Below are 72,089 nucleotides of genomic sequence, written 5' to 3'. Positions count from 1 at the left end.
CCCACTTTTCCACTCCATCTCTTGGTGCCCCTGCCGCTCTCTGCTCCCCCTTTGCACCCAGCACACCCCTTCTTGCTGGGTCAGTGCTGACACCCCCAGGTGGCAGAGGATCTGGCTCCATCCAGAGATCAATGCCCTCCCCCGCCCCTATGTAAATGCCCTCCCATTGCTCCGTATGTAAATAACCTCCCAAATTCTATGTAAATGCAATCCCCTACCACCTATGTATATGTCCCTATGTAAATGCCCTCTCCTGTATACATTAATTTCCCTACCCCTATGTAAATACCCTGCCTATATCCCTATGCAAATACACTTCACCTGCCCTTGTGTAAATTCCCTTCCTCAGTCCCCAATGTAAATATTCTCCTCCCTGCCCCTTACTTAAATGTCCTCCCTTTGCCACCTATGTAAATATCCTTCTTCCTGCCCCCTGTGTAAATATCCTCTTCTCTGCCCCTATGGAAAATGCCCTCCTCCAAATCCTGCATAAATACCATCCCCTGCCTTTATGTAAATGCTCTCCTCTGCCACCCATTTATATGGCCTGTGTCCCTATATAAATGCCCCCATGACCCCTTTGTAAATGCTTTCCTCCTAGCTTCTATGTAAATGTCCTTCCCTGCCACCTATGTATACACTCCCATGCACCTATGTAAATGGCCCCCTATGTAAATGCCCTCCCACTGCCCCTATATAAATGTCCTTCCCTTGCCCAATATATAATTGCCCTCTTTCTGTCCCTATGTAAAAACCCTCCCCTGCCATCCATATATATATATATATATATATATATATATATATATATATATATATATATATATATATATATATATATACATATGTGTGTGCATATATGACCACTGTCCATATATAACCCCCATGACCCCTATGCAAATGCTATCCTCTTGACTTTATGTAAATGCCCTCCCCTGTCACCTATGTATATGCCCTCTGCACCTATGTAAATGTCCCCCCTTTGCCAGCGATGTAAATATCTTTCTTCTTGCCCCCTATGTAAACATCCTCTTCCCTGCCCCCCTATTGAAAATGCCCCCACTCCCTATGTAAACACCATCCTCCTTGCCCCCTATGTAAATGCCTCCCTCTGTCCCCTGTGTAAATGCCCTGCCCAAGCCCCCTATGTAAATGCCCTCCCTTTAAACCCATGGAAAAGTTCTACCCATGCTCCCTATTTAAATGTCCTTCATGTGCCCTCTATGTAAATACTCCCCCCATGTCCCTATGTAAAGCACTCCCCCATCTCCCATGAAAACGCCCACTGCCCCCTATATAAATGCACTCCTCTTGCCCCTATGTACATACCCTTCCCCTGGCCCAATGTAAATGCGCTTCCCCATCCAAATGCCCACCCCTTGCCTCTATGTACATACGCTCCACTTGCCCACTATGTAAATGGGCCCCTTACCCCATGTAATTCCCTCCATTGTCCCATGTGTATGCCCACCCCCTATGTAAATGCCCCCTGCGTAAACAGCCCATAAATGTGGCATCCCTACCTAACGTCTATGGAAATTCCTTCCCCTGTCCCTATGTAAATTCCTTCCCCTTGAATCCTATGTAAATGCTCGCCCATTGCCCCTATGTAAATGTCCTTCCCTTGCCCACTATGTAATTGCCCTCTTTCTGTCCCTATGTAAATGTCCTTTCCCATCCCCTTTGTAAATGCCCTCCCCAAAACCCTGTATAAATGCCCTCCGACTGCTTCCTATGTCAATGCCCTTCCCTTGCCCCTATATAAATGCCCTCCCCTGGCCCTTATTCAAATATACTACCCTGCCTTTATGTAAATGCTCTCCCTGTCCACTGTGTAAATGTCCTCCCCTTACCCCCTATGTAAATGCCACTCCTACTCCCTATATACATATCCTCCCATTACCCCTATATAATTGACCTCTCCTTGGCCCTATGTAAATACTCTGTAGCGGGGTACACCCTGGCTACTATTCTACCCAATGGGCTGGCAGTAAACCCTGGTATTTACAAGATTGGCAGTAGCTGGTATGGGGTTTTCCCCTTCACCTTTGGTACTGCACTTGAGCAACAGCAGGAGGTGGTACATCCTGTTGTAGCTGAGACAATGGGGTGCCTGCCTTCTGGCTGTACATAAGGGCAGGACCGCCCTAAATTTGGAGGTTGTCCTTCCCTCTGAGGAAGGCAGGTCACACGACTGGGAGCCTGAGATTGGGGCCTACCCATGTGCTCTTCCCTGCGGGGAGGAGTGAGCGTGAACCAATACCTCTGCTAGGGAGGTGGGGAAGAGCTAGGAAGGCTGCGGGTGCCCTTGGCCTGTAGTGACGGTCCAGGGATCATCTCCAGTTAGAGCTGATCTAAAGAGACTATATCCGGCAGAAGACTGCTGCGTAGCTGTTGTGTTACTGCAAAGTGTGTAGTAATAAACCGTTCCTGTTTGCAATATACCTCTGGCCTGATGTGTGATCTAACTGGGGGGAGAGTACAAGTTCTACTGTGGGAGATCATCTCTATACATCCCTGGAGCCTACGGCAGATGGAGGCGCTGCACTGCTAAGTTATCTGGGGTATGGACACATTAAAAAATATATTTAAAAAACAAATGACATCATCAACTGCGCTTTATGTCTCCTTTATGTCTCTTCGCCCCTCTCACACACACAGCCTATTCTCTCCCCACCCCCTCCCTCTCCCATCCCTCCATTCACGTTCCACCCTTCCCATTCTGTCTCTCTCCCCATTCTCTGTGTCCCTCTCCCCCATTCTCTGTCTCTCTCCCCCATTCTCTATTTCTCTCTCCCTCATTCTCAGTGTCTCTCTCCCCCATTCTCTGTGTCTCACTCCCCCATTCTCCGTGTCTCTCTCCCCCATTCTCTGTCTCTCTCTCCCCCATTCTCTGAGTGTGTGTGACTCTCTCCCCCATTCTCTGTGTGCCTCTTTCCCCCATTCTGTCTCCCTCCCCATTCTCTGTGTCTCTCTCGCCCCTATTCTCTGTGTCTCTCTCCCCCATTCTGTGTGTCTCTCTCCCCCATTCTCTGTGTGTCTCTCTCCCCCATTCTATGTGTGTCTCTCTCCCCATTCTCTGTGTCTCTCTCCCCCATTCTCTGTGTCTCTCTCCCCCATTCTCTGTGTCTCTCCCCCATTCTCTGTGTCTCTCTCCCCCATTCTGTCTCTCTCCCCATTCTCTGTCTCTCTCTCTCCCCCGTTCTCTGTGGGTCTCTCTCCCCCATTCTGTTTCTCTCTCTCTCCCCTATTCTCTGTGTGTGTCTCTCTATCTGATTATCTGTCTCTTCTCCCCATGCTGTCTCTCTCCCCATATGCTGGGTGCCTCTCTCTCCCCATGCTGTGTCTCTCTCCCTCCCCACGCTGTCTCTCTCCCCACGCTGTGTGTCTCTCTCTCCCCATGCTGTCTCTCTCACCATGCTGTCTCTCTCTCCCCATGCTGTCTCTCTCTCCCCATGCTGTCTCTCTCTCTCCACATGCTGTCTTTCTACCCATGCTGTCTCTCTCTCTACCCATGCTGTGTGTGTGTCTCTCTCCCCATGCTGTCTCTCTCTCTCTCCCCATGCTGTGTCTCTCTCTCCCCATGCTGTGTGTCTCTCCCCCCATGCTGTGTCTCTCTCTCTCCCCATGCTGTGTCTCTCTCTCTCCCCATGCTGTGTCTCTCCCCATGCTATGTCTCTCTCTCTCCCCATGCTGTGTGTCTCTCTCTCCCCATGCTGTGTCTCTCCCCATGCTGTGTCTCTCTCTCTCCCCATGCTGTGTCTCTTTCTCTCCCCATGCTGTGTCTCTTTCTCTCCCCATGCTGTGTCTCTATCTCTCCCCATGCTGTGTCTCTTTCTCTCCCCATGCTGTGTGTCTTCCTCTCTCCCCATAGTGTGTCTCTCTCCCCATGCTGTGTGTCTCTCTCTCACACCATGCTGTGTGTGTCTCTCTCTCTCCCCATGCTGTGTGTCTCTCTCTCTCCCCATGCTGTGTGTCTCTCTCTCCCCATGCTGTGTGTCTATCCCTCCCCATGCTGTGACTCTCTCTCCCAATGCTATGTATGTGTCTCTCTTTCCCCATGCTGTGTGTGTCTCTCCCCATGCTGTGTCTCTCTTTCCACATGCTGTATGTGTGTCTCTCCCCATGCTGTGTGTGTCTTTCTCCCCATGCTGTGTGTGTGTCTCTCTCCCCATGCTGTGTGTGTGTCTCGCTATGCTGTGTGTCTCTCTCTCCCCATGCTGTGTGTCTCTCTCTCCCCCCATGCTGTGTCTCTCTCCCCGTGCTGTCTCTCTCTCCCCGTGCTGTCTCTCTCTCTCCCCGTGCTGTGTGTCTCTCTCTCCATGCTGTGTCTCTCTCCCCATGCCTTGTGTGTCTCTCTTTCCCCATGCTGTCTCTCTCTCCCCATGCCTTGTATGTCTCTCTTCCCCCATGCTGTGTGTGTGTCTCTCTCCCCATGCTGTGTGTGTGTATCTCTCTCTCCCCATGCTGTGTGTGTGTGTGTTTCTCTCTCTCTCTCTCTCTCTCCCTATGGTGTGTGTCTCTGCATTTTGGACCCTACCTGTCTGTAGAACATGAGTGAGGGGGAAGCCGTCTTGAGCCCTGGCAGCAGACACCGGAAGTTCTCACTGAGGGGGCTCCTCTGACACTAACCCCGCCCCCGCCCTCTGCAGCTAACCCCGCCCCCACCCTCTGCAGCTAACCCTGCCCCCACCCTCTGCAGCACAGACGGCTCTGCTCTGTTCCTGCTCTCCTCTCTGCATTCTCTGCTCTGCTGCCCCCCCTGCTCTGATGGTCAAAACTGGGACAGCCACAAAAAAACGGGACATTTTAAAGAATGCGGGGCAGCCGATACAGACATCAAAAAAACAGATCAATCTGGTCACCCTATATAAACATCCTCCCCTTCTCCCTATGCAAATGTAATTTCCTGCCTCCTGTGCAAAATCTCTTCCCTGCTCCATATGTAAATGCCCGCCCCTGGCGCCTATGTAAATGCCCTCCCAATGCCCCCTGTGTAAATGTACACAGCCCCTATGTAAATACCCTCCTATGCCCCTATGTTAATGTCCCCTTCCTCCCAATGTAATTGCCCTCTGCCTATTCCCTATGTAAAGCCATCCTTGCCCCCTATGTGAATGCCCTCCCACTGCCCCCTATGTAAATGTCCTTCCTCCATGTAAATGCTCCCACCCATCCCTATGTAAATGCCCATCCTTTGCCCCCATGTAAATGTTTTTCCCTGCCCCTATGTTAATGCCACCCTGCTGTTCCTATGTAAATGTCTTCCCTGCCCCTATGCAAATGCCCTCCCTTGTCCCCTATAAATGCCCTCACCTGCCCCCAATGCAAATTCCCTCCACTTCCCCCTATGTAAATGCCCTACCCTTGCTGTCTAGGTAATTGCCCTCCCCCTGCTCACTATGTAAATGCCCTCCCCCTGCTCACTATGTAAATGCCCTCCCACTCCCCTATGTAAATATACACCCCTTACCCCTATGTAAATGCCCTCCCCTTCTCCCTATGTAAATGTGCTGCCCCTGCCATCTATGTAAAAGCTCTCTCCTGCCCACTTTGTAAATGCACTCCCCTCGCCCCCATTGTAAATATCCCCCCAGCCAGTGTAAATGCACTCCCCTCGCCCCCCATTGTAAATATCATCCCCCAAGCCAGTGTAAATGCACTCCCCTCGCCCCCCATTGTAAATATCCCCCAAGCCAGTGTAAATGCACTCCCCTCGCCCCCCATTGTAAATATCATCCCCCAAGCCAGTGTAAATGCACTCCCCTCGCCCCCCATTGTAAATATCCCCTCAGCCAGTGTAAATGCACTCCCCTCGCCGCCCATTGTAAATATCCCCCTAGCCAGTGTAAATGCACTCCCCTCGCCCCCCATTGTAAATATCCCCCCAGCCAGTGTAAATGCACTCCCCTCGCCCCCATTGTAAATATCCCCCCAGCCAGTGTAAATGCACTCCCCTCGCCCCCCATTGTAAATATCCCCTCAGCCAGTGTAAATGCACTCCCCTCGCCCCCCATTGTAAATATCACCCCCCAGCCAGTGTAAATGCACTCCCCTCGCCCTCCATTGTAAATATCCCCCCCAGCCAGTATAAATGCACTCCCCTCGCCCCCCATTGTAAATATCCCCCCAGCCAGTGTAAATGCACTCCCCTCGCCCCCCATTGTAAATATCCCCTCAGCCAGTGTAAATGCACTCCCCTCGCCCCCCATTGTAAATATCCCCCTAGCCAGTGTAAATGCACTCCCCTCGCCCCCCATTGTAAATATCACCCCCCAGCCAGTGTAAATGCACTCCCCTCGCCCTCCATTGTAAATATCCCCTCAGCCAGTGTAAATGCACTCCCCTCGCCCCCCATTGTAAATATCCCCCTAGCCAGTGTAAATGCACTCCCCTCGCCCCCCATTGTAAATATCACCCCCCAGCCAGTGTAAATGCACTCCCCTCGCCCTCCATTGTAAATATCCCCCCAGCCAGTGTAAATGCACTCCCCTCGCCCCCCATTGTAAATATCCCCTCAGCCAGTGTAAATGCACTCCCCTCGCCCCCCATTGTAAATATCCCCCTAGCCAGTGTAAATGCACTCCCCTCGCCCCCCATTGTAAATATCACCCCCCAGCCAGTGTAAATGCACTCCCCTCGCCCTCCATTGTAAATATCCCCTCAGCCAGTGTAAATGCACTCCCCTCGCCCCCCCATTGTAAATATCCCCCCCAGCCAGTGTAAATGCACTCCCCTCGCCCCCCATTGTAAATATCATCCCCCCAGCCAGTGTAAATGCACTCCCCTCGCCCCCCATTGTAAATATCATCCCCCTAGCCAGTGTAAATGCACTCCCCTCGCCCCCATTGTAAATATCCCCCCCAGCCAGTATAAATGCACTCCCCTCACACCCATTGTAAATATCCCCTCAGCCAGTGTAAATGCACTCCCCTCGCCCCCCATTGTAAATATCATCCCCCCAGCCAGTGTAAATGCACTCCCCTCGCCCCCCATTGTAAATATCATCCCCCCAGCCAGTGTAAATGTTCTCCTCTTGCCCCCTATGTAAAAGCCCTCCCCTTCTCCCTATGTAAATTCTCTCCCCTTGCCCCCTATGTAAATACCATCCCCTTGCTGCCTATGTAAATGCCCTACCCCTGCTCCATATGTAAATGCCATCCCATACCCCTATGTAAATGCTGTCCACTATGTAAATGCCCTGCCTTGCACCCTATGTAAATTTCCCATCCCTTGCTGCCTATGTAAATGCCCTCCCATATCCCCTATGTAAATGCCCCCCTATGTAAATTCCCTCCCCTTGCTCCCTACTTAAACACCCCCTTTGCCCCCTATGTAAATGCACTCCACTGCAGCCCCTCTGTAACCCCCCCAACACACACACACGTCCACTATCTTCTTTAATCCAGTGCTTCTCTCTCTCTCTCCATTCTCTCTCTCTCTCTCCATTCTCTCTCTCCCCATTCTATCGCTCTCTCATCTCTCCCTCCCCCCCTCTCTCTCTCCCCATTCTATCGCTCTCATCTCTCCCTCTCTCTCAGTTACTGTATATACTGCTGTAGCAGGCGTTATTGGTCCCGCACCAGCGGGAGCAGACATCATTGTAAGAGCATTAGCCGCACGCAAATAAAGGGGCGACACTAACGTGAAAAGCGGGCATGGCTGGCACTCGCCCGCCGATGCGATAACGTCTCCTACATGTGCATATCTTTCTAACTCTCTCTGAGCTGCTCCCTCTATTATTCTTCCCCCTCTCTCTCATCTCTCTGACTGTGAGCTACTCTCTCTCTCTCTCTCTCTCTCTCTCTCTCTCTCTCTCTCTCTCTCTCTCTCTCTCTCTCTCTCTCTCTCTCTCTCTCTCTCTCTCTCTCTCAGCTGCTCTCTGTTTCTGGGCTATTCTCTCTGTCTCTCGCTCTCTCCCTTTCACTCTCTTTATTTCCTTGTGCTGCTCTCTCTCTTGGTGTGGGCTGCTCTTCTCTCTCTCCCTTTCACTCTAATTTTCTCTCCCTCTGCTGCTCTCTCTCTCCCCCTCTCCCTCTATGAACTGCTCTCTCTTCCCCAACCCCCCTTTCTCTTGCTATATGGGTACCTCCTGCACCTGCATGTACAGAGCAGGAGAGGAGAACCTGTAGCTCTTGAGAACAGATGAGGAGTTTGCTGGAGTTAGCGTCTCTGAGCTCAGCCTGCACTGTAATGTATTCAGGGAGCTGTGCCAACCCTACTGTCTGCTTCTCAGAATCCGGGAGACATTCTAAAGTGACTAATTTCTGTTGGAGGGTAAAGAAATCAGTTATTAATTCATAAACCTTGAGCTGCTATATATAGCTCCTCAGTGTGTGCCACTGGCATCCAGTACTGAGGGCTAAGGAATATGGCAACTGTCCAGACTAGAGAAAGGAACAGAGGCAGTGAGAGAGAGAGAGGCGAGGGAGAGAGAGAGAAGGGGAAAGAGAAAGAAAGAGAGAGAGAGAAGGAGAGAGGAAAGGAGGAGGGAGGGAGAAAGAGAAGGGGAGAGAGAGAGGAAAGGAGGAGGGAGATAGAGGAAAGGAAATAAAGGAGGAGAGAGAGGAAAGCACATAGGAGAGAGGGAAGAAGGATAGGGGAGGGAAGGGGAGACAAGAGGAGAGTGAGAGAAGGAGGGAGAGGATAGTGAGTGAGGGAAGGAGAGGATAGTGAGTGAGGGAAGGAGACAGAAGAGGAGAGAGGAGGGGAGCGAGAGAGGGTAGGATAGTGAGAAGGGGGAGGAGAGAGGAGGAGAGAGGAGGTAAGGAGAAGAGAAAAAAGGACAGGGTGAGAGGGAAGAAGAGAGATGTACAGAGTGAGAGGGAAAGAGGAGGCGAGCAAGAGAGGGTGGGAAAGGGGGAAGAAGAGAGAGGGGGAAGTAAGAAGAGAGGAAAAAATAAAGAAAGGGCAGGAGAGAGCATGAGTGAGGGAAGAAGACAGAGGAGAGTGAGAGAGCTAAGCAGAGAGAGGGAAGGAAAGAGGAGGAGAGGGCGAGATGGAAGGAGAGTAAGAGAGGATGGGAATGAGAAATTAAGGTGGAGAAAGGAGAGATAAGGATAGTGAAAGAGGGAATGTGAAAGATGAAGAGAGATAGGAAACAGACAGAGAGATGGGGGGAGAAAGTTCGTGAGGGAGAGTTTTAAAGTGACACAAAGCGGCCCATTCTAGTAGCTTCGATAAAATTGCTGTCATCTCGAATGGTTTGGCATGACCCCATCGAATGGTTTGGCATGACCCCATCGAATGGTTTGGCATGACCCCATGGAACGGTTTGGCATGACCCCATCGAACGGTTTGGCACGGCCCCATCGAACGGTTTGGCATGACCCCATTGAACGGTTTGGCACGGCCCCATCGAACGGTTTGGCACGGTCCCATCGAACGGTTTGGCACGGTCCCATCGAACGGTTTGGCACGGTCCCATCGAACGGTTTGGCATGGCCCCATCGAACGGTTTGGCACGGTCCCATCGAACGGTTTGGCACGGTCCCATCGAACGGTTTGGCACGGCCCCATCGAACGGTTTGGCATGACCCCATCGAACGGTTTGGCATGACCCCATCGAACAGTTTGGCATGGCCCCATCAAACGGTTTGGCATGACCCCATCGAACAGTTTGGCATGACCCCATCGAACAGTTTGGCATGGCCCCATCGAATGGTTTGGCATGGCCCCATCGAATGGTTTGGCATGGCCCCATCGAACGGTTTGGCATGGCCCCATCGAACGGTTTGGCATGACCCCATCGAACAGTTTGGCATGGCCCCATCAAACGGTTTGGCATGACCCCATCGAACAGTTTGGCATGACCCCATCGAACAGTTTGGCATGGCCCCATCGAACGGTTTGGCATGACCCCATCGAATGGTTTGGCATGGCCCCATCGAACGGTTTGGCATGGCCCCATCGAACGGTTTGGCATGACCCCATCGAACAGTTTGGCATGGCCCCATCAAACGGTTTGGCATGGCCCCATCAAACGGTTTGGCATGACCCCATCGAACGGTTTGGCACGGCCCCATCGAACGGTTTGGCATGATCCCATCGAACGGTTTGGCACGGCCCCATCGAACGGTTTGGCACGGTCCCATCGAACGGTTTGGCACGGTCCCATCGAACGGTTTGGCACGGTCCCATCGAACGGTTTGGCACGGTCCCATCGAACGGTTTGGCACGGCCCCATCGAACGGTTTGGCATGACCCCATCGAACGGTTTGGCACGGCCCCATCGAACGGTTTGGCATGACCCCATCGAACGGTTTGGCATGACCCCATCGAACGGTTTGGCATGGCCCCATCAAACGGTTTGGCACGGTCCCATCGAACGGTTTGGCATTTGTGTTATTACGGTATTCAGAAAGAATCTGAAACTATTTCCACAAGTCTCAAACCGTGAAGTAGGAAAATGTCAATACCGTACGTGACACCCGCGATGATATCTCAGCCTCTCTCAACGTTCTCCCCCGTGCGATCTGGCCGCAGTCTGTAAGAGCTGCACAGAGAGAGCCGCATCTCCCTGCACAGCTCTCAGGCTGCGCTTATAGTGCCTGGTGACGGCGATGCGACGTCGCGCCAAAACAAATCCATTGAATCCGTTGCATGCGTTTATAGTAAGTGACGGAGCGACGTCGCGCCCAAAAATGTGGAAGCCAGTGAAATTTGATTTTTTTAGAGATAGTCGCCGCATGTGACTGTCTCTAAATCAATCACAGAGCGCTGCCCTCCTCCTTGGTGACGTCACTGGCCTTGTCGCCAGCGACGTCGCTTCAAACTAAAGTTCAACTTTCGCCAGTGGCGACGGGTGATGTCATCGGTCGCGTCGCGGCACTATAAACGCGGCCTTAGTGGCTTCACCTGCTTCCCGGGTTACAGGCCCCGGTATGGGGTGCCGGTATCTCTGTGCGTTTAAATCTCCTGGTCACATGACATTTAAACATTGCAGAGGGATACCGGCACCCCTTATCGGGGCCTGTAACTCGGGAAGCAGGGGGTCCTTGGGGCTGAAATCAATGCGGTTCAGCTCTGGAAACCCCCTGCTCCTGTATACTAGTTTTAAAATATAAATAAAACAGCTTAATTACCTTAGCGGCTAGCCGCTAAGGCATTTAAGGGGTTAAACTTGAGTACCCGGTTTGTTGGGGGTACAGGGGGTGGATGAAGGGGGTAGTTGCCCCAGGGTTTGTGCTTAGGCCTGCCGAGAATGTTGCGGGAGGAGTTAACCTCTTTATTACCATAACAGTGTGAACTGCTATGGTAATGAAGGGGTTAACCACTCCCGCTACCTGTAAGGATCCGTGAGGTGCCGCGCGGTCGGCGCAAGTAAAACTTACCCTCCATACGTCCAGCTACCAGCACCACTCCCAAAACTCACCCTGAGACCTGTCGTCATCTTAGGAGCACGCGCGCAGTCTGCGCGGACCTAAATGCCAACTCCACTGACTCTGTCTCCCGGTTACCTCCGCCGTGGTGACATCATCAGCACACAGCACGCACCTGTATCCTCTTAGTAATTTATCAGGAAGACTCCGCACACCTGCCTCTTCCTCTGCTTCCATGCTTCCTATCAGAATCCTGCTCCATGACATGCCTCCTGCTCTGATTGGTCACAACGCCCTGTAAATACAATGCAGTGCCAGAGGCTCATCGGCTGAGCATAATCTCTGTTTGTGCATGTGCTTCTTCACAGTCTGTTCTGTTCCAGCTTTGTCTGTCTTGCCTTGTTGCCTGACCCTGCTTGTATTCGAACTCCGCTCTTCTCCTTTCCTGACCCGGCTTACGTTTTACCATCCGCATCTCTCCATCCCAGACCTCGGCTTACTCTCGACGGTCCGCATCTCTCCAATCCTGACCTCGGCTAAAGCACCCTCAACGATCCGTACCTCTCCACTACTGACCCCAGCAAGTATCAAGACTACTCTCACTTCTGTTACCCTGACTTGGCTACCTCGACTACTCTACACTCCAGACGCGCCCACGCAGCTGTGGGTTGGCGTTATATACATTACCCCACCTCAGTAGCGTGGTCACATCTTGTTTGTGGTGAGCACATCATCACACTACCCACCCGAGAGGCCTAACAAGCCACCCTTGGGGAACTACCCCCTTCACCCAATCCCTCTACCCCCAAGAAACATTAACATACAATAAATCTACTACCCACCTCCTCTACCCCCAACAACCCCCATCAACACATACAGTACAATAATGGGCAAAATTACTATTATCCAGATTTGGATAATAACTAGTTTGCCCACTCAAAATAAAACATTATCTAGCCAGCATTAAGTAAATTAAAGTTCTACTTACCCCTGCCAGGGTGAAGGCAATCCTCATCACCATCCTCCATGTCCATGTCATCCGTGGGCATCAACAGTACAATCAAAAAGCAAACTAATGGCCAATAACCCCTTAATCACCTTAGCGGTTAGTAACAGCTATAGTAATTAAGGGGTTAACCCCCTACCGCCGCTACCCACCATACCCTGGACAACTACCTCCAACCTCTAACCATTGATTGGCACAGTAGTACACCATGCCCATATAATATGGGCATGATTTGCCACTATGGCAGTCAATGGGAAACCTAAAAAAAAACACCAAAAATACACAACAATAAAAAAACAAGCACCAAAAATACACATCAATTAAAAAAAACAAACACCAAAAATACACAACTGTTCAGAAAAACTAAGCACCAAAAAAACACAATTAAAAAAAAAAACAAGCACTAAAAATACATAACAATTAAACAAAAACAAGCATTTGCCAAAAAATGCATTGCTTGTCACTGTGTTTATCTATAGCCTGAAAGGGGCATAGATAAACACATTGGCAGTCAATGAGCAACCAAAAAAAAAAAAATACACAATTAAATAAAATACAATCAAGGTTTTTCTTACCATTGATGTCTTCACCCCTGTCCTACGCGAGCACCGACTCTTGACCCTCAACGCAATGATCCTCAACAGCCGATGCGAAGAAGTCTGTGAGCAAAGCTTGATTGAAGAGACGTCTACCCGGTGAGTTCTTCATTCTTTTCTTCTTTTCATCTATCTTTTCGTCTGTCTTCTTTACTTGTAATCCAATGTTACAAGGGATGTTGTCCCAGCAGGGTTGCAGCACATAAGGTGACATCATCATGTCCGAGTTCCGATCTCCTCCTGCATACCAGTAGTAACTAACAGCTATGAACTACCAGCCAACCGCGGATACCAGACTGCTCCACAGACAGTGTTTGCTGCAGGGGTAAGGGAATCATCTATACGGCTTGTGTTCGAACATCTCATCCCCCCTGCATGTTAGCAGCTGTTATTAGATCATGGACACTAAGCTAGTCCATACACTCCAATTACAGCAATTGCTATAGGGCTGAGAGGACCCTTGATATGGTTAATATTTGATTCCTCCACTTGTATGCTAGTAGACAAAGGTGGAAAACAGGCTACACTTTACAATTAGCGACTACAACTGGAGTGAGAGGACAGCGTATATAGCTTAAATCTGATATGTCCCCCCCGTACTGTGAATGCTGATTACGAATGCTGGGCTTCTTCATATATTGGTTGTTGGAGGAGGAAAAGAGCTAGCTTTATTCTATCTAGATAACCTCTCCTATTGAAGTTAATACATATATATGACATCAATCAGTGTCTTTAGTGTCTAGCTATTGGATTCAGGACACAAATTACCGTCGGGTGACCTCACCTTCAGAAATATATTCTATTATTAACTTTTGTATCCACTTGTTGGATTTCAATGATGGTTTTTTATCAGGATCTATCATTATTTTTACAAGCTCCACCTCATTGGGACATTATCAGTTTTCAATCATTTTTTGGGGTCATTATTTGGTGTGTGTCTTGATTATCAATTATGTATTAAATGTCAATATATGTACATGTATGTGGTACACGCTTCTCTTTTCTTTTTATATTATTTGAGGGTTTGGTTTGTCCCACAGAAGCTGGGTGATTGTTTTTATATGTGTTTTATATTGACAGGACGAATAGTCCTCCCAATGTATTGAATACCACGAGGGCAGCACAGCATGTATGCTACATGTGTCGTCTGGCATTCAATGTGTCCCTTAACCTTGTGGATACTCCCATTAGAATGTGACTTAAAACTATTACTCAGATGCACTTGTTGACACATAATGCATCTGGACCTCCTGCACTTAAAGTTACCATTAACTGGTATTGTATTTGTTGTTTGTATTTTTCTAAGTTTACTCGGTGCTATAAGATTTTTGATATTTGTAGCTTTTCTATAGACCACAGATGCATAACTCGGGTGAGTCCCAACAAGGTGTGGCTCACATTGTAGGACGTTCCAGTGTGTGTTGAGTATTTTAGAAATCTTAGTAGATGCAGTGTTATATTTCGTTATGAACTTTGGCGGACCAAATCCAGAACTAGTATTGGGACCAGCCCCCAATTTCGACCTTGAACTCTTTTTCTCAGACATTCTTGTGCTAGATTGATCCATTACAGCATCTCTTTTTTTGGCCTTGATCTTTAAAAATGACTCCTGAATCATAGATTGATCGTACCCTTTTTCCAGGAAGCGATCCACCAATACTTGAGACTACTGAACAAAATCAGTCTCCACTGAGCAGTTCCTCTTAATTCGGCTAAACTGGCTCAGTGGGATGTTATTCAGCTGCTTTTTATGGTGGCAGCACCTGGCATGTAGGTAACTATTTGTCGAGACTTCTTTGAAATGTACATTGGTCTGTATGTTGAAATCACTGTCCACAAACAACGCAAGGTCCAAAACGACTATGCGCTCTTCGTGGATGTGATGAGTAAATGTGAGACCCAGCTCATTAGGTGCAAAACTAGAGATGATATCCTCAAGGACTTCTCTCTTCCCACCCCAAATAATAATGATATCGTCAATGAAACGGCCATAGTACACCAGGCCTCCCCTACCCCCCCAGGCTCTGTGTCTCTGCCCTGTGTCCCTGCAGGGTGCTGTCCTGTGTCTTTGCCTGGTGCTGCGCTTTGTCTCTGCCCTGTGTCTCTGCACGGTGCTGCCCTGTGTCTCTGCACGGTGCTGCCCTGTGTCCCTGCACGGTGCTGCCCCGTGTCCCTGCACGGTGCTGCCCCGTGTCTCTGCACGGTGCTGCCCCGTGTCTCTGCACGGTGCTGCCCCGTGTCTCTGCACGGTGCTGCCCTGTGTCTCTGCACGGTGCTGCCCTGTGTCTCTGCCCTGTGTCCCTGCAAAGTGCTGCCCTGTGTCTCTGCACGGTGCTGCCCTGTGTCTCTGCACGGTGCTGCCCTGTGTCTCTGCACGGTGCTGCGTTTTGTCTCTGCCCTGTGTCTCTGCACGGTGCTGCCCTGTGTCTCTGCACGGTGCTGCCCTGTGTCTCTGCATGGTGCTGCCCTGTGTCTCTGCATGGTGCTGCCCTGTGTCTCTGCACGGTGCTGCCCTTTGTCTCTGCATGGTGCTGCCCTGTGTCTCTGCATGGTGCTGCCCTGTGTCTCTGCACGGTGCTGCCCTGTGTCTCTGCACGGTGCTGCGTTTTGTCTCTGCCCTGTGTCTCTGCACGGTGCTGCCCTGTGTCTCTGCACGGTGCTGCCCTGTGTCCCTGCAACGTGCGGCCCCGTGTCCCTGCACGGTGCTGCCCCGTGTCCCTGCACAGTGCTGCCCTGTGTCTCTGCACGGTGCTGCCCTGTGTCTCTGCACGGTGCTGCCCTTTGTCTCTGCACGGTGCTGCCCTGTGTCTCTGCACGGTGCTGCCCTTTGTCTCTGCATGGTGCTGCCCTGTGTCTCTGCATGGTGCTGCCCTGTGTCTCTGCACGGTGCTGCCCTGTGTCTCTGCACGGTGCTGCGTTTTGTCTCTGCCCTGTGTCTCTGCACGGTGCTGCCCTGTGTCTCTGCACGGTGCTGCGTTTTGTCTCTGCCCTGTGTCTCTGCACGGTGCTGCCCTGTGTCTCTGCACGGTGCTGCCCTGTGTCTCTGCACGGTGCTGCCCTGTGTCTCTGCACGGTGCTGCCCTGTGTCTCTGCACGGTGCTGCCCTGTGTCTCTGCCCTGTGTCTCTGCACGGTGCTGCCCTGTGTCTCTGCACGGTGCTGCCCTGTGTCTCTGCACGGTGCTGCCCTGTGTCTCTGCACGGTGCTGCCCTGTGTCTCTGCACGGTGCTGCCCTGTGTCTCTGCACGGTGCTGCGTTTTGTCTCTGCCCTGTGTCTCTGCACGGTGCTGCGTTTTGTCTCTGCCCTGTGTCTCTGCACGGTGCTGCCCTGTGTCTCTGCACGGTGCTGCCCTGTGTCTCTGCACGGTGCTGCCCTGTGTCTCTGCACGGTGCTGCCCTGTGTCTCTGCACGGTGCTGCCCTGTGTCTCTGCACGGTGCTGCCCTGTGTCTCTGCACGGTGCTGCCCTGTGTCTCTGCATGGTGCTGCGTTTTGTCTCTGCCCTGTGTCTCTGCACGGTGCTGCCCTGTGTCTCTGCACGGTGCTGCCCTGTGTCTCTGCACGGTGCTGCCCTGTGTCTCTGCACGGTGCTGCCCTTTGTCTCTGCACGGTGCTGCCCTGTGTCTCTGCACGGTGCTGCCCTTTGTCTCTGCATGGTGCTGCCCTGTGTCTCTGCATGGTGCTGCCCTGTGTCTCGGCACGGTGCTGCCCTGTGTCTCTGCACGGTGCTGCGTTTTGTCTCTGCCCTGTGTCTCTGCACGGTGCTGCCCTGTGTCTCTGCACGGTGCTGCGTTTTGTCTCTGCCCTGTGTCTCTGCACGGTGCTGCCCTGTGTCTCTGCACGGTGCTGCCCTGTGTCTCTGCACGGTGCTGCCCTGTGTCTCTGCACGGTGCTGCCCTGTGTCTCTGCACGGTGCTGCCCTGTGTCTCTGCACGGTGCTGCCCTGTGTCTCTGCCCTGTGTCTCTGCACGGTGCTGCCCTGTGTCTCTGCACGGTGCTGCCCTGTGTCTCTGCACGGTGCTGCCCTGTGTCTCTGCACGGTGCTGCCCTGTGTCTCTGCACGGTGCTGCCCTGTGTCTCTGCACGGTGCTGCGTTTTGTCTCTGCCCTGTGTCTCTGCACGGTGCTGCCCTGTGTCTCTGCACGGTGCTGCCCTGTGTCTCTGCACGGTGCTGCCCTGTGTCTCTGCACGGTGCTGCCCTGTGTCTCTGCACGGTGCTGCCCTGTGTCTCTGCACGGTGCTGCCCTGTGTCTCTGCACGGTGCTGCCCTGTGTCTCTGCACGGTGCTGCCCTGTGTCTCTGCACGGTGCTGCCCTGTGTCTCTGCATGGTGCTGCGTTTTGTCTCTGCCCTGTGTCTCTGCACGGTGCTGCCCTGTGTCTCTGCCCTGCCCTCTGCACGATGCTGCTCTTGCGCTTGGGGATTTGGTGTGTAGATGTGGTGAGTTGGTCCGTGCTGCCCCCCCCCACCCCCATAACTATGCCCCCCCCCATTACTCTGCCCTCTCATTACTCTGTCCCCCCGCCCCCACCCCATTCTAGGGTTGCCAGGTGTCCAGTATTGAACCGGACACACTGGCCTATATTTGAACACTGTCCAGTAAAACATTAGAGGTAATACTGGACAGTATTACCTCTCTCAACATAGTGACCTGACCGGCTTGGGAGGCCGCGGGATTTCCCTGAGCAGGGAGAGAGGGGCTGTTGCTAGGGGACTGGGCAGCTTCCTTCATGATAATTGGCTTCTGCTGGTAATGCAGCCAATCAGAAGGAGGATGGGGGTGGGGCCAAGGAGAGGAGGAAACGGTTTGGGTGTGTGTGTCTCGAGCGTGTCGCATCATTCACCATTGTGACCAGTATTTTTGGAGAAGCCGCCTGGCACCCCCTACCCATTACTCTGCCCCTCCCTTACTCTGTCCCCTGACAGACGCAACTCTTTCCCTTCATCTTTGTCTTGTTCTATTACCTTGTGTAACATTCAGATTTCCCCCCTTTATAAATACTTTAAACTTGGGCCTTCACTAGGCCAACAACCAGGGACTATCTTAGCTTGTTGCTCTCACTGATTTTTAGACCCAGAATCCCACTATCTTCACTGGTAAAAAAACCCAGAACTTTTCATAAAAATGTTGTCTTTTTGGACCAGAGCCCCTAAATATCACTGATTTTAGAGGTTGATATCACCAGGGTAACAGACCTTATTTCATCTCCTGCCTGCACTCCTATTCAGTCACTCGCGCATTTTCTGTTCTTATGCTCTCTTTGTACATGGTCAGTGAAGAAGAGACCTGCGAGGTTTGGAAAGCTCTGTACACGTGAAGAAGAGACCTGTGAGGTTTGGAAAGCTCTGTACACGTGAAGAAGAGACCTGTGGGGTTTGGAAAGCTCTGTACACGTGAAGAAGAGACATGAGGCAAGCTTGTATTCACTTACTGTATTACCCCTACCACCTCTGTTATTCCACAAATCTACCACCCTTTCTGTAAAGTACGTCCTCACATTTCCCCTTAGCCGGCCATCCTCCCACTTCAGAGACTGGCCTCTTGTTCTAGCGCTCCTCTTACTTTGGAACATGCTTCCCTACTGTACTTTGTTGAATCCCTTTTATATATGTGACAGTTTCTATCATATCCCCCTCTCCCTTCTCCCCTCTAAGCTGTACATATAAAGGTCCTGCAGTCTTCCCTGAGAAGCCTTGAGCTTTAGATCATGCACCATTTTAGGAGTCTTCCTAAAAGGACCAGAGATCTGGTATCTGGAATCACCCCCTCTCTTTCTGCTGCAAATCCCTCTCCCTATACCAGGGGAGCGCAATCTTATGCCCTGCGCCCCCCTGCCGACAGCCCTCCTCTCCCTGCGCCTCCCTTCTTCCCCCTTACCTTGGTTCCCTGCGTCTGGGCGTCATGACGTGTCACATGACCCCGCGCATGGCGACACGTCTCCAGATGCCGGCTGAACCATGGTAAGTAAGGTTTACAGAGGCCTTTGCCGCTTCCCGGGACTTAATTTAAGTGCCTTCGGGAAGCGCACGGGGACTCTGAAACCCCGTGCCCCCCCCGCAGTTAATCTCGCGCCCCTCAGTTTGCGCTGCCCTATACAACCTCACACCCTGGCTGGCTTTCCCCATTGTTTTATTACATTGCTCGCCTACTTTTAAATCTGCTGAAATAATAACTCCCAGCTCCCTTTCCTCTGTAGCAGGGGACATTATAAGGACATTAATCCCGTATTCTGCCTTTGGATTTCTGTGACCCAAGTACATAACGTTGCACTTTGTCGCATTAAATTGTAGTTGGCGCAATCTTGACCATTCCCGCAATCTACCTAAATGATTAGTCATTTTGTTTACCCCCCCTGGAGTTTTAACCCTGTTACAGATCTACTGTATGCCATCTTCAAAAAGGCATGCTTTCACCTTCATCCATTTGTACATGTGAAGAAGAGACCTGTGACGTTTGGAAAGCTTTGTACACATGAAGAAGAGACTTGTGAGGTACGGAAAGCTCTGTTCACCATCAATAAATTCATGATCATGTTGGTCAAATAAAAAAAGTTAAAAGTCTACAATGGATTTCCACTTGTATACGATCAATCCGACTATGAGAACTTTGTACTGCAAGATTCAAGGGCACTTATTCAATGTGCCGGGAAGCAGCTTCTCCCCTTGGAAAATCCCAGGCCACCTAGAATACGCACAGGGAAGACCCACTGTAAAATGTAAATGAAGATCTGATGCATGGCGTTTCCCCTAATCACTCTCACACTGCGAAATGCGTAGGGACGAGTTTGCTGAACCCCGTGGGCCGCTGTGCTGGTGACGGAGTGCTGGCGGTGATTGGGGGTGTGGCCAGACAATAGTGCTCACATGTAGATCAACCAAAGGTGATCCTACCCCTGATGGATGGCGTCCCTGAGCGCTCCTACCATTGAAAAACGGTATTGCTGAACACACTGGGGCCCTGAGTACCCCATTTGTGCTTAGCAGGCTGGAGCCCTATGCCTGTATTGCCCTATACAGGCAGTCCTCGGTTATCCGACACAATGCGTTACTCAAAATGGAGTTGTAAAGCGAAACGTTGTAAAGCGAAACATGTTTTCCCATAGGAACACTGTTTAAATGAAAGGTTCCGTTCCTGAAAGGCATTTTTAACACTAAAATACACCAAATATTTTACGCAGGCAATAAGATATGCAGCACACAAATAAATGATATAGTGTATATACTGTATTATATATGTAATATAACATAATAAATAATATATTATATAGTATAATATAATATTATATAGTATAATATTATATATATACGCTCTTACGACGCTTTGCAACGTTGTTTATGTGAATGTGTATATATAAACACACATACACAACGTTGCAAAGCGTCGTAAGAGCGTTGGATAAGCCATTTTGGCGCTGTAAAAATGAATATGGGTATGCATTGAATAGCGTTGGATAAGCCATTCGTTGTAAAGCGAAGCGTTGTAAAACGAGGACTGCCTGTATAGGAATTTACCTCTATGTCAGTGCATTATTTTTTTATCCTGCTCCATTCTATTTTTGTTAGATGATTTTATACTGTCAGGGGCGTTTGTCCATTCGTGCTCTATTTTTAAGTTACATTTGCTCAAGGGAATCTAAGATGGACTTTTATCTTGCTTGTGTTTTTTTTTAGTGTATTCACCTTTTTTTATATATATATATATTTATTTGATAAGATTTTCATTATTAATAATATTTTCTTATTTTTATTTCACACTTTCACACCTATTTCAATCCATATTTATATTTCTTGATACTACGCCGCATGGTCCCATCACAGGTTTTGACCACACTTTGCACTAATCTTGGATGCACTCCTTTCCTCTTTCTTACCATCGCTCAGTAGGAAAGCTCTTGGCTGCATCCCCGCCATATTGCTCGTGACAGTGGCTCCCCAGCTTAACGTCGGACACATTCCAGGCCGGGTGTGATGGGTTTGTGTTGAGTTGCGAGCTTCCCATTTCTTTCATCTTCTGCTGTGTGTCTCATCCCCTGAGGGGTCAGAGCTGCAGCTGTGATCTTCTCTCCAGATGTGCACCTTTTACAGTATTAACATGTCGCCTGGAGCTTAAACCTCCTTGTGCATTGTGTGAGGATACTGTACATTCACATTCTCCATAAGGACTGCAAAGGGGTGTTCTTTTAACAGGGGTTCCTTTCATAGGAAGTGGTACATTGGGGCTATAATGAGATATTCTTATATAGAGGGTTTTTCTTATAATAGGTCTTTTCCTCCACCCCCCTCCCCCACCCCCTGTAAGGAAGGGCAGGTAGGGGCTCAGGGAAAATCTATTCTTATCTAGGGATATATTGTAGATAATAAGAAAGATGGACTAAGAATCTCAGGCTGTATTTATTAGAGTTAGATTAATTGTCGCGTCACAGTGTCACCCTCTAGGTGTGTTTGTTGGACATAAGGGGGCATTAAGATACATAAGGATACAAGGGGATATGGAAAGAAGTACAAGGGTACAGGAGGGGACATAAAGAGAGACACAAGGGGCAACTTCCCTGATGGCAGGCACCAGAGACTTTCCCCACACAGCTCGGGATAGAGGTTCTATTTTATGGACCATGTGTCTATCCCCTCACTTTGCCAGCAGGTCAAGCTATTTAATATTGAGATCCAGACTACAGTAAACTACCTGTAAACTTGTTCTGCCAGGTCTGTGTCCCACCCACAACTACGTCACACAGGGTACAGAAAGGGCACATCCTGAGCAGGGGAGGTCTCCTCAGACTCAAAGAGACAATCGACTAATCTCAGGATCAAAGGCAGATGCACTGAGTCACTCTGTCTGATCCAGACAGAAAGTAGCTAAGCCAGGAGCAGCCAACCACAGTGTGATATGAAGCGGACCGTTCAATCTGAGCAGGTGGGGGAACCGAACACACATGGCAAGGAGGACAGGATGGGGACCGTCTCCACAGGCACATCGGAGGTCTTCCCCAATGTGACAGGAAGGGTGGACAGGAGGGAGACTATCCAGGATGGGCAGTGGGGAATAGCAGCTGGACCGTGCCCATGGGCATGAGAGGGAAAGAGGGATGTATGCATGTATGTCTTTATATATTGCCATTAATGTACACAGCGCTTCACAGCAGTAATATACGTGACAATCATATAAATAACAAATAATATAAATAACACATAAAGGGAAGAAGTGCTTCAGACATAAAAGTAACATTTAGGAAAAGGAGTCCCTGCTCCGAAGAGCTTACAATCTAATTGGATTAGTCCATGTGGGTGGGATGGAGAAACCAAGCTGCGTAAATAGAGAGCCGCCCTGTTTAGTGTGGAGACAGTCCTGCTTACTGGGGGGACAGCGATATCACCTGCTTCAGGAAACACTACTTACTGGGGGAATCAATTTTCAGAAGAACAGACTGGGTCAGCGTGTTACCCTGAAATATTATCGGTGGTGTCAGGAAGCCCCGACTCGATCCACATTAGGACAGTTCTGTTTACTGTCCCCCTGCAGGGGGTGGGGGCAGGGGGTATATTTAATATGACATAGGACACACTTCTCTGCGTCACCCTGTTGACGTTAATAGCACAGAGGTCCTTTGGTCACCATGAATATGAGTGGTGTGAATGCACTGGGGTTTCCTTATGTCCCAGCGACTCTCGGGCTGTAGCTCACTGGCACATGGAGTTGTCATTTGTTAGCGTTCTGTCTGTTTCCTGGAGAGACACACTGGGCTGTAAGCTCTCTTCGGAGAAGACAATGTGACAGTTGTAAGATTAATCCATGTGGTTTTTACGGTTTTCTCACCTGAAATTAAAATCTTGAGTCTAACAAAGCGTCTTAACGAGCGTGTCACATTGCAGATGCTCTGAACACTTCACAAAGTGATTCTGTTTGCTAAAATCTTAGTGTCTGAGTCATTGCGTTGTGATGTATGCTGGCAGCTGCCCAACCCAAGAGTTTAATGCGTTCCCACCCTGGAGCGACACATGAAACCAAAGAGGTGAGGCCAATTGTGTGTGTAGCAAACACTGACATAATATTCTGTACACATCTCTAGGGATCCCCTCCCATAAAACTCTGGGGATCCCCTCTCATACGAACTGCAGGGATCCCCTCTGATAAACTGCAGGGATTCCCTCATATAAACTGCAGGAATCACCTCTCATAAACTGTAGGGATCCTCTCCTAAAAACTACAGAGAGCACCTCTTATAAATTGCAGGGATCCCCTCCCATAAACTGCAGGGATCCTCTCCTAAAAGTGGTGGGGATCGGCCTATATACTATTAGGAATCCCCTCTTATAAACTGCAGGGATCCCCTCATAAACTGCAGGTATCAAATTAAAAAGGTTTAAACTTTTTGATCAAGAAAATCAGCTTCCCATGTGTACAGTCTTCCAAATTCTGACTGGATGTTAGAAATGTTACACAGAGGAAAGGAGGGATATTTTGGGGTCATAAAATATTACAGTAAACTGGAGTGAATTAATTCCATACTAATGTATTACAACAGTGGTTGGCACCTGGCAATCACCGCCAACGTTTCAATGCAAAGGGCGTCTTCATCAGGGCTTGCATATGGTACAGATAAGAAATCTACAGCTGTTGCAGCCATTACGCATGAAAAAATCATGGAGAATTACATTTTTGGCGTGCAATATGGCTCTTTAAATGGAGTTAAATGCGTTATCCTTTTCTTGCATTAGTGGGTGTAATAACGGCTGCTACATTGTTAGCTGTTTTTTTAGATCCCGAACTGCACAAACGTCACTAAAAACAAGAATCTTTTCTAGTTCTTGTATATTTCTATCTTTCCCTTATCATGTCTGGCCCGGCTGCCTGAGTTTAGTTTCTTTTTCAAGTCCTTGCAGATCGCACAGCCGAAAACCCGTTTGTCTGACATGCAGTCGGACACTTTCACAACACAATGAAAAAAAACGACGTGTCCGAATAACGCCGGAAGGCTGGTAACCCCGAGGACTAGTGTATAAACGGTGACTAATGAACGGTGCAAAAGAAGTACAATATGGAGATCAGGTTTGGTTAGAGCAGTGTTTTTCAACTTGGGATCCCCGGGCATCCCTAAAGGGTTCCCTGAAATTTTTTGGTCATTTGAAAATTGTATCCATTACAGAATAATTTACAATGTATCTTTTCACAGAGGCGCTATTAGAAAGGGTGGGGCTTCCTTAGAATTTCACTTAGGGTTCCTTAACCACAGAAGGGTTGGAAAGCACTGGGTTAGAGGGAATGTGGACAGAGGGTCATTGGGTCCTGATCTGACGCCTCTTTGTGTGGTTTGATACCAACGCATAGTGGGGAAAATATGTCCTGCTTAAGATAAAGAACATGGGCCTGGATTCATCAAATTTCCATAAAGTGGAGATATTATCCAATCAAATTGTTTTCTTAGGGTGAGTTAATAGCGAAAGAATCAGTAGGAATTCATCAATATTTGTACGCTCCTAAGTAAGGCGCGAAGTGGAATTGTAAGCTAATTTTGTCTATAAAGATGCGAGAACGGTTAAATGGAGACGAAGTCGCGGGACCTCTCCACAAAGTTTAAATGTCCCGAGCACGTGACGCGGAAGATTTTATCAATGCAGGGAGATACCCCATACCGGGGCCTGTAACTCGGGAAGCACGGGGTCCCTCGGGGCTGAAGTTAAGGCGGTTCAGCTCCGGAGACACCCTGCTTCAATGCTGTGCTATTAAAATAAAAGCAGTGTGATCGCCTGATAGAGGCGCGCTGGCCTGGAGTAGGTGATAAAAAAGTGGAGGTACGTAATCCAAGTTTTGTTCCCCGAAATCGATGTTTACTTAAACTTGCTGTATTCTCAGTTTTTAAAAAAAAATCTATATTAATGCATCCGAAAGAAGGTGCCATGTTGTTAGCGATACAACATTGATGCATTGCACTGTAACAGGGACATATCCCTGTTTAAATAAAGCAGCCTCAGAGCTCTGGGAATCCAGCAGATAGTTAATTGCAGCCACTCAATTAACTAGTCTCCACCTGGACTAATGAGAGCTCTGTAAAAAGCCTCATGTGAGAAACAGGAGAGATTCCTTAGCTCACATTTGGGCTGACAGAAGGAGAGCAGAGAAGCCTGCACATAGACACAGGCTTGAGCATTTTTAGGTTATCGAAACTTGATGGATCTTGGCCATGGATCTTTACAAATTCAGAATTCTTCTTATTGTTTCTTGGACAACACTTTAGACATAAATCTGTTCGAATGAAAAGGTCCCAAAATTGTAATGATTGTGTTTGTGATTTAGAGTAATGTTTGGTGAGGCAGTGGGTCTCACGCCTTGCCACCCTTAGCGAGATGTAACTCTCATTCCGCTTTGAGTTGGGGGGTTCATCTCCAGGCTGAACGTGCACTCAAGCGAATTCCAGAATATTTGCCTCGGGCGCACGTCCGCCACCTGGTCGGTGCTAGTAATGATAGATATAGTTCATCCAAAGGTAGAACACTACGGCAATCCAGAGGTCTTTGTTATTATCTGGTAAGGATAGAAAAATGGTGCTCAAAGTGCTGTGTGTGTGTTTCTGAAGGGAGGGAGAGCACTGGGTATTAAGGTATCAATTAATTGTATGTATACTCAGTCCATAGTAATGGGGGGGCACCAAAGAAACCCTGAAGGTTGGGGTAGATTGTCCTGGGACACCCTCCTCCACCTCATTGGGATAGCCCCTTGTGAGTACTCACTGTCTCAATCACCTCCAGAGTCTCCCTTCCAATGCGTGCTGCTGTATAGAGTAAAGTCCAGAAATGTAGGTGTGCAGCGCACAGCATCCAAACGAGAGCAGGTCTGGCAAAAACTTTCTTTATTTAGCAAGGCATAAAATTGGGGGACGCAGCCCTTCAACGCGTTTCGTGCAAAGCACTTTGTCAAGAAGTGCCTTTACACGATATACAGCCACTTAAATACAGATGACCGGTCAAATCTCGCGATATGTGGTGACGTCATCAGACCGCCACTAGCCAATGAAAATTATATCCCTCGCGCATGCGCGCCGCGATCGAGCCCCGTGATAATGGTATGCGGTGGTTGTCATTATCACGGGGCTCGATCGCGGCGCGCATGCGCGAGGGATATAATTTTCATTGGCTAGTGGCGGTCTGATGACGTCACCACATATCGCGAGATTTGACCGGTCATCTGTATTTAAGTGGCTGTATATCGTGTAAAGGCACTTCTTGACAAAGTGCTTTGCACGAAACGCGTTGAAGGGCTGCGTCCCCCAATTTTATGCCTTGCTAAATAAAGAAAGTTTTTGCCAGACCTGCTCTCGTTTGGATGCTGTGCGCTGCACACCTACACTTCTGGACTTTGTTATTATCTGGCCTGCAACTGTTACACACGCCTAAAATATATATTATCTCTAACTGTGCATGCAATGTCTTGTATATAATGCATACCCTGTACACTTATGTAACTGTACTTGTAACCATGTATTATTTGTCATCTTAACTCTGTGCCCAGGACATACTTGAAAACGAGAGGTAACTCTCAATGTATTACTTCCTGGTAACACATTTTATAAATAAACTAGCTTTTGTGCTGGGCTTCGCCCGGGGAATGTAATATTGAATACATCTCCCCGCTCTCCCTTCCTTCCGATGCCGGCACATCTCCCCGGCCCCCTCCCCCCCCGCGCTGGATGTTGTGCGGGGTGAGATTTGCCTCTGTGTGTGTGTGTGTGTATATGTGTGTGTCTGTCTGTGTGTGTGTGTCTGTCTCCCCCCGCTCCCGGAACATGACCCCGCCCACCCCTCCCCTCCACTTGGTACATCACCCCTCGCTGGCGGCAGATGTTCCCGCCCCACCCCGCTAGTACATCTACCCTCGCTAGCTGGCACATCTCCCCCCCCCCGCTGGTACATCTCCCCCCCGTCTCACCCCGCTAGCTGGCACATCTCCCCCCTCCCCCCCACTGGAACATCTCCCCCGCACATCCCACATCACACAGACCCACAGAGACACACACAGCCCCAATCCAGGCAAGGACATGCCCCCTCCCAGAACATACTTGAAAACGAGAGGTATTACTTCCTGGTAAAATATTTTATAAATAAATAAGTAGTCACGCCCCCCACCCCCCACTCCTGTTCTAAATTTTTGCTGGACAGCCAAGGGAAACTTAGAATGTCCATAATTTGGGAGGTGAGTCACATTGGAAGCTCAAAATAGTTGTGTTGACCTACAAATCCGCAGCAGAATGTTCAGTGAAATTTGCGTTGTGCTACGTGGTGCCGTTTGTGAGATTTCGATGCTTCGGACATACAAAGAAACAAACAAACGGAATCCAACTTAAAATTATAGTATAGATAAATTATAAAGTGAAAATAGTTTGATTGATAGCTGTCGTTTCGGTTCACAACTTGAATCTTTATCAAGATGATAAAGGTTGAATTTGTGAATCGAATCGTCGATCATCTATCAATAACATTTATTTTCACTTTATTATAACAAAGGCCTCTGGAGTGCCATTGTGTTCTGCCTTTGGATGAACTATATCTATCATGTCCACAATATTGGAAATGTTTTTTATCACCTAAATATATCAATTGTTGCTTCTCTCTCGACGCTGACTCTGTTAACAGTGTGACACTGAGTTTGAATCTGGGGAACCTTGTTCAATTCCTGGTGTCGGCTCCTTGTGACTGTGGGTAAGTCACTTTATCTCCGTGCCTCAGGCACTGAAAATATAGATTGTAAACTCATCTGGGTAGGGACTGTGTCTGTGGACAGGAGGTGAGTTACAGTCACAGATTTAGAGGCTGGTGTCTCAAACATTTGTATTCACTGGAATGAATGATACTGTACTGCATAGTGACGCTGAGTATTACTTCACCCCTCCAGTAGCTATACTTATCTTTATTTCCATTGTTCTCACTTCCATGTGGGATTTATTTATACATGAAATTCCCAGACGTCACTTCTCTTTATACAGATGTGTGAAAAAGCGAAGCAGTGTTAGGACCTACAGATGGGCCATAACATGAAGTGGTTGTGGGCTTAAAATACTTTGGCCAAAGAATTGAAATAAACGACTCTTGCTTATGAGAGGATATACAGTACAGATAAGTATTTAACTATATAATATGTCACGTTAGATGTAGCACTGGGCATTTTTGTCTTTTGTTCTATACATAATCCTAGTAGCACTCTGACACAAATATATATGATGCTGGATTTGGGTTCTGACCTTACAAGGGCTGTGTGCTCAATGTGTGAGGACTCAGTAACTTGGGCATAAACTTCACATCCACAGAACTGTCTGCTGAGCCCATTAAAATATATTGTATTGTATGTGTTTATTTATATAGCGCCATTAATGTACATAGCGCTTCACAGTAGTAATACATGTGGTAATCAAATAATTAACAGATAATATAAATAACAGGTCATGGGAATAAGTGCTTCGGACTTAAAAGTAACATTAAGGAAGAGGAGTCCCTGCCCCGAGGAGCTTACAGTCTAATTGTTAGGTAGGGAGAACGTACAGAGACAGTAGGAGGGAGTTCTGGTAAGTGAGTCTGCAGGGGGCCAAGCTTTATGTATCGTGTTCAGAATATCCACAGTGCTATTCATATGCTTCTTTAAGCAAGTGTGTCTTAAGGTGGGTCTTAAAGGTGGATAGAGAGGGTGCAAGTCGGGTACTGAGGGGAAGGGCATTCCAGAGGTGTGGGGCAGTTAGTGAAAAAGGTTTAAGGCGGGAGAGGGCTTTAGATACAAAGGGGGTAGAAAGAAGACTTCCTTGAGAAGAACACAAGAGTCCTGCAAGAGTGGTGCATAACGAGAAATTAGGGCTGAGATGTAAGGAGGGGCAGAAGAGTGTAAAGCTTTAAAAGTGAGTAGAAGAATGGAGTGTGAAATGCGGGATTTGATCGGAAGCCAGGAGAGGGATTTCATGAGGGGAGATGCTGAGACAGATCTAGGAAAGAGTAGAGTGATTCTGGCAGCAGCGTTTAGGATAGATTGTAGGGGAGATAGGTGAGAGGCAGGAAGGCCGGACAGCAGGAAGTTACAGTAATCAAGACGGGAGAGAATGAGGGCCTGAGTCAGAGTTTTAGCAGTCGAGCAACAGAGGAAAGGGCGTATCTTTGTTATATTGCGGAGGAAAAAGCGACAGGTTTTAGAAATGTTTTGAATGTGAGGGGCAAATGTGAGAGAGGAGTCGAGTGTGACCCCTAGTCAGCGTGCTTGGGATACTGGGTGAATGATCGTAGTTCCAACAGTAATGTGGAAGGAGGTAGTAGGGCCAGGTTTGGGAGGAAGTATGAGGAGCTCTGTTTTAGCCATGTTGAGTTTAAGGCGACGGAGGGCCATCCAGGATGATATAGCAGAGAGACATTCAGAAACTTTGGTTTGTACAGCAGGTGTAAGGTCAGGTGTTGAAAAGTATATTTGTGTGTCGTCAGCATAGAGGTGATAATTAAACCCAAAAGATGTTATTAGGTCACCTAGAGAGAGTGTGTACAGAGAAAAGAGAAGAGGTCCCAGGACAGAGCCCTGGGGTGCCCCCACAGAGAGATCAATAGAGGAGGAGGAGGTGTTAGCAGAAGAGACACTGAAAGTACGATGGGAGAGGTAGGATGAGATCCAGGATAGAGCTTTGTTCCGAATACCAAGAGTATAGAGAATGTGAAGGAGTAGAGGGTGGTCCACGGTGTCAAATGCTGCAGAGAGGTCGAGTAATATGAGCAGAGTGTAATGACCTCTGTCTTTGGCAGCATGGAAGTCGTCAGTTATTTTAGTGAGGGCTGTTTCCGTGGAGTGAGCAGTGCGGAAGCCAGATTGTAGAGGGTCTAGGAGAGAATAGGTGTTGAGAAAATGGATAGCCTGATTATTAGCAACCTGCATCATATAATGATGCTGGGTACTGATGTGTACTGTCCTAGTACCCTGAGCTAGTACACTTAGAGGGTGAGACTGAGAGGCCTGCTTCTGTAGATCATCAGTCTAAATCCCTCTGGCTCCAGTTCTCGCACAGGAGTGGGCAACTGTACAGTAGAGTATCATCTTCTCCTCCTAGTGGCCATTGTGATGGAAGAGGCAACTGGGTTTCCCTTAAATAAAGGTTACGCCCAGACTGCTGCCTCTTTGGCCCGTCAGATACATTCATTTTGGGAAAGTACTATTTATAAAAATGTGTTAAACATAGTGTACAGCTTTTCTGGTAGAATGAATACGTGTGGTAAACAGTACAAGCCTCAGAGAGTGCACTTCGGCTGGCTGCCTACCCTTTCCAAGTCACGTTCACCAGAGGCCCGCACCAGTGCTTCCTCTGTCCTTTTTCAGACTGAAGTGTCAAGCCTTTCCCAAAAGGTACTTTTAATCTCTGCTGCTCCCAACGGGGAGCAGTATCCCCTTCCTCGCCATATACTACAATTTTCCTGCTCTGGGTTTATTGTTCTTTGTTCCATCAGCAGCCCTGTGCAGGAGCAGCAGGAGAGTGAACAGGTCTGTGGTGGCTGGGTGGACTACGGCAGGGTGAGAGGAGATCGGCCTGTGGCGCCCAGACCATGTGTGGGCATGGAGGTGAGGTGGCTGGCCAGCTGGGTGCCCATCCAGTGAGTATCTTGGCAAAAATCTTTGAAGTGATTGGAAGTAGACTGATTGGTCTGTAGTTCTGGAGGTCTTTGTCTCCTTTTTTGTGGATGAGGATAACTATGGCGTTGCGCCATTGTCCTAGAATTTTCCTGCTCTTCATGTAGCATCTAAAGAGTTTTGCAAGGATTTTCTCCACTTCTCCTCCTTTCTGATTTCCATTGGGTCAACTCCATGTCCATTTTCTGTTGGATTCTTCTTGAAGAAGTAAATAATGAATGGTGTTGAAATGTTCACATTCTTGTCTCCGCGCCCATTCCTGTTACCATAAACATATTTACCAACTGATGCGTTATCTTTCTGTACGTGTGTGTGTACAGTATAATGTATGTATACTTGTGTGACACAGACTGCATGTGACTGAAGGGCAGAGACACTTCCAGAATCCCTGCCGATATCACCACCAGTATCATGGTTTGTCTGTTTATACACAGGCCCCCCCATACACACTTTACACTCAAGCTCCCCCCAATCTTTAATTTCCACGCATTCCACCCTAAATCCTTCGGTAATGTTTCTTCTGCCTGCGGTCTCTCCTGACTGATTTTGTCGTTTCTAATCATAATATTTTGACGTGTCCTCGAAAAAAAAACCATCCAATCTAATGTCAAACTCTGTTTCCTTCATACGAGCTCTTTGTTAGTCTTAGAATTAGCCATTCTTAAAGAAGAAATATTCCAACCAAAGAGAAAACGCTGAACTCATGATGCCCTGTTCTTCTAACCACATAATCACTCGCTCTTCTTATTAAAGGAAGGTGTTCTCCACAATACATTGGAAAATGAGCTGTATTAAGTTGTTACTGTTTTTAAAAGAACGAAAAACTACTTAAAATGAAGACGCTTGGATATATAAAGAAATACTGTGTGCTCTCGTATAATACATGGAAATTCTACTCTCATTCACTTACAGTCAGCTTGTTTTAGCAGTAAATAGGGCCAAACGTAGCAAATGAAAATGATCAAAAGGTCATGGGACCCAGCTGGGAACACACTGATGCCACTGCCATCATTTTGGTATAGTTTAGATAGGTTGTTAGTTATAATGTTGTTATAGTGTTGCTATAACGGCATGGTGTTGGTATAACATTGGTATGGTGTTGGTGTAACATTGGTATCATGTTGGTATAATATAATGTGGGTATTACGTTGGTATAGTGTTGGTGTAACATTGGTATAGTGTTGGTGTAACATTGGTATAGTGTTGATACAATATAGTGTGCGTATTACATTGGTATAGTGTAGGTATAACATTGGTATCAAGTTTGTATAGTGTTGGTAAAACATTGGCATCATGTTGTACAATATAGTGTGGGTATTACATTGGTATCATGTTGTACAATATAGTGTGGGTATTACATTGGTATCATGTTGTACAATATAGTGTGGGTATTACATTGGTAACATGTTGTACAATATAGTGTGGGTATTAAATTGGTATCATGTTGTACAATATAGTGTGGGTATTACATTGGTATCATGTTGGTACAATATAGTGTGGGTATTACATTGGTATCATGTTGGTACAATATAGTGTTGGTATAACATTCGTATAGAGTTGGTGTAGTGTTGGTGTAACATTGGCATCATGTTGGTACAATATAGTGTGGGTATTACATTGGTATAGAGTTGGTATAGTGTTGGTATCATGTTGGTATAATATAGTGTGGGTATTACATTGGTATAGTGTTGGTATAGTGTTGGTGTAACATTGGTATCATGTTGGTATAGTGTTGGTGTAACATTGGTATCATGTTGGTGTAACATTGGTATCATGTTGGTATAGTGTTGGTGTAACATTGGTATCATGTTGGTATAGTGTTGGTGTAACATTGGTATCATGTTGGTATAGTGTTGGTGTAACATTGGTATCATGTTGGTGTAACATTGGTATAGTGTTGGTGTAACATTGGTATCATGTTGGTATAGTGTTGGTGTAACATTGTTATCATGTTGGTATAGTGTTGGTGTAACATTGTTATCATGTTGGTATAGTGTTGGTGTAACATTGGTATCATGTTGGTATAGTGTTGGTGTAACATTGGTATCATGTTGGTATAGTGTTGGTGTAACATTAGTATCATGTTGGTATAGTGTTGGTGTAACATTGGTATCATGTTGGTATAGTGTTGGTGTAACATTGATAACAGACGTTAAAGGGCAGAAATGATTCTCTTAGATAGTAAGTCCTTTAGGGCCACATTGTAGTTATTAATATGTGCCTATTGCACTCGTCTTTTATACTGATATACCCCCTGTTTTATTTTCTACAAAGTCAGCTCTATATAATAATAATAATAACATTGTAAGTAGAAGACAAGCTCTGGATTCAGCGCTGCTGATTTTCTTGCCACACAAGTAAAATTTGTGCTTATTAAGTTAACACAATTTCCACTTAACATTTGGAAAAATAAACAGTATAAAGATGTTACTATTTTTTAAGAATATTGGAAGCAGAAAAGTCTTTAGAGTTTGGGCTCAGTTTTCATGAGAACATTTCCAGCCTCATCTCATTGTTTTCAGTGGATTTTATTTCTCTTCCCCAGGGTAGGAGCTGCAGAGTTTAACCCATTGGATCTCAAAATCTTCTTATTACTGCAGGTTTGCAAGAGGGTCAAATCCACAAAAAAATGAGTCACATTTAATAACATTTTTACAAAGACGACTACAAGCCGATCATATCGTCTCTCCACTCCCCCCCTCACCCCCCCCCCCCTTTATCTTATAATTCTTATTATCACCGGGATTAGAAGACCCAGTTTGGCGTCCTCTCCCCTAATTCTTCATGTGCACAAAAACATAAAACTACAATGTTGGATTTGTTAGGGGGAAAAAGGGTTGAAGTGCAGAGCATTAAAACCTACTCACAGACAGCTATTTCAAACTTTTGGGTGTCATCAGATAGTTATACTGGCTTTGCAATATGAAACTGGGCTGTGCTGAAAAGCTGTGTAATGTGGCAGGCATAAGTTTATAGGGCTCCTTGTTAAAATGGATAAGAAGCAACGGGTGACACTGTGTGCTCGTTTGCATGTCATGCCGTACCCATGCCTCGAACTGGACCCCTCTCCCATTCCCGATAAACACACCATACAAATTCTTGGGAGAAAATAATGGCCACAGCTTTATTACAACAAGATAAATGTAACATTTATCCCTAACTAAGGACCCAGCCAGATTGCTCCACCCACATCTACCGGAGCTCGAAGGATACCCTCAGCTTGTGCTCATCTAGCCATTCAGTACCTTAGTCCGAATGGCACTGAGCCCCCGTACGGAAGGTCACCACCATTCCAGCCACAAAAGCATGGAATGGTACCACCTTCTCCAACTAATCATTTAGGAGGTCTGCAACCTCCCTCCAGAAGCCAATACTGACTGAGTAACCAGAGTAACATTACTCCCACCACCAGCAAGGTAATTTAACGAGCCTTAAACTGGCCCTACGAGCCACCATCAGTCTCACTGTCTTCTCCAGTGCACTTTGCCAAACGAAGATCAGGATATCGTTCCTTATATCGGTTAGGTTCTCTTAATTCTCCCTAAACAGGCCTTTCAGCCTTCCCTCCAAGTCCACATGCCTCAGTGCAATCCCCCCTAACTCCAGCACAAATGCCGTCATTGCCTTAACTTTCTTCCTCGATCTGTCTACCACTGCGTCCTTCCTAGCCCCACGCCAGCGCAACCTCTGAGATACCTCCGACCACACTAGCAACATAAGCCTGGATCTCACAACTAACTGCACGAAGTCCCGCTGCATGTTCCTCATTAAGTGTAATGATTGGACCGATGCCAAATCATTCCACCCGACATGCAGCAAAATGATATCAGGAGGGTCCCTCCCCCTCTCCCTACGCAGTAACTCGGGAAGCAGTTGATCCCAACGCATGCCCCTATTGCCAACCCACAACATCCTGGCCAAGTCTGCCCTAATCCCCAGCTGCCTTCCTCCTGGCCTACTCTCAGCTCGCTTCCCTGCCCAGTGAACATATGAATCCCCGCACAGCCAGACTTGCAGCGGTGCTTGACCTGAACAAAAACACAAATAAAATCAACGACCGAACTCTTTTTTTAACAGTTTCTACAGGGCCTAACATAACCCCTAAAATTCCCCGATGACCACCTTCCCAGCTCTTTAATAGCTGCCTTCCCTAGGCCCAACCTTGTGGCTTCGGATGCCGCCAAATTTCTGAAAGAGTGGGACTTAATTATCAAGTCCCCAAAACCCGCTAGCTTTGCACATTTCTTTAGAACCCTTACAAACTGAAAACGGAACACCGCAGTCCCGTCCTCATGTATCAAAAACGGAAGGGTCACCACCCTGGGGCCTGCACTACCAATACTCCCCTACGTGCCTTACCGGACAGATCATACTGCCCGCCAACCCCCCAGGTGAACCCATTTCTCTGTCCCTGCCTGCTCCGCTTTTGACCTCCTAATCCTAAACCGCACTGACCTGGCATCCCACTCTACGTCCTCTCTTTCCAACCCCCCACCGTTTTTCGAGGTGCTGACTATCTCGCTAATGCGCGTGGCACCAAAGAAGGCCAAGCAAAATGCTACGCTAAACAGCTGCGCTTCGTACTTAGAAAAACACGCTTCGCATGTTGCCCCTACTATTCTTTCCAACATTGCTGATGAAATTGGGGCCCTATCATTCTTGGATCTGGTCACCCTTTTCCAACATTCCACTACCCATATCACAAAATCCTTTGTATAATCCCTTTCTCCCGTCAATTTTGTTTCAATTTTTTTTATTAGGCAGTTATGTAATAAAAACACTCATGAAAGGGTAGAGCCCCTTCAAATTTCCTTGTGCTGCAGAGATTCACTCCAGGTATATGAAGTCCATTTAAATCAGCAACATGATAACAAACCATAAGGGGTTAACACATATGATGAACAGCAAATGAGTCTACTGACTAGTATGGGAGCAGCCTGGCAACATAGAGGGTTGACCCAGTAGGTTAAGTAACCTGCTAGGGACCCCTCAAATGTATAAATAGTGCACTAAAAGTGGCTGTTCCCCTGGGTAATGTAATAAACACTTTTACAAACAAACATATCTTGGCCTAATACAGGGTTTTTCTCATTTTTATTGGTAACAGAGATAGTCTCAACTTGCCTCTGACCCTTCGTCCTGGGTCGACAGGGCTAGCGTGAGGGTGGAAACAGAGAAAGAGAGGGGAAGAAAGAGGAGGGGGGGGGTGTGGGGGGAGGGTTGAAGGAAGGAGGGTCCCTTCCTCCTCAGTTTCCCATGAGGGATTCCTCCCTTGTCACACCTATTGCTTATTGGGGGTAGGCCAGTCTTAATCCGTTGTTTGGGTCAGCCATGGTTCCCATACTTTATAGAAGGATACCGTTGTCCTTTTCAGGAAGGCTGATAGCTTCTCCATCAACATTACCTCCTGGATTATTTTTTTAACTTCTCCCGTCAATTTTAAGAAGGAGACTCTAAAAATATTGCTACCATTGAGGCTGAACCTGCCAATTCCCGTTTTTTGCCAAAAACCTCAACAGTTTATCCCTGGCTGCCTCTATACCTGTGCCCTAAATCTTCTTTTCTTAACCAGGCCCATCATTCCTCCCAAGCCCTGGTGTAAGCTGACCACATGCCCTGGGCTACCGAAGCCCTCACCAGCACCATCACTCTACTGCTTCCTGTCATAACCTCCGCGGGCAGGGCTCCCCCGTCGTAGCCGCTCCCGGAACCAACTCCCAGAATGCCACAAACTGAAATTGAGAAAGGGCATCTGATATCTTGTTCTCCAATCCCTGGATGTGCCTTGCCTTGAACCATATATTATGATTCAGGCATTTTAGGATAGCCTCCCACCACTCCCATGTAGTCCGTCCGGAAGATGGCCTCCCTATTGGCCAGTTCTGCTCTCCACAGCTCTACTGCCACCACTAGCGGAAAGAGCTCTAAGAATGTTAACTTCCCCATAAATTTCTGCTGCACCCACTCCTCCAGCAATTGCTCTACGCACTATCGATCCTGAAAAAATACCCCAAAACCCACAGATCCAGCTGGATCCGTAAAGAGCTCTATATTCCCACTGTCCACTACTCCTTGCAATGCCCTAGGAAGGTGTCCCACACTTGCATGTCCCCCTTGACTTGCTTTGATACCCTGATAAAGTGGTGCTGCGATTTTACCCCTGCCATCACAAACGTCAGCTGCCTGCCAAAGACCCGTCCCATTGGTAGGATCCTAGTTGAGATGGCCCAGCAGGGACTGGAACCACCTCAGTATGGGCTTCTTAAGAGCCATACATTCCCTCACCAAAGCCCTCAGCTCCACCAGCTTCCTGGCCTGGAGACTGTTCTCCATCTTCACTGTATAGAGGGGAACCTCCACCTCACTAAAAGGGATCCAGAAACCACTTCTGAAGCAACTGTCCTGCATGTTGCGAGCTGATGGCCCCGGCCTGAAAGGGGTTTGTCTTATGTGGCATCATCTGAGACATCCACAGGTCCATATCATTCACGTCCCATCGTAACTGTTTCTTAAACACCCTTTTCTGCCTGATGTACCTATCGTACTTCCACCACCACGAACCCCCATAAGTCTATAGGCCCCCCAAATCGTGGCTCCATATAGTCTGTGAGTGTTATCTAGATTTTAACCCACCGAAGCGGCACATCAGCATCTTGTCCTATCTTATCATTTTTTAGTTATAATAAATTAACTTTTATCAATAGCTTTGCTTTAATGTTGTTTGTCTAGTTGTGTCTGTTTGTCTTGTCCCCATGTGGCAGCCAGTTTGCATTTATATGTCTGTGTAATCTGTATAGCTGTGTTGCACTAAATTTCTCTCTTCTTTCATTCCATGTTCCACTTCCCCTGCAAGAAGTCCTAACGGAGCACCTAAGGATTTAGTGACTGTAGATCATCTTGGGATTGGGACTATTTCAACTGGACTTCCATCTATTTTGGACTCAGTAGGCGCCGGTATCTCTTTTTGTTTATCCATATAATGGCAATAATGTCAGCAAATTGAGGTAATCATCCTTCCATACCCGCTCCTTCACAGTGCATCCTCAACGGGCTTGTTAAGCGTCCCTAAAACTAACATTCTGCACTCCTTCCTCCTTGTCCCCCGTTGCTGCCGCCACCCCCTTCTTGGGCTCTCCTGTTGGTGCTACCACTACAGCCACCCCTGCTAACCCCTCAATCCCTCCTACTGCTAACCCTGTTCCCCCGCTCCCCTGTTAGTCCCCCCATTTGCTGCCCCTACTACCACCAGGGGTCCCACCACCACCGGCGAGGGTCCCTCCCCCCAATTGGAGGTGCCACCCCCACATTAGAAACCCCTGCCCCAAACCGCGCCCTATACTACCTCCAGCTACCCCCCACATCTCTTCCTCTGACCCACCCCAACACTCTCCACACCCTGCCCCTACACCCTCATTGTAGGAAGAACTCTCTTAAGGTTCTAAACATCTTGCCCTCTGCCTTTCCCACTGCCCCGGGCCCCTCTACCCTCACACAATCCCCCTGCTTCTTACTGCTGATCTTACAGCACCCCCCACCCCATCCCCCCACGCCTCATGAAGTCCATCCTGAACTTGGTATGTTCTCCACACCCCCTACTGACCCCCTACACCCAGGCGGAGAGGGGACCACCTACTCCCCTGCACTATCTGCCCTTTCCGCCCCCCTGCTACTCCCTTCTTCTCCTGATCCCCTGCTACCCACCTCGCTCCCTACCTGCCCCCCCTTTGTGAGCGCTCTAAAGCTGCCCATATCTACTCCATGACCCCCCTCACATTGTCAACGGATTTGTCCAAGTCTCTATCCGCACAGATTTGAATAGAAAATCTGCCTTCGCATCCAATCCGTGCAGATGTTTAACAAAATCCACCCATATGACCAATCCGCGCAAATTTAAAACAAAATTTGTCCTCACACTCAATTTTAACCCCCCAGTGCGCCCTCACTGTACAATCCGCACTAATTTAAAACAAAATACAACCACTTGTTCAATCCGCACAGACCTTGAACCAAAATTCGCCCTCTCACTCAATCTGCACAAACTTTGCCCAAAATTCATTCCTGTTGCAAAAAATCCGCCCACATATTCAATCTGCACAAACCTTGAACAAAATTTTAACAGAATTCGCCCTCGAGTTCAATCCGCGCTCGCGTTCCTGACCCCAATCTACGGACACCGCTAAAAAAGCCAAGCCGGCAGAATCTGTCATCCGCCAGAGGATCATCAAATGACAATCCGCGGATCACGGAATCCGCATAACTCACCTCCAAGCAAAAACCAGTCGCCCCTCCCCAGCCAATCCGCCAAAATACGTGGGCCAAAAACACCGCCCAATCCCTGCCAGCTTGAAAATACACAAAAAATAAAAATGTTCTACCTCCCGTCATCCACCTCTGCTGCTATGCCCCGGGGTGACCCACTCTTGCCGAAATCCCTGCCTCACTGCCGAGCCACCACATGAGCCAGCAGCCACTCGGGATCGCCTCGCCCCCTCCTGCAGCTCCCGTATCCATGAATCTCCGTCGCCGACCTCAACCACCATCATCCTTGTTGGGCCATTCGACCGTGTCCCTCGTCCTCCGCACTGCACTGACATCTCTCAGGATACCAGGGACCAGGATACCCAGGTGACTTCGCTCCAGTAGATCCTAGAAGAGAGAAACATAGGATCCCTCGCCCTACCTTAAGTACCCCTTTCTTAACCCCTCCCCCTGGCCTGACCTCACGGCTCCTTGGGGAGGGGACACTCGGCCTTATGTCATGCTGCCCCTCCCCCTATTGCTCAAGGGCTTACTTTATCCAGAATCCCTGGCTGCAGTACTGCACGCTCACAATTTATATTTGTATTAGGGAAAATAGGTGTAACACTGGAAGCCATCTTAAAAGTAGTACACAAAAAAATGTATAATATTTGTGTTTACTCAAAGCAACATTGATTTTTTTTTTGCACAAATTGCAACAACATAATTAGTGCTTTGAGGAGAGAGAGACAGGGACTTTGGGGTTAACCCAGTGCAAATAACAAAACGTCAATTTCCCATCAATTTTAGACCAGATTTCAGCCTCCACACCAGAAGCTTATAAATCACACGCAAATAAATAAAACTGTGTGAGTATAACCCCCCTTTGGGATTACTAGGGTTTTAAGGGGTTAACAATGTTGGTCCACACAGAGTAAACTCCCTTCCCCATCAAATGGTGCGGGGTGACTAGGCATAGTCACGCCCTCTTCTGCCTATTGATGTCATTCCAGGATATATATAGGAAGGAGAAGCTTCTAGAAGGTCAGGTACCAGGAGGAGTTGAAGAAGAGGGATCCCACTGTGACTCGTGTATATAGGTTCATAATATAGATATATCTAGCATAGGGTAAGCATTCGTTTTAATGTTTTTTATTTGGGGGACAGTGCTCTGTTTAGATTGCGTCCCCAGGAATGGCTCCACACTACTCTAAAGGTCCACAGAGAGGCAGCCTATACCCAGAGGGGGCTCCCCAAGCTGCAGCCCCGAGGTATAGTTGGACCACCCCCACAGGAGGGCCCATAGCTGAATCTCCCCCAGAAGGACACGTGATGGCATTCAGTACCCGCGACAGGGCACTGACCACAGAAAGAGAGAGAGTAGGGCAAGGCCCAGGAGGGGCCCAAAGGAGATGGAGCATTATTGACACGACAAAGCAGAGGGATTATTTAGGTAACAGGAGTTAGTCAAACCTCAGCACCTTCCTAGCGGGCTGAAATAGGGGACAGCTAGGGAAGAGGTTACATACAACACATACAGAGAACAGTAATGATACAATACCCGAAGTGATCTGTACCATGTAAATGAGACTTTATCGATGGTGATTAATTAAGATGCTGTTTGTATGAGTAAAGTTCCATTATTGCATTACCAACGCCCAGCCTGCACAAATCCAGCACCCTGACAAGGTAATCAACACTGAGCAAGCCAAGTTAAGAGACATGTGATGTAAACTCCCCAGGAGCCAGGCAGGGAGGTTTACATTTGGCGCCCAACATGGGGCTGAACATGCGAAATAAAAAAGGAATATTGTTTTTGTGTTTTTTGCTCGTTTTCGAGCGGAGTCTGTTTTGCGAGTTTATTGTTTTTTGAACTCTCTGCTTGAAGAATATACATATTTTAAAAAATGTCACTGAGGCTGTGTGTTTTCCACCGCGGAAACTGTACATGCTGCTAAAGACGGTGAATTGCTAGTTTCTCAGATTGATGGGACCAAATAGTCAATCGCAAACTTTTCCTGATACCCGAAAACTAATATTGAATGGATCCCAGATGTGGAGACTCACTGTTAAAAAGGTAATCAACACTGAGCAAGCCAAGTTATGAGACATTTGATGTAAACTCCCTCGTGGCCGAGCAGGGAGGGTTACATGTGTTTTATGCAAATATGGACCTCCCTCCCTCTTCACAATTTATAGTAAATGTGGCTAAGACAGCATCCTTTTTACAGCCAGATATTATCTGATCAGCACAAGCTTCTCACAGGCTTCCTTCCCAGCCAGGAGAAGACATCAAAACTTCCGAAAACATGTGCAAACTTGGAAAGTAATTAAGAGTTTGGTGGGACTCCTTTAGTGTGTGAGAACCAGTGATTGAACCTTTAGTCAATGGGCTTTTGATGACATTTATTCACAAGGCACCTTGTGTTACATGATGGTTGTAATTCACTGGAATGTGGATATTCTTATTTTTCTACCAACAGGAGGAGTTGACAACAGACGGAGAAGATCAAAAGAAGATGCATCTATAGAAATCTTCTCCTCGTTAGCGTCGCCGTATGGATCCACATCCTCAGATCATGTACAGATTGTTCAGAGACTGGATTCACTAAACAAAGAGAAGAGATAATCCCAACGTATACAATTAAAGGCCTTTCACTAATGTGTCCCTTTTTAAGTAGCACCAAGATTCTCATGCTAAAATCCTCCTCTTAATCTGGAGCTGAAAATCATTACCAATGCATGGGAAATGATAAGCATATGCCCCAGTGCCATTTACCAATATATGTGAGGTTTGCACTTAAACACTTTCTACTAGTGTTGGACCGGGTCCTACTTTAAAAAAAAAATGGGTAACGGGTTCCTGGCCAAAATCAAATGATCTACCCGGCCGGGTGCCCGGGGGTGGAGGAAGACGGTGGCAACATCTAGGCAGGTCAGCAGAGGTCCTGCGGCGGTGGCAGCATCAGCAGTGTGTGTTCAGCCAACGAGGGAGCTGCAGGACTCCATAGCAGTGTGAGCTGGGGAACCGTGTGACCGGAGCAGGAGCATAAGCGTTCCTATTGGACAGCTGGCTGCCCGGGTAATTTCCAGGTAGCTGAAAATCCGCCGGGTACCGGATAAATCACTACTCGGTACATCTCTACTTTTTACCATTTGCTTTGTGTGTTTCATAGTTTGAGTTGTTATTTACGGTTCGTAGTATACTTTAAAGAGGCAATCCAAGCATGTGATTTTCTTCTGTGGTTTTAAAAAATATTTTTCCCATAGGATTGAAGCAGGGGGTCTCCGGAGCTGAACCCCATTTATTTCAGCTCGGGGGACCCCCTGCTTCCTGCTATACTTGCCTCCATAGGGGTTGTTGGTAGCCACTTGGCTAGCAGGGTTCACATAATGGTCGCGTTTCAAAGTTCCCGCTCCCTGTGAGCCAATAGGAAGCCGAACCTGATGATGTCACGGCTTGCTATTGGCCCATGTGACGTGAGAGCTTTAAACTTTGAAAAGATACCGGCACCCCCCTTTTGGAGGTTTGCATCTCGGGAAGCAGGGGATCTCCAGAGCTGAAATGAATGGGATTCCGCTCCGGAGACCCACTGCTTAATCCTGTGTTAAAAATATATACAAAAAGTGCATTAAAGCTGCAGTTCAAGCTGCCGTTTAAAATAAAATATATATATATATTTTTTTCCAATTCAATATGTGCATCAGTACAATCTGACAAGTGATTAGCTAAGCGGCAGATCGATCCGTTCTCCTGTAATAGAGCGCTTGCTCAGGGTTATTTAATTTAGTGCTTGCACAGCATTCTGGGCAATGTAGTTCCTAGAATATGATTGACTGGGCAGTTACTAAATACAATTGGTGCACGGCTAGAGAGAGGGCGGGGCTCAAGAGCCAGAGCCTATCAGAAGGGGAGGGGGCTGTCACTTTGGCAATGCTTCCTAACATTAGAAACATTAAATATCTGTAAAACATTCTTTTTTTTATTTATTTTTTAAATGCTTTTAAAGTATTTTCTCATAGTACAGAGCAGATTAATTAAAAAAAAAACACAAGTAGGATACTGCTTGAACTGCTGCTTTAAATGCTCCTCTAAAAGTACAATGTTTAATTCATTTATACAAACCACACTCCCATTGTGCAGTTAACCCCTATGTGGCTAGATAGCCTTGAGCAGACAGCTCTCGAGAAGAGACGAGAGATAATGAGGACAAAGACATTGTAATGTATCAAGTTCGTCATCTTTTGTAGTCATTTGCCTTCCTTTTATGTGTCAATAAAAGCTGCTAGTTCTGAACTTGTATAAACATGACATGAGTAATAAACATGCATCAGACGTGGAGAGCGAGCAAGGGAATTGTTACATGTGAGACACGCTGAAAGGCAATGTCGTTCATCACTGAAAAACCATGTCACGTTGGCAGAAATGGGTACAATTCACCAGGAATCTGCAAATTCTAGGATCCGCAGTATTATTTCACTAGGTTTCTGGAATAAGTTTAGATATGACGTGTGAGGGCTCGGCGCCTCTCTGAGGGTTTATTGACGACCCAATAGGTTGCAATTCTATGTAGTGAGCAGTGTTTACACTTTGTGCTGTGCCTCATGTCTTTGCTTCTCACTTAGAGCCTCGGCCGTGTCACTAACTCACTGCCCCCTTCTCCCCTACGTGCAGTGAAGCCTGGATTCCTGTATTATGTCACATACATCTCCCCGGCCGCAGCCACATGTTTCACCCCCAGGAAAGATTTCTGCCAGATGCCACTTTGCAGGCGTGCGAAGGTTATGGAGAATCCAAGTTGTTTTTCTCCTTCTCGTTCATTAACGTTGTGTCCCAACTTGCAGGCAGCGACACCGACTCCCTCTGCCTCAGCCCCGGTACACACTGCGAGCACAATTCCTCCAGAGAAAAATGTTCCTGACCTTTTTTTGGAATTGTGACAGCGCTGACTTATGTTCGGAAAGTCTGAGTGAGCACAAAGTCGTAAATTACAACTCAGTCACAAATCGAGAACTGGTTTGGAAAATATTTGGGCGCTTTTCTCCACGCGTTTTTACTTTTATGATGCAATTAACCAGCACTTGATGCTATTAACACTGGAATGTACTGGTTTCTGGGACTTAAAGAGACCTACGAACTGTGTCGCAAATATTTTTGGGGTGAAAAATTGGCGCAGGGAAAACGCATTTTAAATTGCGCTGACACGTCCTACGCTAACCTAACATTTCTCATTCTGCGCCATCCGCGTTTTTTCTCATGTCTTTCATTTTTTCTCCGAAACGGTTGGATCTGGGCGTACAGATAGGGTTGCCAGGTGTCCAGTATTGAACCGGACTGTCCTGCATTTGAACACTGTCCAGCAAAAAAACAATAAGAGGTAATACTGGGCACGTTACCTGCTCGGGGGTAGGGGGCCACAGGATTTCCAAGGCTGTTGCCAGGGGGGCTGGGCAGCTTCCTTCATCCTGATTGGCTGCTGCTGGGTAATGCAGCCAATCAAGAGGAGGTGTTAGGTGCCTGGGGGTGGGGCCAAGGAGAGGAGGGTGCAAACTCTAAAAAGTCTGTTTATACTGTTAGCGCAGAATTAAGTTGTTACATGTTACATATGGATGTTTAATATTAATGTTATAGCTGAACAAAGTGTTTTATTTTTACATTACGGCTATTATAAATTATATTGTACTAAAACAACATATAAATATATATTTATTTATTAATACTAGTTTTAAATAAGACCAATAATCCTGTTAATTTAAATTGTATCCATCAGGTAATCAACGTAATGTGTCAAAATGAATTTCAATGATTATGTGTCATATTTACGTATGAAGCCTACATACACACGACACACATTTTTGGGTTTTTTTTCCAGACAGTTTTTATTTGTTTTTGAATAACATAGAAATAGGGAGTGGGTACAGAAAAAAGAAGGGGGAGGGGGGGGGGGCAAGTTACAAAACCACACCCAACATAATCAAAACAACTAAAACAACAACAACGATAATATACTTAACAGATAATATTAACAACACTTACAATATATATATTTTTTAAAACAGGAATATATGGTGGGAGTGGGGAAGGGGAGGAGGATGGGCAAGGGGTACCTGTGGTATTAACCATAATACAGACAAGCCAACAAGTATTCTAAAACTTGCCTTAAACCAGCCAGTTTACATGCTGGGTACATTTCAGTGACATTTCTGCAGAGGCTAATGGCTCATCGGATTAACACAGCAGTGGTTCCTGGCAGTCCCATTCAGTTTGAATGGGACTGCCATGGACCCCCGCTGTTAATCCGATGGGCCATTAGTCTGTCTGCAGAAATGTGTGAAATGTTGCAGCATGTACACAGCATGTACCCAGCATGTACATGGGTCATTTTGGAGATTGCCCCAGGTTTGTGTTAGAATAATCATTGACACTACAGTACGTCTCCTGATTCTTTTGTTTTTGGTGTATTTTAGTTTATAACTTTCAAACACTTTAACCGTAGCTCACACAAATGTTTAATTATAATTTTTAGTATCTCTCAGATAGTTTACACATGTAAATCTCGTAACGATGCTATATCTTCTGGGAAAGCATTTAACCAGGGATTCCAGATTTTTTCCGAATCTCTCCGTAGTATTATTCATAAATGCCGCCAATTTTTCCATTTCTAAAACACGTTGCACCTTTTCTTGAAAACCCTGAAATGATGTATATTAGTTTGCTTCCATTGCAGTGCTATTGTACATCTAGCTGCAGTCAGGAGGTGGGCAATTGATTTATTTCTAGCAAACGGCACATTGGGCACCGGTTTCCCCAAAACCAATACTACCGGGGTCCATTGGTACAATTACATCGAACACCTAAGTGCAGCGGAGCGCAACGGGGGGGGGGGGCGCTGGATTTTCTGGGGGGGTGTGGGCGGTTGCAGAGGCCCCGCGCTCTCCCCCAAGGCATTTCAATTACATGCCGGGGGATCGCGTGAGGCCTCTGCGACGCACTGGGATTCAGAAGAGTTGCTGTGACGCGTCGCCATGGCAACGCGGTGTCAAATGACGCCGCGGTGTCGTGCAGAGTGACGTCGCACGTCCGTCTCCATGGCAACGAGGTCACGTCACCATTTCTCCAGCACAGAGCGCTCGCTCCTTTATAGATTTGTGCTAACCTATCTGGTGTTAAATACCATCTCATCATAAGTTTATACCAGTACCTATTTTCTTTAATAATGGTGCAGATAGATGAGCTCGCCGCCGCCGCCGCCGCCGCCACCCAAATCCACGACACACTTTTTATGAATGCATAAACTACTCAAACTAAAAAAAAAAAAAAAAAGTTCAAATATGATCTTAGTATATAGGCCTCAAAAATGAAAAGGTAATAAATAATAACTCCCGGCTGCTAAACTGGAACCAAAAAAGAAATGCACTGCATTTATCAAAGCAAAAAAACCCCCATTGTATCCAGGATTAGGTGTGCCAGGTGGCTTGTCCAAAAATAGTGGACACAATACTGGACCCCCACGCCCCCGAATACATATAAAAAATACCCCCACACCCCCGAATACATATAAAAAATACCCCCACGCCCCCGAATACATATAAAAAAATACCCTCAGGCCCCCCGAATACATATAAAAAATATCCCCACGCCCCCCCGAATACATATAAAAAAATACCCTCAGGCCCCGAATACATATAAAAATACGCCCACGCCCCCAAATACATATAAATATACCCCCACGCCCCACGAATACATATAAAAATACCCCCACGCCCCCAAATACATATAAATATACCCCCACGCCCCACGAATACATATAAAAAATATCCCCACGCCCCCCCGAATACATATAAAAAATACCCCCACGCCCCGAATACATATAAAAATACGCCCACGCCCCCAAATACATATAAATATACCCCCACGCCCCACAAATACATATAAAAAATATCCCCACGCCCCCCCGAATACATATAAAAAAATACCCTCAGGCCCCGAATACATATAAAAATACGCCCACGCCCCTAAATACATATAAATATACCCCCATGCCCCACGAATACATATAAAAAATACCCCCACGCCCCCGAATACATATAAAAAATACCCCCACGCCCCCCCGAATACATATATAAAAATACCCCCACGCCCGCAAATACATATAAATATACCCCCATGCCCCCGAATACATTTAAAAAATACCCCCACCTCCCCAATACATTTAAAAAATATCCCCATCTCCCCCATACATTTAAAAAATACCCCCACCTCCCCAATACATATAAAATATACTCCCACCTCCCCATCATCATCTCGGCCCCCATCATCATGATCTCATCTCTCCAGGCTGGCCCCCATCACCATCTTATCCCCCCTCATCATCATCTCATCCTGGCCCCTATTCATCATCTTATCCTGGCCCCCCATCATCATATCTCCCCCAGGCTGGCCCCCATCATCATCTTATCCCCCCCCATCATCATCTCCCGGCCCCCCCACCATCATCATATCTCCCCCAGGCTGGCTCCCATCACCATATTACCCCCCCCATCATCTTATCCCCCCCCCCGTCATCATCTCATCCTGGCCCCCCAACATCATCCATATATTGTGTCCTTACCTTATTTCCTAGCAGGACGCAGACATCACTGGACCTGTCTCTGGGGCACTAGGTGTGGGCTCCGCCCCCGCTGTCCTCCGATTGGCTGTTCTCTCCTCCAGTCAGGACACAGTCCTGACTGTGCCCAGCCACCATCCGCTTGAGTCTTAGCACAGGCTGCCTTCCAGCTGCACTCGTGCTTCCGCCCTCGCGCACTCCACTGCCTGCCTTCCGCTACCCTCGCAAGTTATAATGGTAATACCGGACATATTGCCTCCAATTTTATATCGGACAGACATCGGAATTACCGGCCTGTCCGGGTGAAAACCGGACACCTGGCAACCCTATCCAGGACCTTTCTTCTTTGATAAATACACATTATACACAAATACATGTAACATAGCCTCCCGGCAGTTACTTCTTTTCCTGGGCCTTTCTTCTGTCAGTCCTGTTAGTGCAAGCAGTGGAAAGGTTCATTCCTTTATTAGGCCTGTGTGTGTGTATTCCAGCCTTGAATAATGTATCAGTATTCAAGGGCAGGCCTAGAAACTCTGAGGATGTCAATCTAAGGGGTGGATATTGGTTGGAACGCCCCCTGATGTGTGTGGGCCAATCTGTATCCGGCTCTGGCTTGCTATGAGTCAGAGTTAGAGACACTCCCCAAAGATATTCAAATTGGGACATCCTCCAAAATTATCAGTTAGTTCAGTGAGTAGTTAGTCAGTTGAGAGAAGTCAGTTAGATGAAGAACTGTCTCTCCCTCCCAGTCAGGGCTGGGAGGGAAGGGAATCATGCTGCCTAAATCAGGGCTCTGATTTAGAGGAGGTAGAGAAAGAAGCAGATGATGATGATAAGAACCATGTGAACTGTCTATTCTCTGTCCTGGAGCTGACTGCTAAATAAATACAGAAAAGACATTGCTGTGTGTGTGTGTGTGTGTGTTCCTGTCTCTGGATGAATGAGTGTCAGTTGGGGTCTATCCCTGAAGATCCAAAGGGGATCCTCGCTGGCTGGAAGCGCTGCACCAAAGGAAGACATCAATGTAATCTGTCCCTCCTGTTCCTTGTCCTGGCTCTCCCCACACCACCGTGGAGCCCTCAGCCCTCCTGTTACCAGCAGGTTACAGCACAACCCTATGAGAGTAACCAGAAAGGAGAGTACCCCACATATCACTTGGGGGGGGTACCCTAAAAGGGTTACATACACATTATACATTACCTGTAGGTTCACAAGAGGCTGAGGTGTCCGCCGATGGTAGTGGGGACAGCAGGAAGGAAAAAACCTGGGCTCTGTGGATATCTGCTTAGAAAAATGTATTGTAAGCCAATAATGTATGACGTTTCGGCCTCAAGGGCCTTTCTCAAATGCAAAGGGGCATAATAGACAAACAACACTCAAAAAATTCTTAAATAGACCCCACCACATGTGTCCATGATTGTTAGTGATTGTCCTCCATCTTAGATAGTCCGTCACTTCCAGTGATGCTGGGGGCAGTTCTTTCTCCTCATTCGTTTAGAAGATCCCCTTCAGCAAATCTCGCGATATCCGTGACGTCATCATGGCGCGTCATCCGATCTCCTGGTCCTGCGGTGCGTCTGACGTCATCACGTCCCTTCTCCGACGTGACTCCGCCTCCTGGGAGCTCCGTTTTGCCCTTCCTCTGATGTTCATGCTCCCTTCAGTCCCTCCAGACGTAGGGCGGAGCTAATGATCCCTCATATACTCCACAGTGTGTCCATGACGACGGGAACCTCCCCTTTGTTCGTCATCACTCCTCCTTCCTGTCTTCTTGTGTTTTCATCAATTTATGACATGGGGCAATCATGGACACATGTGGTGGGGTCTATTTAAGAATCTTTTGAGTGTTGTTTGTCTATTATGCCACTTTGCATTTGAGAAAGGCCCTTGAGGCATTATTGGCTTACAATAAATTTTTCTAAGCAGAAATCCGCAGTGCCCAGGTTTTTCCCTTCCTGTCAGACATTGGAATACCACCCAGAGATTCCTGAACCAGGTGCACCGGTATTTATTTGATTTTGTTTCTTTGTAGGAGTGCAGCATTTCCCTCCTGTTCAGTGGGGACAGCAGAACAGACTTCTGGGGTACATACCCAACATTTACTCCATGGTACTCAGCGCCTCCATCTACTGTAGGCTTCATATCTGTGAAGGTAATCTCCCACAGTAGAACGGTTTCCTCTCCCCCCAGAAAGATTACACACCAGGCAGGAGGTATATAAAACTGGAATGGGTTTATTATCTGTACAGCACAGTCATAGGCAGCTCTGCCCAATGCAGTCCAGCTCTGGTTTCAAACTTCGGATGGTCCCTGGACCTGCACTATGGGTCAAGGGCCCCCGCAGGAGTCCTAGCTCTTCCCCAGCCCTCTAGCAGGACCAGAGGTATGGGTGATCACTCACTCCCCCGAAGGGAAGGGAACCTGGGCCTGTCAGTGCACAGCAGCCTGGGTGTGACACCTTGTCTCTCTCAATGGTAGAGACCAACTGACTATAATGTAGGATGCAACCCCCTTAAGCACAGCAGGGGGAGGATACCATGTCTGAACCACTGATTGGGTAGAACACAGACATGATCCCACTTCCTCCCCTGTCACTCAAGGGTACTGCTTTGGTGGGGAAACCCCAGGATTGATCCCAACTGCCTGCTGGTACCAGGACTGATATGTCAGGACAGGGTAGAATACTAGCCATACCCAGACATGGCTACACACTATACACATTATAAACATTATACACATTATACACTACACACACAATGAAATATCCAGTACCCAAAAAGATACATTATACATACTATATACATTATATATAATTAACATTATACACATAAACTATACACAGTATATACTATACACATTATACACTATACACATTCAGGGCCGCAACAGATTTCCCAGAAGTCCAGTTTCCACCGCTCCCTCCCCGTATTGTGTCCTTTGCCAGCCCCCCCTCTTTCTCTTATACCCCCCTTCTCAAACGCCCCCCTCTAGTCCACTCCCTACCCAATGTATTTCCCCCATCTCACTACCCCCCACCCCTCTCACACTCAACCTCCCCCAATACACACACACACACACACTTTTGAACTTTTGCACTTGACAAAGATCTATTGGGTCGAAACGTTGTGTATGCTTTAATAAATCTCTTTATTTTGGAAATCTGTGTGCCCCATCTTCATTCCTTTTTGTATGCCGTGGATTGGATGCAGCCGATCGTTCATTGATGGGAGCACCGGTAACTGTCTTTGTTATATTGTGGTGTGCAGCATTTATTCCTTGTTATAGCACTCATGGTATGTGTCATAGATATGTGTATGATAGAGGGCTGAGAGATGGTATCAAAGTCAGTAGAATATTTCCCATCAGTACAATGCATCTTCACTCCTGGCTGCAATACCAGATTTAAGGGAGAATATAATGGCCTAACATATCTCAAAGTCCAACTGCAAAACATTGTAGACAAACTTATGCTCTCCAGGTCACGACAATTATGTATTTTGAGTATATATATATATATATATGACTAGCTGAGAGACCCGGCGTTGCCCGGGATGTAAATGCGTAATAGGTAGTATTATTTATAAATCGTGGAACAATAGGTGAGTATTTGTTGTAAAGGTTGGATAATAATGTTGAAAAGAAAGATGGAAGAAAATGTAATACGATGTTGTTTAAAAATGGTTTATTGTAAACACACCACAGTACAATGTATATTTTGGTGACATAAGTGATGTGAAAATGTGAGGCGTGTGTCCTGCTAGGGTGTGAGCGTGTGTGAGGCGGCGGGTGGGTGTTCAGTACGGGTGGCGCGTGGGTAGTGAGTGCTGGCTGTGGGTCGGGGTCCTGTTAGGGTGTGAGGCGGCGGGTGTGTGGCGAGTGCGGGTGACAGCTGGTCAGTGATATTGTTGCGTAGGGGCAGGAGGCGGCAGGTGTGTGTCGAGTGTGTGGGGTGGGTGAGAGGCGGCGGGTGTGTGTCGAGTGTGGCAGGTCTGTTTAGTGCGTGCGGCGGGTGTGTGGCGCGGGGATGTGAGCGGTGGGCGGGTGAAAGGCAGAAGTGCGGGTGGGCGAAAGGCAGAGGCGGGAGGGCGGACGAAAGGCGTTGAAGGAGGGGAGGTGAGGTCGGAGGGGTGGTGGGGGGGTGGTGAGGGGAGGTGAAGGGGGGCGGAGGGGAGGTCGGAGGGGAGGTGAGGATGGGTGGTGAGGGGGGGTGGTGGGGGATGGTGAGGGGAGGTGAAGGGGGGGCGGAGGGGAGGTGAAGGGGGGGCGGAGGGGAGGTGAAGGGGGGGTGAGGGGAGGTGAAGGAGGGGTGAGGGGAGGTGAAGGGGGAGAGGTGAAGGGGGGGTGACGGGAGGTGGAGGGGGTTGCCGGGAGGTGAAGGGAGGGGGTGGGGGTGACGGGAGGTGGGGGGGGTGACAGGAGGCGAAGGGGGGGGTGGTGACAGGAGGTGAAGGGGGTGTGAATGGAGGAAGGGAAGGGGGAGGTGGAGGAGAGGAAGGGGGAAGGGGGGAGGTGGGGGAAAGGGTGAAGGGGGGGAGGGGTGAAGGGGGTAAAGGTGGGGGAGGGGAAAAGGTGGGGGAGGAGGGAAAGGGGGGAAAGAGGGGGGAAGGGGGGAAAGAGGGGTGGAGGGGGGATGGGGAAAGGGGGGAGGTGGAGGAGAGGAGGAGGGTAAGGGGGGAGGTGAGGAGGGGAAGGGGGGAGGTGAGGAGGGGAAGGGGGGAGGTGGAGGAGGGGAAGGGGGGAGGTGGAGGAAGGGAAGGGGGGAGGTGGAGGAGGGGAGGTGGAGGAGGGGGGAGGTGGAGGAGGGGAACGGGGGAGATGGAGGAGGGGAAGGGGGGAGATGGAGGAGGGGAAGGGGGGAGGTGGTGGGAAGAGGGGGGAGGTGGTGGGAAGAGGGGGGAGGTGGTGGGCAGGGGGGAAGGTGGTGGGAAGGGGGGAGGTGGTGGGAAGGGGGGAGGTGGTGGGAAGGGGGGGAGGTGGGAAGGGGGGGAGGTGGTGGGAAGGGGGTGGGAAGGTGGGAAGGGGGGGGAGGTGGTGGGAAGGTGGGAAGGGGGGGGGAGGTGGGAAGGGGGGGAGGTGGTGGGAAGGGGGGGGAGGTGGTGGGAAGGAGGTGGGAAGGGGGGGGAGGTGGTGGGAAGGGGGGGGGAGGTGGTGGGAAGGGGGGGGAGGGGGTGGGAAGGGGGGGAGGTGGTGGGAAGGGGGGGGAAGGGGGAGGTAAGGGTGAAGGGGGGGAGGGGTGAAGGGGGAAAGGGGGGTAAAGGTGGGGGAGGGGAAAAGGGGGGAAAGGTGGGGGAGGAGGGAAAGGGTGGAAAGAGGGGGGAAGGGGGGAAAGAGGGGAGAAGGGGGGAAAGAGGGGTGGATGAGGAAAGGGGGGAGGGGTAAGGGGGGAGGTGAGGAGGGGAAGTGGGGAGGTGGAGGAGGGGAAGGTGGAGGAATGGAAGGGGGGAGGTGGAGGAGGGGAAGGAGGGGAAGGGGGGAGATGGAGGAGGGGAAGGGGGAGATGGAGGAGGGGAAGGGGGGAGGTGGTGGGAAGAGGGGGGAGGTGGTGGGAAGGGGAGGAGGGGGGAGGTGGTGGGAAGGTGGGAAGGGGGGGAGGTGGTGGGAAGGGGGGGAGGTGGTGGGAAGGGGGGGGAGGTGGTTGGAAGGGGGGGAGGTGGTGGGAAGGGGGGGGAGGTGGGAAGGTGGGAAGGGGGGGCGGTGGAAAGGGGGGGGAGGTGGTGGGAAGAGGGGGGAGGTGGTGGGAGGTTGTAAGGGGGAGTGAAGGGAAGGTGAAGGTGGGGGTGGGGGTGGGGGTGAAGGGGGGTGAAGGTGGGGTGGAGGGGAGGTTAAGGGGGGGGGGGTGGAGGGGAAGGGGGGGTGAAGTGGAGGGGATGTGGAAGGGAGGGGAAGTGTAGTGAGGGGTGGGTGAGGGCAGGTGGAGGGGATGTGGAAGGGAGGGGAAGTGTAGTGAGGGGTGGGTGAGGGGAGGTGAAGGCCGCTCACTCACCCGTCCGGCAGCTCCCACGTGGATCTGAGGCGGGAGGCAGCCCCGCTGAGTGTAGCGGCGCCGGGGGGGGGGGGGGGTGGAGGGGAAGTGAGTGAGGGGAGGTGATCACTCCGCTCCCCCGCTGAGTGTAGCGGCGCCGGGGGGGGGGGGGGATGGGAAGTGAGTGAGGGGAGGTGATCACTCCGCTCCCCCGCTGACTGTAGCGGCGCCGTGGAGGGGAAGTGAGTGAGGGGAGGTGATCACTCCGCTCCCCCGCTGACTGTAGCGGCGCCGGGGGGGGGGGGGTGGAGGGGAAGTGAGTGAGGGGAGGTGATCACTCCGCTCCCCCGCTGAGTGTAGCGGCGCCGGGGGGGGGTGGAGGGGAAGTGAGTGAGGGGAGGTGATCACTCCGCTCCCCCGCTGAGTGTAGCGGCGCCGGGGGGGGGGGGTGGAGGGGAAGTGAGTGAGGGGAGGTGATCACTCCGCTCCCCCGCTGACTGTAGCGGCGCCGGGGGGGGGGGGTGGAGGGGAAGTGAGTGAGGGGAGGTGAAGGCCGCTCCCTCACCCGTCCGGCAGCTCCCTCACCCGTCCGGCAGCTCCCACGTGGAGGGGGGGGGGGGGTGAAAGCGCGGGAAACAGGAAGAGGCGGAGCCTCCGGGACCGGTGGGGAAGAGAGCGGGAGATGTGCTGCTAATGTATGTAACACCGTGTGTGTGTGTGTGTGTGTGTGTGTGTGTGTGTGTGTGTGTGAGACTGTGTGTGAGACTGTGTGTGTGTGTGTGTGTGTGTGTGTGTGTGTGTGTGTGTGTGTCTCTCCTTTGGCCCGTCACTCCGCCTCAGGACAATGAGAGGTGTGGGGGGCGGGCCAAGGGGGTGGTGTGAGTGTGTGAGGCCAATGAGAGGTGTGCGGGGGCGGGCGGCCCAAGGGACCAATGAGATTGCCGCTAGGGACACCGGACATCCAGGCAGGCAGGCAAACATACAGTGCTTTCACTAATATAGTATAAGATAGGTGCATTTGTTAAATACGTTCTGTTGCTTAATTTTCACCTATTGTGATTATAATGGTTTTGATACTATGCACTTTGCATATATGTAGTAATGATATGCTCCATCGTTTTGTTGTGTCTTATGGTAACTATGGTTACCTATTTGTGTGTTTACAACACTGCCTTACGGCACTATTTCACTTTATGACAATCTTAATATACATAATTATACACTTAAGACTGCCAGTAGCCAAAAAGCTACATTACACACTAAACACATTATACACAGTTACCTAGAATTTGAGGTTGAAACAATACATATTTCCATCAAATTTAAGCTATGTTAGATTTAGATGACAGATGCTTATCCTATAATTGTATTTACATGATATTAATACAGAGGAAGGCAAACACAAAACCCCAGTGAAAAATTATCCAATGATGTCTAATAAGGTGGGGAAAAATAAATTCCTTCCCGACTCCAATAATGGCAATCAGATTTCTCCCTGGTTCAACATCCTTCCCATGTTTACTTATTTGGTATTTCCCTGTATACCTTTTCTTTCTAAAGAGAAGTCCAAACTTTTTTTGATATCTCTTGTATCTGCCATCACAGTCTCCATGGGTAATACATTTCACATTAACTGCCCTTTCCTTTGTTGCTCATGAAATCCCCTTTCCACTAACCTTGGGATGACCCTGTGTCATTTGTACGGCCTTTTGGACGAATAGTTATTTTGAAAGCTGCATATACAGTATTGCCCCTAAATATAGTTGTATATAGTTATCATATCCCCTTTTATACTCCTCTTTTCTAATGTGAACAAATCTAATTTCGCTAGCCTCTCCTCATGTCAGTATAGAAAAATAGGCTAAAGCGCTCCAATGCAGGTGTAATAAGTAAAATAAGCCAAACCACTAAACAAGGGTACTAATAAGTATAAATAGTACTTAATGTGCCATAATATGGGTACTATCCTCCTGAAGACAGGTGGTAGATGGTACAAGCCCACTCACCCTCAGTCTCATCAGCAGGTTCCCCTGAAATTCAGCAATACTCACATTCTGGTAGTGGTAGGCAAGCTGTGCAGCTACAGATATGCAGTACCAGGAATATGGAGAACAAAAAGCGCACTAGCAAAAACGGAGCAGGAAGGACCCAAAAAGAAAAATGATTAAAAGGGCACTTTAATGTGACAAGAGACCCATCCAACGCGTTTCGAACCTCACAGCGTTCTTTATCTCCTCATGTCAGACCTTCCATCCCCTTTATTAATTTGGTGGCTCTTCACTATACTTTTACTAGTTCCATAATGTCTTTTTTATGGAGTGGTGCCCAAAACTGTACTCCAAATTTTAAGTGTGGTCTTACTACAATTTTTTTACAGTGACATAAATATGCTTTCTTGCCTTCCATCCATACTCTGTTTAATGCAAGATTAGATCTTATTTGCCTTTGCAGCTACTGCATGACATTGGGCACTATTGCTAACTGTGCCTACAAGCACTCCTAATCCATCAAAGATTGACCTAATGTTGCCCCATTTAATTTGTAAGTAGCCTGTTTATTCTTGTTTCCCAAATGCATAACCTTACATTTATCTGTATTAAACCTCATCTGCCATTTACCAGACCAAGTTTCCAGTTTATCCAAGTCCTTCTGAAGAGAAATTACATCCTGCTCTGATTTTACTAACTTACTGTCAAGTTCATTCCTGACATGTCCTAATAGCTTTCACTGTTAGTCTGTAGTTCCCTTGTACGTCCACCGGAAATGCTGCTGCTCCGGCCTTGATTTGGGATCTCCTCGTGGTTCCTCTTACTCTGAATTCAGATCCTCTCTGGCTGCCTATATAAACGTTATTTTCCTGCTACTAAGTGCCTGTTTATACTGGTTCGTCCTGTAGACTAGCTCAGAAGACTGAAAAGTTTTGCTGAAGCGTCCCCCTACCTTGCCTCTTCTGGTGCTCGCGACATCACGTGACATCACGTGACCCACTGTGTCATTTAACGCCGCGTTGCCATGGAGGCGAGTCCTAACACCAGCAGAGCCAAGGTAAGTTGATGTTGCAGAGGCGTCACACGATCCCCCGGCATTTAATTTATATGCCTTGGGGAAGTGCACGCGGCCTCTGCAACCGCTGTACCCCCCCAAACAATGTGTGGAGGGGGTTTGCCTGGGGAGGGTGGTTAGGCCTCCTGGGTGGGTAGTAGAGGATGGTGGGTTAACCTCTTAATTACTGTAGTGGTTATGAACCACTAAGGTGATTAAGGGGCTAGGGGCCATTAGATTGTATTTTTGTATGTTTTCTTGCTGGCATCGGAGGACATGGCCCTGCAGTATGCTGACGAGGATGCCCTTCATGGTGGCAGGGGTAAGTAGAACAGTTTTTATTTACTTTATTTATGCTGGCTGGCTAATGTTTGATTTAATAATGGGCAAATGAGCTATTACAGATAGAGGATGAGACACGCACTCAGTCACATAGGTAATAGAGGTGGGGTACTTAGCTGCCGGTGCGCTGGTTCTGGGGAGCTCCTGAAGTCCCAATATGATCCAGTGTAATGAAGAAACAAGCACACGGTCTTAATCATCAAGGAGGTTTAATATGCCACAAAGACCAACTTTGTGGCATATTAAACCTCCTTGATGATTAAGATCGTGTGCCTGTTTCTTCATAACAAATGAGCAATTATCCATATCTGGATAATAGTTATTTTGCCCATTACTGTACTTTATGATGTGTTTGGAGGGGGGGGGGAGAGGTGTATTATTGAAATGTATGCCATCTTTATTTATTTTACAATAATAAAATGTGGGGCCCCCGAACACCCATGGGAACCACCCGAGGGCCCCCAGACACCCGATGATCCCTAGACACCCATGGGGACCACCCGGGGACACCCTCCGGCCTATGTTATCAATCCTGTGTTAAAATAAATAAATAATGGTTTTATGTGGGGCTACAGGGGGTGGGTTATGTATTGGTGATTATTACATATTGTAATGTTTATTGGGAGCAGAGGGGGTGAGTGAAAGGGCAAGAACCCCTTTCACTCACCCCCTCTGCCCCCAATAAAGCTGCTATTGTACCTTAACCCCTTCATTGCCTTAGCGGTTAGCCGCTAAGGTAATGAAGTTGCCTGTAAAGCCATTTTTATTGCATCGGATTGATGCCGGGGGTCTCCGGTGCTGATATTAATGGCTATCCGCTCCGGAGTCTCCCGGCATCAATCCGTTGCAGGAAAAATGCATTTTATTTTCTAAGCCGCATATCGGCAGCTTCTCACCACCTTCTTGCCAACTTTTCCTGGCGAGACGATTTGGAGAGGAAATATAAATTCCAGAGCGGCGATTAGCCTCGATAAGCTAACCGGGGCTTATAGAATAGCACAAGTTTGACAAGTGGCTTTACACTGCGCGTTTGGCGTTTTTTTGGCAAACAAATTTGCCGAAAGCTCTCTTATCACCGACTTATCGGGGCTTACTGAATAGCAGTAGGCTTTTTTGGCGATAAGTGGCTTATCGCTGCTTACTGCATGAGGCCCTTAGTGTCATCAGCAAAGATGGAGACTTTTCTCTGTAGGGGGGTTAGTGTTGTAAGTATGTATTTGGGGGAGGGTAGTGCTGTATGTATTTTGTGGGGGGATTGTGTGGCATTGTGGGATGTAATTATTGTGGGGGGGATTATGTAACGGGGAGAAAAGAAATACATGGGCAAACGGGGGGGGAGTAGAGGAGGGGGCTCACGAGAATGTGTGAAATGGGGGGGGGGGGCTCGCAAGTCACAGGCGGGACGCCCAGGAGGGGGGTGGGTGATGGCGGTTGAAATACTAGTCCGGCCCCGGGAAATCTGTCGGTAGCCCTGGGTGCATGCCATGGGGACCAGAGGCTTTATTTACCTTAATCTTATAAAGCCGCCAATGTACTTCCTCAGTAAATCAATTGCTCATTAATATAAAGGATGTGGCTTCCTCCTGTTCCAATATTTTTGCAATTGACTCCGCCTTGGTAAATACAGAGACAAATAATTTATTTATTACCTCCGCCTTTTCCTTAGCTCCAGTAATTGGCCTGCCCATCTCACACTGAAAGGGTCCTATATTCTCTTTTCTAATCTCTCTGTTATTAAGGTACTCGGAAAACTTTTTAGCGTTGATCTTACTTTTTATTGCAATCCTTCGTTCATGTAAAGCTTTTGCTGATCTGATTGCCCTTATGGAACTTTTGTTACATTCCTTATCATTCTGATGTGATGCCTCCGTCCCTTCTGACTTTAATAATCTACTGTAAATGCCTGTCTCTTCCTTTCCATTTCCTCCCCTACGTGTTTATTTAGCCACTTTGGTTTAGGCTTGTTTCTTTTATATTCATTACCCAAGGACAGAGGCATAACAAGATATTTCTGCACCTGGAGCAAGTTACACCAACTGCACCACCCAGCCCAATGTTAGACCCCCTCTCCCTCACTCTGCCTGGCTCCTTTACTGTATCTCTCAGCTCCTTTTCTCTCAGACCCTTCTCTCACTGCCCCTTTTCTCTCATCCCCCTTTTCTCTCTCACTCCCTTTCTTTTGCCCGCTTTCTCTCATCCCCCTTTTCTCTCACCCACCTTTTCTCTCTCACCCCCTTTTCTCTCTCTCATCCCCTTTTCTCTCTCTCATCCCCTTTTCCCTCTCTCACCCCCTTTTCTCTCTTACACCCCCCTTTTCTCTATTTATCCCCTTTGTCTCTCCCACCTTTGTCTCTCTTCCTCCCCCTTTCTCTTCCTCCTTTCTCTCTCACACCGTCTCTATCTTACACCCTTTCTCTCTCATACCCTTTCTCTCTGTCACACCCCTTTCCCTCTCTCACGCCCCTTTCTCTCACCCTTGCCCTCTCTCACACCCTTGCCCTCTCTCACACCCTTTCTCTCTCACACATCCCTTTCTCTCCCTCACACCCCTTTCTCTCTCACCCCTTTCTGTCTCTCACCCTTTTTCTGTCTCAACCATTTTATGTCTCTCACCCCTTTCCGTCTCTTTCTATCCTTTCTCTCTCAGCCCTTTCTCTCCCCCTCCCCACCTTTCTCTGATGGTGCCATTTTCAAGTTTTAGCAATGCGATAAGGATGATGATGATGAGGGTGGTGGTGGCACTGGTGGGTGGACTTTACTGGACACAAAAAGACAGTGCATTGACAGTGTGTGTGTGTGTGTGTGTGTGTGTGTGTGTGTGTGTGTGTGTGTGTGTGTGTGTGTGTGTGTGTGTGTGTGTGTGTGTGTGTGTGTGTGTGTGTGTGTGTGTGTCCGTCAGTGCTAATTCTGCAGCCGCAAAGCTGGGCACTATTACGTTTACTTCAGACAGACAGTCAGCCAACCGGCTCTGTTATCTTAGTTACTTATTGTTACTGAATTACTCCTTCAGAGTCACTCATCATCACTCTGTGCTACTGGACCATGTGTCAGTGTTCAGTGATTTACACTGGTTTTCACAGAGATAAATTTGAGACCAAAATAAAAAAATAAAAGATGTAGCCAGATGACCGCAGCGGGGTGTGTGATACAGCCACGTGAGCGCTTTGTTCACTGCAGTTTGCCCACGGTTCGGCTTCGGTCAACCGGCAGAATTATTTGTGGGGTGATTTATGTCTTTGCAATTCAGTATGTGTGTCTGGTAGATGGCACACTGAATATCTTCACCTATCATACTCAGGAGCGGCAAGGGAGCCGCGGATTGCAAATAAATGCCGGGGATTTACACTTGGTTTTGTGCGGCACTGAAAACAGTAAGTCTTGCTGCTTCCGTGCAGTAGGACTCATTTCTTTATTTATTGCATTTGGAGTACAGATTGTACAGTATCTTTGCCCAAGCATGCCAAAAACTTCACACGTGTTACAATGGGCCGGATACAGCAAACTTCGTTAGTGGAGATAATATCGCACCTGCAAAAATAAAAATGACATGCGTTATTACTGCAATTTTAAGTTGGTATACATCAAACTGCGGTAATAATTTAGCGGGTGCGATATTCGACCAAAAGCGCAATGTGGTAATTAACGCAGCCATTAATAATGCGTTCATTCTCCGCATTGCGATCCTATTTCTATCATAGGCTATGATAGAAATAACATTAACCTGTTCGATGTCTGTGGCTACCAACTTATTGACTGGACCTACAGTAGATGAGAGCCAGCTTGGAGGCATTCGGTATCAGCGGACTATTTCTCACAGCAATATTATCTCTATATACAACCCCAACAACTACAGTGCCTTGTTTTGGAACGACATCAGACAATCAACATCAGGGGAGGTACAAGGCAGGGGTGTCCACTCTACCCCCTCTTGTTTGCATTGTCAGGGAAGCCATTGTGGGCCAAAATTAGAGCTAATACAGATATAAGGGGGATCAACATGTCAAAATCTAAATACAAACTATCCTTATCTGCAGATGAAATACTCCTAACCATATCCAGAAACGTGATTTCCCTACCCTCCTTAACCAAAGAACTAGGCACATTCAACTAATTTTCAGGGTTCAAGTAAAATAATAATAAATCAGAGGTGCTCCATATTAATCTCCCGCCTCACACTGTCAAACTTATTGCACTCAACGTCGACTATAAATGGAAACCAACCAACATCAGATACCTGGGGGTAAGCATTACACAATCCTATGAGACTTTATATGAGGCAAACTACCCAGAAATAATCCAAACAATAAATAGAGTCCTAAACAACTGGTCAAAATTCAAGATATCCTGGGTTGACAGGATTCAGTCCATCAAAATGAATGTACAGTACTCCCCCATCTGTTATACCTATTTCAGACTCTTCCTATACCTCTAGTAACCAACAATTTCATTAGCCTTCAAAGAAAAATCACCAGTTTTACCGACTACATCAGGACGGTTCCCACAGCCGTGCCTCCTTTCTTATTATGAAGTGGCACAAACTAGTCACCTGGTCAATTGGCATGCGGACACAGACCGTAGACATTTGGTGCAGCTGGGATCTGACGTAATAAGTCCCGTAAGCACCCAAACAATTTTATGGTTACCGCAATCAATAAGAAAAGAAGAGGCGGACATACTCCCCACTATAACGCACTCCATGAAATTTTGGGAAATACATGCCCTTAGAAAAGGCCCTACACACTCTGATTAACCAATGACATTCATATACAATAACCCTGACTTTACCCCAGGACTATCGAGAACCGGTTTCCAACACTGGCGGGCAACTGGAGTGACACGCCTGAGAGATCTTGGGAGTAGGAATAGACTGAAGCCAATAGAAACATTCTCTCCCAGACAAAACAAAGTGCATAGGAGAGGCATTTCATTTTATGCAGCTTAGAGGGTTCTTTAAAATAAAGAGACTCCTTAACCATTTTTTAGAATCTCTGCCTGGAAACAGGATATTCCAAAGGTTTAATCTCGTCCCTCTATGATACATTTGCTAGTGGAAAAACAAATAGCAACCCTACATTTATCAAACAATGGGAACAGAATCTTGGATCTGTGCTAGACAGAGGAATGAGAGAGCATATTTGAAATGGTGGCCAAAAGCTCAAACTACACCACGATAAGAGAGAATGCCTACAAGGTCTTATTTCCCTGGCACTATATTCCCATCAGAATGTCAAAGATTTCACCTGGCACTTCCCCACTTTGCCCTAAACTGGGTGGTGACCAGGGAACCTACCTCCATGTGTGGTGGGAAAGTCCCAAAGTTAAACGGATATGGATTGTAATACACAGATGGATCCAGAGGATGGCTTCCCAATCATGCGCTCTTGACACTTGGCTGTTCCTATTAAATAGACCCTCAGAAATGCTCAGCAGAAGTGAGAATCAATTTATAGCACAGATAGCCATGGCAGCCAAGTGTGTGATCGCATCCCAGAGGATGAAACAAACAGTGCCATCCCTTTCTCAGATTAAAGACAAATATGGTTTGCATGCCAGATGAGTGACCTCACTAGCCTGGTTAATCATAATTACGATAAATACAACCAGATCTGACAGCCATGGCCAGACTTCTGTAGGGACATTGGGAGACCACCCCCAATATCATACTAACCATTTGAACCAAGCAATTTATATATATATATATATATATATATATATATATATATATATATATATATATATAGATAGATAGATAGATAGATGTGTGTGTATTCATGCGATTATATACATATTAGTAGGTATAAATCAAGGGAAATTGAAAAAAAAAATCGAGATCTTGAGATTAAAGCCCTAAACTGAACTTCATATATTTAGTGAATTATCAGCCTAGGCCTTAAACAACAATAGATCCAGATGCTCACTGGAGGATCCTAAAGATCGTCTTATTTCATCAAAGGTAATTTTATTATGATGTATAATTTTGAACTGTAATCTGTTTGTCTAAATACATGTTCTATTCTTGTTCCGCAGACTTCAACATTCTGTACCCCTCCCCTTCCCTCAATTTTATTTTCTGTACCCCTTTGAATTTTTGAAAAACTAAAAAAATTGGAGTATAAAAAAAACAATTAAAAAATCAAAAGCTATGAAAATAGATGTAGGTCTGATTGGCTTCTTCCAATCTGATGGCATCAGATTGACTTATTTTTCTCTCACTCTTTGCTCCTCTTTGCTATAACTGAGACATGGCTCACTCAGTCTGACTGCTCTGGAAGCTGCCCTCTCTTATGGTGGCCTTTCTTTTCCTTTTTTTACACTCCGTGTCCTGATGGCAGGGGTGGAGGCGTGGGGCTCCCCTTCTCCTCTCTCTGCCGTTACCATACCCTTCCTATTCCTCCCTCTCTTGCTTTTCCCTCCGCTGAGGCTCACACTATGAAGATCTTCTCTCCTCTCCCTGTCCACGTGGCTGTCATCTATCGCCCACCTAACTCTACTCATTCCCCCTCTGCCTTTCTTTCACTTTGAATCCTGGCTCTCTTTCTTTCTCTCCTCAGACTCCCCTGTTCGTCTCCTTGAGGACTTTAACTGCCACATTGATGACCCCTCTCTCTCTTGGGCTGCACGCTTTCTCTCTCTAACCTCTTCTGTTGGAATTCAACAGTGGACAGCAGCCAGCACCCACAAGGTTTGCCACTACCTAGACCTGGTTTTCACTAAAAACCTTTTTATCTCTGATTTCTCCATTTCCCCTTTCCTCTCTCTGACCATCACCTCATCTCATTTACTTTCTCGCTTCTCCTCTTCTCTATCTCCATCAACCCCTCGTTTCTGCAGAAACCTGTACTCTATTAACCCACCAGTCTTTGATTCCACTTTATGCTCCTCCCTCTCCTCTCTCAGTTCTGTTCCAGACCCTGACAACCTGGTCAGGAACTACAACTCTGCCTTATCCTCCTCTCTTGATCTACATGCCTAGCTTTCTCTCTGCCGTCCTCACCCTTCTAACCCCAGACCCTGGCTAAATTCCCACTCGCGCATGCTGCATTCCTTCACTAGTTCCACTGAACGCCTCTAGAGGAAATCTCACACTCTCACAGACTTCCTTCACTACAAATTTATGCTATCATGTTTCAACTCTGCCCTCCCTCAAGCTAAACAAACTTTTCTTCACTAATCAACACGCACAAATCTAACCCACACCAACTCTTCTCTGTCTTTGACTCTCTTGGCTCAAACCACCCACAGCTGCATCTCCTTCCTCCATCTCACCTCAGGACTTTTCTGACTATTTTAATGAAAAGGTGGAATCCATACATCGGAACACCCCTGTGTTTCCTCCTTCCATCCTACACCGCTTCCTAACTCTCTTCCTGCCTTCCTTGACTCTTTTTCCACTGTCTCAGAGGAGGATATCTCACTGCTGATCTCTTCTTCTCCCTTTACCACCTGCACTCTTGACCCCATTCCCTCCCATCTCCTAAAACCTCTTGCTCCTACTATAATCCCACACATTTTTTACTCATCCCTCTACTCTGTACCTTTCCTCCTCCTTCAAGCATGCAATAGTTATACCATTACTCAAAAACAGCAAGCTTGACCCTACCTGTCTTTCTAACTATCAACCTGTCTCCCTCCTGCCTTTTGCCTCAAAACTCCTTGAACATCTTGTATTCTCTCACTTGCTCCACTTTCTCAACACTCAATCTCTCCTAGACCCTCTACAATCTGGCTTCCGCACTGCTCCCTCGACTGAAACAGCCATCACTAAAATAACTCCATGCTGCCAAAGACAGAGGTCATTACACTCTGCTAATATTACTCAACCTCTCTGCAGCATTTGACACAGTGGACTATCCTCTTCTCCTTCACATTCTCCTTACTCTTGGTATTCGTAACAAAGCTCTATCCTGGATCTCCTCCTACCTCTCCCATCCCTCTCCCATCGTACTTTCATTGTCTCTTCTGCTAACACCTCCTCCTCCTCTATCGATCATTCTGTGGGGGTACCCCAGGGCTCTGTCGTGGGACCTCTTCTCTTTTCTCTGTACACACTCTCTCTAGTGACCTAATCACATCTCTTGGGTTTAAATATCACCTCTATGCTGACGACACACAAATTTAGTTTTCTACCCCCGACCTTACACCTGCTGTATAAAGTTTCTGAATGTCTCGCAGCGATATCATCCTGGATGGCCCTCCGCTGACATAAACTTAAGATGGCAAAAACAGAGCTCCTCATACTTCCTCCCAAACCTGGCCATACTACCTCCTTCCACATTACTGTTGGAAGTACTATCATTCACCCAGTAGCCCAAGCACGCTGCCAAGGGGTCACACTCGACTCCTCTCTCACATTCTCCTCTCACATTCAAAATGTATCTAAAACCTGTCACTTTTTCCTTTGCAATATTTTAAAGATACGCCCTTTCCTCTGTTGCTCAACTGCTAAAACTGTGACTCAGGCCCTCATTCTCTCCTGTCTCGATTACTGTAACCTATTGCTGTCCGGCCTTCCTGCTTCTCACCTGTCTCCCCTACAATCTATCATAAACGTTGCTGCCAGAATCACTCTACTCTTTCATAAATCTGTCTCTGCGTCTCCCCTGCTGAAATCACTCTCCTGGCTTACTATCAAATCCCGCATCTCGCACTCAATTCTATGCACCATCCCGACTCTTGCGTTCGGCTCAAGGATGTCTTCTCTCTACCCCCTTTGTATCTAAAGCCCTCTACCACCTTAAACCTTTCTCACTGACTTCCCCATACCTCTGGAATGCCCTTCCCCTCAATACCCGACTGGCACCCTCTCTATCCACCTTTAAGACCCACCTAAAGACCCACTTGTTAAAAGAAGCATACGAATAGCACCGTGGATAATACTAGACACATGATACATAAAGCTTGGCCCCCTGCAGACGCACTTACCAGAATTCCCTCCTGCTGTCTCTGTACGTTCTCCCTACCTACCAATTAAACTTAAGCTCCTCGGAGCAGGGACTCCTCTTCCGAAATGTTACTTTTATGTCTGAAGCACTTATTCCCATGACCTGTTATTTGTATTATTTGTTATTTATATGATTGTCACGTGTATTACTACTGTGAAGCGCTATGTACATTAATGACGCTATATAAATAAAGACATACATACATACATACAAGGGGTGGATCCTGCATTGATAGCAGAGCAGACTCCGATATTTTTTCTTTCTTCTTCTTTTCTACTTTCTTGGGCCATATTCCAACTTGAGATACACTCCATCTAACAATGAGCAGCCACTTCACCTTCTTGTTTCAACATTGTCCCTCATTCCCTCTAGATTGTAAGATCTCATGAGTAGAGCCCTCATTACATCTTTGTTTGTCCTCACTTATATGTAATTTATGTACGATACATAACTCTGTACTCCATTGTACCGAGCTGCGGAATATGTTGGCGCTTCACAAATAAATGATAATAATATTCAACAAGCCAAGCCCTACTGCCAAAGTGCCAAGCGACAACCTACAGTAGATGTTAAATTGGTGGCTGGTCAGCCTGCAATGCCACGTGCCAATTCCAATTTAGTTGATAAAGGGATTGACGTGTGGCTGCAACAGCTGGCAGTGGGATTAGGGTTCTTGCTGTGACTGTGAGTAATAGCCCCACTTTTCACTGATTTAACTTTATCATCATCATGACCACATCCACCACCCCAAACACCACAACTACGTCCACCTCTTCTTAGTATCATTAAAACTGGTAGTAGACATGTTAACTTGCTATATATGCTAGGCTTGCAAGCCTAGGTTGGTAAGGGCAGGGTAGGCATAGAGCAACAGAGTAGTCAGACAGCCCGGGCGGAAGGGCAGGCAGAGTTCAAAACAGTTTGTTTTGGGAAATCCAGTACAGGCAGTCCTCGGTTATCCAACGGAATCCGTTCTGGAAGTAGCGTTGGATAGCGAAGCCGTTGTAAAGTGAGTCCCATGTTAATCAGTGACGGTGAGCGTTGGATAACGCATTCCGGTGTCGAAAAACATCCTCCAGGGTTGCATTGTAAAGCGTTGGCTGAAGGTTTAATGCTGGATAATATTCAGGAATCAAAAAACATTATTAGTAACAGTCAGCATGGATTTATGAAGGATAGGTTGTGCCAAACTAACCTTATCAATTTCTTTGCGTAGGTAAGTAGGAATTTAGACCAGGCTAATGCAGTTGCATTTTGCAAAGGCTTTTGATACGGTGCCACACAAGAGGAAATTGGTCTGGGTAAAAATATTTGCACCTGGATTGAAAGCTGGTTGAAAGTCAACGGAAGGGTTGTCATAAATGGACCCCTTTCAGGTTGGGCTAAAGTGGAGTTGGGTAAGTGGAGTACCTCAAGTTTCAGTACTGGGTCCACTGTTTCAGTACTGGGTCCACTGGTTTTATTAACCACTATGTGGTTGGCATAGAGATAAAAGTCTCCGTCTTTGCTCATGACACTAAATTGTGTAAGGTAGTAAAATCAGAGCAGGATATAATTTCTCTCCAGAAGGACTTGGATAAATTGGAAACTTGGGCAGGTAAATGGCAGATGAGGTTTAATACTGATAAATATAAGGTTATGCATTTGGGAAACAAGAAAACACAGGCTACTGTCCCTGCAAAATAAATGGGGCAAAATTAGGTCATTCCTTGATGGAGAAGGATTTAGGAGTGCTTGAAGACAGCAGGCTTAGCAATAGTCAGGCAGTAGTTGCAAAGGTAAATAAGATCTTATCTTGCATTAAATGCATTATGGATGGAAGGGAAGTAAATATAATTATGTCACTGTATAAATCATTAGTAAGACCACACCTTGGATATACTGTAGAGTACACTTTTTGGGCACCACTCCATAGAAAATACATTATAGAAATAGAAAAAGTACAGAAAAGAGCCACTAAATTAATAAAGGAGATGGAAAATCTGACTTATGAGGAAAGGCAAGCTACATTGCAGTTGTTTACATTACAAAAAAGGCATCTAAGAGGGGATATAATACTACAGTACCGGTATATACAAATATATTCATCCCAAGGGCAGTACAAACGACATCCCTTAAATTGGAGGAAAAGAGATTTCACCATCAACAAAGGAAAGGGCTCTTTACACGAAGGGCAGTTACAATGTGGAGTTTATTATCCATATAGACTAATGGCAGATACAATTCTGTAGGTATCTTTAAAAAAAAAAAAGTTGAATATCTTTTTAGAAAGGAAAGGTATACAGCGATATACCAAATAAGTAAACATGGGAAGGATGTCGATTCAGGGAGAAAGAAATGTATTTCCCCCTTATGAGACATCATTGGATAATGTTTCACTGGGGTTTATTGTTTGCCTTCTCCTAGATCAATAAATGAAAAATACAAATATAGAATGAGTATCTGTCATCTAAATTGAATATTGATCGAACTCAATGGACATGTCTTTTTTCAACCTCATCTACTATATAACTATACAACGCCAGCCCCTCTGAACCCTGACCAGCACTTGCTCACCAGTGACTTCTCAGCCACTCCAAGCCCTTTGCTCTGGCCTTCCCAACGATTCTGCTCAGCCACACTTGCAGCTTTGTAGCCCCAGTTCCCAATATCCCATATGTCTCCCCCAATGACAACATTGCTGCCACTACTGCCTACCCCTTCCCCGCACTCTTCCCAGTTGCCGCCCCTGACTGCTTCCAGCTGCAGGAGGTTCTGAGGTGCTGTCCCTCTTCCTCCTGCAGGTCCATCCCGGGCGCCAGGTGGGGAATCTCCTTAAATCGTGGTTAAGAGTAAGGAAAGGGCGGCATTTCATTTCCCAATCCTTCTAACTACGCCTCTTCCTCTCCATAACTAACCCCTTTCCTAGCCGACCTACTGCTGGCGTGCTCCCAAAGGGAGATGGGGCTCCCTAGATCCGAGGACTCCTCTTCCCCCCCCTCTACTCCCCCGCTTATTCTGCGGCATCCGTCTTGTTCTTTATACACAATATACACAATATGTAAAGTATACGCCATATACAATAATACAATATACACAGTAAACAAATAGTGCACTAAACACTAAGACAATGTATACTGTACCCATTATACCCTAATATAGTAGACATGTTGTGTCTTCCACAGATTGCAGCTTCAATAGGAGAATATTCAACAAAAATCCAAAATCACATGGAAAACTGCAAACAAAATCAGTGGGAATTCCCCAGATTGGTTCTAGATTTGTGGTTATATGTCACACATCCTGCGTGTACATGGGGCACAAGGTCTTGTTGCTAAGTGCACTTAGGGGGTCATGCACTATAACCAGAGACGGCCAATTACACCATTGACTGGAAAGGGGTTTTTCGGGCTGATTGCGGTGAGATTGGCCGTCCCTTGAAGGAGCTCCAGCTCATCTCTGCAGGGAGCAATTCCAGTTCTGTTTTTCTCACTCCCCTTTGAATAAAGCTAATTCATTTCAGCTGGACCCCAGGCTATAAATACTCAGCCTGGTTGCTAGAGCTATTTTAAACCCCAATCTGCCCCTCCTCCTCCTTCTATAGTACTCTGCTCACCTTTCTACGTTCGCTAAAGTCCAAACCTGTCAATATACCTTTCCATCACCTGTTGCTAAATTCTTCTCCGAGTTCTGCACACGCACACACATGACGACAACATTCACGGATCATGCCTGATCTATGCAGTGACACGTGGAGATGCCCCTCTGCACCTGAGTGTCCCATGGGCAGTTCACTGAGTGCATTGCTTGGTGCTCAGTACAGTACGTGCCAGGCACCCCATGTGAGGCTGTAACTAGTGGAGTTACACTCTGCACCCCTCGGTGCCACATTCGCTGCCTCTCTCTCCCTCCAATCCCCGATATCTGCCCGGTGCCTCCTGTCTTGCCCATTCCTCTGCCTCACTCCAGTGCCAAGCCCTCCCTCCCACTGCCACCTGCGGCCACACACACGCTGCTGGCAGCTCTGCTCTGCAGATGTTGGTCTCGCAGCTGTCTCTGTTTGGCTGGTGCACGCTGTGGGAGGGGGAGGGGTGGGGGTTGCTCTTTGTTTTGCAGTCTATTTTGGGACTGGCTGTAGGGGCACCTCTTGGGGAGGGTGTCTCTGTGGGGTCAGAGGGTCCTCTGTGTTATACATAGTGCTCTGCATGTGTTTCCTCTCTAATAAAACTCCCTCTGACCACACACAGATCAGAACCCGGCATGGAACATCATAATGCATTAACCCCTGCAATGCTGGCATATACATTAATCCCCGCACTGCTGGGCTCTTCCCCTGGTCCTGCATTAACTCCTACACTGCCAGACGCGCCCCCAGGTTCTGCATTAACCCTGGCACTGACAGATTCTTCCCCCGCTCCTGCATTAACCCCTGCACATCCAGGCTTCCCCCTGGTCCTGCATTAACCCTGCACATTCTGGCTTCCCCCTGGTCCTGCATTAACCCCTGCACTGCCCGACACGCCCCTTGTTCCCTATTAACCCGTGCACTGCCAGGCTCTTCCCCCACTCCTGCATTAACCCCTGCAAAGCCAGGCTCTTTCCCTGCTCCTGCATTAACCCCAGCACTTCCAGGCTCTAGCCCATCTCCTGCATTAACCCATGCACTACCAGGCTCTTTCCTCGCTCCTGCATTAACCCCTGCACTGCCAGACTCTATTCCCGCTCCTGCATTAACCCCATACCCCACCAGGCTCTTCCCCCAGTCCTGCATTAACCACTGCACTGCCAGGCTCTTCCCCCGGTCCTGCATTAACTCCTGCCCTGCCAGGCTCTTGCCCCGCTCCTGAATTAACCCTTGCACTGGCAGGCTCTTCCCCAGGTCCTGCATTAACCCCTACACTGCCAGACTCTTTCCCCGCTCCTGCATTAACCCCTTCACTGCCAGGCTCTTTCCCCGCTCCTGCATTAACCCTTGCACTGCCAGGCTCTTCCCCCTTCCTGCATTAACATAATGCACTGCCAGGCTGCCCCCTCGGTCAAGCATTAATTCATGGTCTGCCAGGCTCTTTACCCGCTCCTGCATTAACCCTTGCACTGCCGGGCTATTGCCCCGCTACTGCATTAACCCCATCACTCCAGGCTCTTCCCCAGTCCTGCATTAACCCCTGCAATGCCAGTATCTTCCCCTAGTCTTGAATTAACCCCTGCACTGCCAGGTTCTTCAGCCACTCCTGAATTAACCCCTGCACTTACCAGCTCTTTCCCCATCTCCAGAATTAATCCCTGCACTGCTATGCTCTTCCCTGGTTCTGAATTAACCCCTGCACTGCCAGGCTCTGCCCCCAGTCCTGCATTAACCCTTGCACTTCCAGGTTCTTCCCCCCACTCCTGCATTAACCCCTGCACTGCCAGGCTCTTTCCCTGCGTATGCATTAACCCCTGCAGTTCCATGCTCTGACACACCACAACACGGGTTTTACATGTCCATGGTCGCAGCAGTAATGTCGGGGGAACGTGTGTAATCTCTTTACAATGCATCAAATAGAGTGTGTGATGCGGGTGACATTTCCCGAGGGGCGCTATTTGAGGCTGATGTGTTTACACATATTTTCCTCTCCACTTACATACCATAACACAGACACACAACATGACACGCAGCATGAAGTAAAAGGAACATTCAATATCAGGGATTTACTATACAGAACTGTGTCACTGGTGGCTCCTAACCTACAGAGTATATAATCTTATACTATATTAGTGAAAGCACTGTATGTTTGCCTGCCTGCCTGCATGCCTGCCTGCCTGCCTGCCTGCCTGGATGTCCGGTGTCCCTAGGGGAAATCTCATTGGTCCCTTGGCCCGCCCCCGCACACCTCTCATTGGCCTGAGGCGGAGTGACGGGCCAAAGGACACACAGGGACACACACACACACACACAGGGACACACACACAGGGACACACACACACAGGGACACACACACACACAGGGACACACACACACACACACAGGGACACACACGGACACACACACACACACACACGGCTCACAGTGTTAGCAGCACCCGCGCGCACCTCCTCCTCTCCCCGTGTCTCCCGCGCTTTCACCCCGACCCCCCCCCTCCCCCGGCGCCGCTACAGTCAGCGGGACACACACACTATTATTAGCCCTTCAGCGCCCCCCCCCCCACCCAGTGTCAGCGGCCGTGCGAGACCCCCCCCTCTATATCTTCCACCTCTCCCCCCCCCCCACACATATACATGCCCCCCCCTCCCCGGCGGGGGAACAGCCAGTGGCCAGGCAGGCTGCCTCGCGGCGCCGAGTGCCCAAGATGGCGGCGCCCGGGACACAGCGGGGGAGCGGCCACAACACGCTGCCTCCCGCCTCAGATCCACGTGGGACCTGCCGGATGGGTGAGTGAGCGG

This window comes from Ascaphus truei, chromosome 5 (assembly GCF_040206685.1).
Source record: "Ascaphus truei isolate aAscTru1 chromosome 5, aAscTru1.hap1, whole genome shotgun sequence".
Lineage (NCBI taxonomy): Eukaryota > Metazoa > Chordata > Amphibia > Anura > Ascaphidae > Ascaphus > Ascaphus truei.
The sequence above is the reverse complement of the archived record's forward strand: the minus strand, read 5'-3'. Positions refer to the sequence as shown.